Source organism: Centropristis striata, chromosome 5 (genome assembly GCF_030273125.1).
Source record: "Centropristis striata isolate RG_2023a ecotype Rhode Island chromosome 5, C.striata_1.0, whole genome shotgun sequence".
Lineage (NCBI taxonomy): Eukaryota > Metazoa > Chordata > Actinopteri > Perciformes > Serranidae > Centropristis > Centropristis striata.
In genome coordinates, this window is record NC_081521.1 from 8,214,837 (window position 1) to 8,278,901 (window position 64,065).

Here is a 64,065-nt window from a genome sequence, read left to right on the forward strand (position 1 = left end):
GTTTCAGTACCTCATTGTATCAATGTACTGTAGTATTGTAATGGAGGGTTGGTCTGTTTGTAGGCCTAGTATTCCATGTATATATATTTTTTACATGGGCTTACTGTACACAAGTGGCAAATGCATACGATTTCTGTTTGTTTTTACAAGTGCTACGTGTAAATGCACAAGATTTCTGTTTTTTGTCTTTTTGTACGAGTGCTAAATGCACAGGTTTTTTGTTTTGCAACAGGCATTTAGCCTACAGACAGTGAACAATGAACATTTACAGTTTTTCTCAATTGCTAAAACATTAATTATTCCTGTTGTGTGAATCAGTTGCTCAGTTGTCTAAACTCATTCCCTGAATCGAACATCCTTTTGACAAAACCATAAACTATCTTCATCTAGTAAAACACTATTTGCAGATCTCAGTCATTCCTTTTGCAAAACTCTAAACACAATCCTCCTGCAATAAGACACAGTTGTGATACATAATGGTAACAACAAGTGACAAAACATGAACACAAATGAAACACAACGGTCATCCAGTGAACACAACGGTTCAAACTGATCACACTTACTAGTATTATCATTTGAGTTGATGTTGCTCTTGTCATTGATGTTGTTATCACCCCATGATAAGGTTCTGTTTGCAGAAGAAAGCATGGATGAAGGAAGGTTTACATGGGGCAGATAAACTCACTGTTATTAAGGCTGTTATTGTGATTTTCGAATGATCATTATTATCTTTATTTTATTTTTTTCTGATTTTCAAGTTGCCTATCAATTTAGGTATAAGTATGTCTTTGTAAGAGTATTGTGATAGAGTTTAAATTCTTTTGCAAGGATGTGATTTTGATTTTTGATTTTATTTATATATATTTTTTTCTTTTTAATTTCTTTAATTTTTTTAAAACCATTTCTTTCTTTTTATGTTTTGATGAAAAGAATTGACATGTTTACAAGATGTAGAGCAACATGTATGTGCTATTTTGTTTTTCTTCAAATAAAAAGTTTAATAACAAAATTGATCACACTTTTCTCATCATGTCAAGACAACATTTGGGATAATGTTAGTTTTCACCATGCTGCCAGAGTGAGACAATGGTTCAATATAAATCCAGTTTTCTGTAACCTATACTTGCCTCCATACTCTCCATTCCTCAATGCGATAGTGGAGTTTTCTCCACTGCATTGTAGGCTGTACACTTTCATTTGTATTTGTCAATTTCAGGATGATTTTTTTCCACAGTAGCTATGTTCCAATGCAGACTAAATGCATGTAGTTGTACTGAGGGCCACTTCAAGTTAGGGTGCGGGCCGTATGCGGCCCTCGGGCCTCCAGTTGCCCCTCCCTGTGCTAAAGTTTACTTTTACTGTCCTGGCTCCATGGAGGGGACAGGGAAGGCAGATTGAAAGAAGATAAAAGTGCCAGCAATTAAAAATATGAAAGAAACGTTCAAAGATCACATGTCTTTGATGTTGGTTTGATGATTCTGAGATGTTAGATGTTTCTGGTCAGAGGCAGCTTGATCCATTCTCATCAGTACCAATCAGTCATCACATGTTGTTGTCGTTTTTGTTGTTGCCCCAGGCTGTTTCACACGCTGCTTTCCAAAAAGTGAGCAAACCTAATAATGATTGATAATCTTATATCGTGTATAATGTCACACAAGTCAAAATGCTTTTCAGCTTGGCAGCATACATACTTTTTTGTCATGCTATATAATCAAAACGCCAACACTTGTCATGCATTTTTCTCAAATCTGCAAAGAAGCATGTAATCCTCCCTTTAAAGTTAAGACGAGAAAATCACCAAAAGTGGTTTTTACAATGTTTTCACAGAGAGAGCATCACTGATGTAAGACAGTCTCCATTTAACTGTTCAATTAGCCTCATGCTGTGGCCCACAGGCGCTGTTTGGAGCCAGAACATTACATTTCGTAGCAGCAAGCAGAGTTTCCATTTCTTTTATCTCTCAGTCCTTTGCTGGATCTGGTGTGGTGGATCAGAAGGATTCACTGGAAGCAGCGGCTCAACATGATCCGCTGTGAAGAGCTCTGTAAATTTGAAATCGTACACGGTAGAGCAATAGCATTTTTTGCTTTTGTATCTTCTACACACACTGGCTGTTATAGAGGCTAAGTTTACTACAGTGCCAGCCGTTTGCTGTCTAAATAAAGACATGGGGGTCGACTCAGTTGTCCTGTAATTCCTATTTTTTATGGACATCCATAGTTAGACTGTGGGCCTCCCATCAGACAAAGATTGGAGAAATGCACCCTCCCGCCGACCCTTTATTTACTTTCTTAGTTTCGCTCAATTCCTGGATACCTATGGGATCATCATTATGTTATTTGATCCCCGAGACACGCAACCATTGAGTCAAATGTTGCTGTTACATAACTTCAGATGACACTGAATACATAAAAGCCATGTCCTTAAGCATTAATAGTTTCCCATTCTGGGAAAGAGTGAAGCAGTGAACAGTAGACTTATTGTACTAATAGTTACAAGGTAATAACTAATGGAATGGGCTTTTTTTTTTTTAACTTTCTTTCACAGAGCCTCCTAGAAACCAGGGAGGTTTCTCTCCCAACGTTTGTTTCCAGTGTTTTGTCAAGGCAACATGGTCACACTAAAGTTGAACTTGTAGTAATGCGAAGAGACACAATAAAGCAAATGTTTTATTTCCCCCCTGTAGTTTCATATTAAATGGAAGTGAAGGGGAGGCATAGACTGTATATAAATAATGGACGTAGTCACCGTGACGTCACCCATTGGTTGGTTTGTGGCCCGTTGGAAGCATCGAGTTCAGACAAGATAAAGCGATGAACTGGCCCGAGCAGAGTGCACTGCAAGTTATTTGTTTCTTACCAAGATAAATAAAACTTTAGATTTAGAAGTGTTACATAATTTATCTTGTTTTAAGAGTTAATTTCTTATTTTAAGCGTTCAACATGCTTATTTATAGATTTAATAATCTTAATTTAAGAAATCTTGTCAAGGTAAATTATCTGTCCATGCAGCAAGATCATTTCCCTCAGATTTACTGTTTTTATTAAGGCTGGGACTCGATTAAAAGAAATAATCTAATTAATTAGAGGCTTTGTAATTAATTAATCGAAATAAATCGCATTTTAATCGCATATAAATATTTGACCTGAGAACAGTGAGAAGTAATTTTTTTCACATGGATTTTTAGTATACCTTTGAATAATGACTGAATACATAAGCTTAAGCAACAAAAATATTGTTTATTTTTGTCCAAGTCCAACAGACCAGTGCAATTTTTGCCATTAAGTGTAGCAATAGCATATTTATAAATATAGTACATTTCATAAATCCAGGTAGCCTATAGGTAGGTAGACCTTCTGTAAACTAGAATACTTTGGTTTTTTAAGTAAAACACAATCCACGCTAGCTAGCACACTAGCCACTAGCTGCTATATGGTTAGCATTGAGGTGATACTTGAGGCTGGATGTTCTGCGGTGATATGTGAATTCCTTGCTGCCTAGCAACACAACCATGCTCTTATGGACGCTTCCATCCGTTGGTTTTTAGTAACTAAATGTCCCATCATCCACGGGGCCAACCAAAGGTCTCATCAGCTTCTTCCTTCATGTTCACTGTGGTTTGTTGTTGTCTCAACTCATCAACGCTAGTTGGTGCTCCAGTATAATCGATCCTCCTGAAACTCATCCAGTGAGAAACGTTCCGCGGTGCAAAAATAAGTGTGATTAAAATGCGTCAATTTTTATTTTTCTAAATTTTTGTGTAATTAATTAATCTTAATTAATGCGTTAAAGTCCCGGCCCTAGTTTTTATCTTGTTTTAGACACACCTGTTTTGCAGTGTGAACAGAGGAACAGTGACAGAAGTCTATTTTTAAAAAAGCCCCTATCGGAAACTGACATGCTCAAAACTGAAACAAAACATTACATTGCTATCAGATGCTGAGGGACAAAGCATCGGTTGGTATGAGGATGTGTTTCTGAAAGAGTCTGAAGCCCCCCTGTGGAGGCCTGGCCTAAACTTTGAAAAAACTCTCTTCTATAGAAGCAAGCTGTGCAGGAAACCAGTGCTAAATGTCAGTGTATCTCCACAGAGTTACAGTAAATGACTGGGAGGTAATGTGAGTAGCGGAACAAAGTCCACCAGATGAGATTTATTAGGTAAAACGCTCCCTTTCTTTAACCCCCACGTGTGTATGTGTGTGTATAAATAAACTGCATGCTCCCTACTGAGAACCACACATGCATGAAGACACAGTTCTCTGTCTTTGTCCCCCCCCCCCCCACACACACACACAGAAAGTAAACTTCCCAAGGTGTTCTATGAAAGAGGCTTGTGTTTTGACTTTATTTTCCACCACTTGGTGAACTCAGTGAACACAAGCCAGCACTCATGGAAACAAGTATGCCAGGAAGTTGAAGGAAAAAGCTACCTAAACACCAGATTTTGCAATATTCCTTGGGATGATTATCTTCTCTTCTCTTTTCCCCATCCAAACGGACATCAAAGGTCAGCTACAGCAGTAGTTCTCAACCTTGGGGTCGGGACCCCAATTGGGGTCACGAGATGATTTCTGGGGGTCGCCAAATCATTTTGGAAGTCAGCTCTGTCTCCACTGTGTTAAAGTGTTCATGTGTTTTAGTCTTTTTGGTCATTTAATGTCTTTTTTGGTCATTTTGTGTTTTTTTCTTTGTTTTTAATAATTTTTATTTACAAATAAACAAAGAAAAATACTTTTTATTTTTGTGTTTTTTTGTAATTTTGTGTCTTTTTTGATAATTTTGTTTCCTTTTTTTGGTCATTTTGACTTTTTTAGTCATTTTGTTTCTTTTTTGGGTAATTTTGTGTCTTTTTCTGGTCAGTTTGTGTCTTTTGGTAATTTTGTGTCTTTTCTGTTCCTTTTGTGTCTTATTTTGGTCATTTTGTGTGTTTTTTGATTATTTTGTGTCTTTTCTGATCATTTTGTGGTCAATTTGTGTGTTTTTTGGTCATTTTGTGTCTTTTTTTGATCATTTTGTGGTCAATTTTTGACTTTTTGGGTGATTTTGATTCTTTTTTTGGTAATTTTGTGTCTTTTTTAGTCATTTTGTGGTCAAGTTGTGTCTTTTTCGGTCATTTTGTTTCCTTTTATAGGTAATTTTTTCTTTTCTGGGTGATCTGAACTGTGCGTGTGAGATTGTGTTCAGTGAGCGGGTTAAAATAATTCTTATTAAAATAAGAAATATCATAAAAATAAATACCATAAATGCCCAATGTGACAAATGTCACATCATAGTCTAGACGGATTTCAGAAAAAAGGCCTCCTATAAGAAGTGAGGAGCATTTATGGGTACAAGTCAGGAACCGGCCTACCTTACATATCTCAAGGGTTTGAGTTTTTGACCTTCTAATTTGTATCAAATGGCCACCAAATTGCCCATATTGCTCAGTCGTTGGACCATTTCCCCTTAGTTTTTTTGTAAGTAGACAATCAAGATGAGGAAATTAAGTTTCTGGATCTATAGTCTAGGGTCAGAGCAAGGATATAGTGGAGGCTCAGTGTCTTTTTTATGCATATATATATATATATATATATATATATATGCATAATACCAACTGGAACTTTTAAAAGTGATATTGATTGAATATTTATGTCGGCCTTAAAAAATGACACAAATAATGCTTAATTTCACCTTAAAAGTTGGTATTTTGCATATATATATATACATAAAAAAGACACTGAGCCTCCACTATATCCTTGCTCTGACCCTAGACGATAGATCCAGAAACTTAATTTCCTCATCTTTGATTGCCTACTTAAGAAAAACTTGGGGAAAATGGTCCAACGACTGAGCAAGATTGGCAATTTGGCGGCCATTTTTATATGCAAATGAGAGTCAAAAACTCAAAATTTCGCTTGGGGACCATTTTTTTTGGATGCAGCACCCTTGAAATAAGTAAAGTAGGCCAGTTCCTGACTTGTAACCATAAATGCTCCTCACTTTCACTTTTCGGACAATTCCGTCTAGACTATCACAGATCTTTGACATTTAGGGGTAGTATTTTTTAAAAACATCATGCATGTGTTCTATGTGGTCCACCTGCTCTGTGGTATTACAGTATTTTTTTGTTTTTTTGTTGAGTATTTTACAGTGGAGTAATGTATTTAAAAAAAAAAAAGAAAAACTGTAAAAAAAATACTGTTTTGGTTGATTTATACATTTACAGTGTTTCATTGTTACTGAAACTGAATTAACCCATTTATCATTTTAGGGTCTTTTACTGTCATGGTTTAGCAGTTTTTCACCCTAAAATCTACAGACATTTTTTACAGTGTATGGAGGGGGACACACTTTTACCTCATGAATCAGAATGGAGGCAATGTCAGACTGAAGGTGGAAACAGAGTTACATTTGCATGCAACCTTCTAATGTAAATGTGGGAGAACTTGATATACCAGACAGTTCAGTGGTAGTCCCTGTTGCTGCATCAACACAGCTAAAGTTAGCTCTCTTTGGAGTGGCTAAAGTTACAGCAGCTCAGTTAAACAGCAACATTCAAGTACTTGATATGGAGACTTAGTGTCAGTTTGGATTACAAACAATGCCTGTTGCCCACAAATTCAAGCAAGTGCCATTTTTTTTAATCGAAAAGTGAAACATTTTGTCGAAAGGCCACAAATTTGCAGCTACTGTATGTAGTTGCAACTGCAACATGACATGGATATGCAGTGTTCAGGTGGTAGCGCAGGGCTGTGCAGCAGTGTGTGAGTGCCACTTAAATGGCCCATTTGCAGGTAAAAATGACAAAATATTTTATCGGAAGTGCCTTTTGTTTTTGGGGCTTAAAAACGCAAAAATCTGTGCTCCGCCGTAACGTGTTGTCTACACTGCCAAGACGCAAAACTCTGCTCAGATCTGCTCACGTCATGTATGTGTTTACGTCACATCCATGCTCCAGTACAGGAAATAAACAAACATGGGATTATTTCCATGGTGGGACCTTCAAGCTGCTCTGGCAGCTCAAACAAACTTACAGGAGTCTTTCCACCAAATGTACAGGATATGTACAGATAGTATTAGTGAACAGAGAAGGATCTGGAATTACCTCCATCACATTCTGGATGCACCAATTGGTGGGAGGAGCCAGACGGCTTTGGAGGAGACCTGGGAGATCTAGTGCAGCTATTCTCAACCTTGGGGTCGGGACCCCAATTGGGGTCGCGAGATGATTTCTGGGGGTCGCCAAATCATTTTGGAAGTCAGCTCTGTCTCCACTGTGTTAAAGTGTTCATGTGTTAATGTGTTTTAGTCTTTTAGGTCATTTAATGTCTTTTTGTCATTTTGTGTCTTTTTTGGTCATTTTGTTTCCTTTTTTGGTCATTTTTTTTCTTTTTTGGGTCATTTTGTGTCTTTTTTGGTCATTTTTTGGTCAATTTGTGTCTTTTTTGGTGATTTTGTTTCCTTTTTGATCATTTTGTTTCTTTTGGGGTCATTTTATGTCTATTTTTTGGTTATTTGATACATTGATTGTGTTTGTGTGTTAATATTGATGTAGAAAACTATGATTACTTTAATTACATATATTCCATTTGCTTAAACTGATTAAGATTCTATAAATCACAAAGAATGACATCCAGATATATTGATACACAGTTTTTGCTGTGTGTGTATGTGCATTTGTGAGTGTGTGTGTGTGTATGTACGTTTGTGAGTGTGAGTGTGTGTGTGTGTGTGTGTGTGTATGTGTGTCTGGAGAGGGGAGACCACAGAAGGCCGAATGAAAATCCCGTGTGAGAATCTCTGTAAGTCATAACAAGGAAAAATGTTTGTGCTAACAAGTTTGTTAGCAGGCCACAAGGCTTTGTTATGGGAAGCAGTGATTGTATTGCCCAGGTGGCCTGATGTGTGACGGTATGAAAGAAGACTGGCGAATGAGCGGATCGAGAAGGCGGGACTTCCTGGAAGAAATCGACCAGCATGTTTTGTAAACAAATGTTAGTATTTTAATGGGTTCCAGGGAGGGAGTCGTGGTTCAGACTTCACAAACTGAAACACGTCTGTTTGTATTCAGGGACATGAGTTAATTTTGAACCCGGAGATCTCTGTAAAGTGCACATTTTTTGACGTATTGTAATAAAACTTTTGTTAAACTGAGAAACTTGGACGTTCTCCAGCTCTTCATTTCCCCATCAAAGAATGCACAGAAAAATGGTGAGGTTTTTTCTGTTGGTGACAGATTTTTTCTGTCGGTGACACATTATCAATTTTCAAGGTTTCCTCATGCAATTTTTCTAACACTTTTTTGGTCATTTTGTGTGTTTTTTGTTCATTTTGTGTCTTTTTTTTTTTTATCATTTTGTGGTCAATTTGTGTCTTTTTTGGTCATTTTGTTTCTTTTTGGGTCATTTTATGGCTTTTTTTTATCATTTTGTGTCTTTTTTGGTCATTTTGTGTTTTTTTGTTCATTTTGTGTCTTTTTTTATCATTTTGTGGTCAATTTGTGTCTTTTCTGGTCATTTTGTTTCTTTTTTGGGTGATCTGAACTGTGCGCGTGAGATTCTGTTCAGTGAGCGGGGGTCACGGACAACATGCATGTTAAATTGGGGGTCGCGACTCAAAAATGTTGAGAACTACTGATCTAGTGGATGGTGGAGAACTTTTAGTCAGGTGTCTTAGCTAAATAAAGGGGACACATCGGACAAAAGCACCAAATTTTTTCCACATGCTTTCTATCGGCATAGGTTTAAATTTTTGGTCGGAGCCACTTCATCAAGATTACAGATTGGAGATGGCAGCCATATAAAATCTATGAGAACCAGTATATCTTCCAAGCCACTTAGAAGGTCAATCTGGGTGTCAAAATATACATTTTCTGGGTCAAGGAATCATTTAAAGCTATTGAGAATATCACTAGATGATTATTTGATCAAATAGATATGTTCGTTTTTACCCAGACTGGTAGGTCTTCAAGTGCTGCAACAGGGAATCCTGAGTTGAAAATGTTTGGACTCTATGTTCATGGGAGAGTGAGGATTAGCTGCCATGTACACTGCTCAAAAAAATCAAGGTAAAGCTTTCATCTCATGTCAGATCTTGGATATACATTTTTCCCAACAGAAAATGTAGATTTTGACACCCAGATTGACCTTCTAAGTGGCTTGGAAGATATATTAGTTCTCATAGACTTTATATGGCTGCCATCTCCGATCCACAATCTTGATGAAGTGGCTCCGACCAAAAATGGAAACTTATGGTGATAGAGAGCGTGTGGAAAAAATGTGGTGCTTTTGTCCGACGTGTCCCCTTTCTTCTTAAATCTGATCCTCAGCCGCCTGACTATTTGTGGAAGGAGTAGCTGATGAAAATGCGTGGTGTGAAAACTTCCACATGCCCAAAGATGCTCTTATCGCTTTAAATGATGCCGCCTGGCATGCATACAATCCAATTCCACACACTTTTGCGTCACCATATACACGCAGGTCATCTAAACCAGCTATTCTCAACCTTGGGGTCGGGACCCCAATTGGGGTCGCGAGATGATTTCTGGGGGTCGCCAAATCATTTTGGAAGTCAGCTCTGTCTCCACTGTGTTAAAGTGTTCATGTGTTCATGTGTTTTAGTCTTTTTGGTCACTTAAAATCTTTTTTTGGTCATTAAGGTTTTTTTTTGTCATTTTGTGTCTTTTTAGGTCATTTTGTTTCTTTTTTTGGACATTTTGTGTCTTTTCTGGTCATTTTGTGTCTTTTTTGCTCAATTTGTGTCTTTTTTGATCATTTTGTGGCCTTTTTCTGGTCATTTTGTTTATTTTTTGGGTGATCTGAACTGTGCGTGTGAGATTGTGGTCAGTGAGCGGGGTCAACATGCATGTTAAATTGGGGGTCGCCACTTAATAAGGTTGAGAACTACTGCTCTAAACGTGGAATAAAAAGTGAAGACGCGACGCCACTTTTGCGTCTTCTGTCCAGACCGTCATCATGTAAACGGAGCCTCACTCTGTCTGTCTCATCTCATCTTGGTTACATAATTGGCCTCTGAAATGTGACACTGGGTTGTGTTTACCCAAAAGTTTATACTTTTTCTACTTTTCGCTGTAGGGCAGTTTCAGTTTTTCACTGTTTTTCCCCATTGCCAAAGACACTATCAACATTCAAATGAATGAGAACACTGCCTTTTTCATCACACACTCAATTTGGTGTGAATGCAGCCTAAGGGTTTTAATGGGGCACAACAACAAAAAAAGAGTTATTTTTAGAAGATAATGACTGAAATGCTACTTTTTTTTTTTTTAAATAAAGTCTTCTTATGAATCGAATTGTTCAGCTTTTGTCCTGAGGAGAAAACTGTACTCACATGTAGTGTGACTGACACTTTGCCTGACAGACGTTCGTGTTGGAACATGCTAGACGAAACCAGATGATGAAAGCCATTATGGGTTTATTTAAAAGGTCTCCTGTTGCGTGTAGGTGTGTGCGCTTGTGCATATTTGTGTGTTATTGTGTGTGCTTACAAACCATAAGCGTGTATGTTCCATGTATGAGTTTGATTGAAATGCCTCCTGCTGGGTGCACGTGTGTGTGTGTGTGTGTGTGTGTGTGTGTTCTTGTACTTCCTACATAGTGAGGACCAGAACACGTTTTTAACCAACAGAGTGAGGACATTTTTGCAAAGTGAGGACATTTCGGCCGGTCCTCACTTCCTTAAAGGCTTTTTTGAGATTTCAGACTTTGTTTTTTAGGGTTAAAGGTTACATGATAATGATAATTAATTGAAACTGTATTGTGTGGTTACAAAACTAACTAAAATTACAGTGAAAATGTCTTTCGTTTTAGTCTTTGTCAACTTTTTTCATACATATAATCAAGATGGATAAGACAGAGGAAATAAAGGCAAAATTTACTGCGACCTCTTTTAATCTCCCACCCAACAGATACCCCATTACAAAACACTACAACTAATAAAAACAAACCTAAAACTAAAGCATTTCAAAAAAGAAATACAAAACTAAAACTAGCAAACTCACTCTAAAAACTAATTAAAACTGACAAAATTCACAACAAAATTAAAACTGAAACTAATGAAAAATCCAAAACTATTATAACCTTGCAAGGGAATTCACTATTCTAATGAGGGCCCTCACAAAGATAGAAGTACAAGAATATGTGTGTGTGTGTGTTATTGAATGTGTGTCACACATCTCTCCATCTGCACAACAGCAGACGCTGTGCTAGCAAACAGCCTTTTTTCTCCACCCCTCGCTGTGAATTCCTTACATTCACAAGACCTGAGGGCAAGTCGGAATCAGAGCGTTCGGCACAAATGTGTTATGGTTCCCCTGCTCTCCTTTTTTACAGCGCTCTCCTGTGCCTTTCAAAAGTGTGTGTGTGTGTGTGTGTGTGTGTGTGTGTGTGTGTGTGTGTGTGTGTGCCACTAATTCATGGCTTCTTTTCTTAAAGTGCTGTTAGAGTGAGTGTAAATAAGTATAATGCAGCCGCAGAGCTCCTATGTAGCCGTAAATAACGTGTGGTAATAGGTGGCAAAGGTGGGAAGGCGGAGAATGTATTGCTTTTTTTATGCCTCCCATGTGCAGGAATATGCACATATATATGTAAGCCAAACCACACACAAGCACACACACATGATTACATAAGAGCGGGAGTGTGTGTTGAGGTTAGGGGTCCTTGCTCTCACTGCAGCTACTTGAGACTCTGCAGGTACATGCTGACAAAACCAAGCCTTCCTGCAACCCCCCAACATCTCAAATGTCCAACTTTTCCGAAACACAACTTCTTTTGTCTCTTTCTATATCTGACACTGACAGACACTGTATGACTGCAAATAAACAAAATTCAAAATATACCTTTGAAGATACATTTTTTTACTTTACTCTTACAGGAACGCTATTAACCCAATCACAGATTATATCTCTGGACATCACAAAAATACCTTTGGAAAGTGCAACTCGCTTCTGGATAACAGGTTAAGCAAAAAAATTATGTTTTGACTTTTCTCTGATGGGAACGATATGTGACCAAATCACAGTTTAACATTCAGTTACAAATGTCACAATCAGACCTGACAAGTAATAGGTTCAGTCTGCTTTTAAACGCCCCTAATTTGAATACGAGCAGTCTGGAGACGGCTTTTGTCGGGACTTTTTTAGTCCCTGTAGAAGAGCAGGGTCTTTTTTCTCCCCTGAAAACAGCCTGGTTACTGATTGGATAGAACACTAAGCAGGATGTGACGTAGTACTCTACACCAGCTATTCTCAACCTTGGGGTCGGGACCCCAATTGGGGTCGCAAGATGATTTCTGGGGGTCGCCAAATCATTTTGGAAGTCAGCTCTGTCTCCACTGTGTTAAAGTGTTCATGTGTTAATGTGTTTTAGTCTTTTTGGACACTTAATGTCTTTTTTGGTCATTTTGTGGTTTTTTTTGTTGTCATTTTGTGTCTTTTTTTGGTCACTTTGTGTCTTTTTTGTCATTTTGTTTCATTTTTTTGGTCATTATGTGTCTTGTTTGGGCCATTTTTTGTCATTTTGTGTCTTTTTAGGTCAATTTGTGTCTTTTTGGTTTCATTTTTTGCCATCTTGTGGTAAATTTGAGTCCTTTTTTGCTTAACATTATGTAATTTTTTGGCCATTTTGTGTCTTTTTTTGAACATTTTGTGTAATTTTGTGGTCAATTTGATTCTTTTTTGGGTAATTTTGTGTTTTTTTCTGACAAATCCCAAAGTATCAAGTTGTTACTTTCCAAGGAGTCTCTGGCTTGAAGCTGACTGTTACACACTCAGGAGGTCAGAATGGACCTTTAAACTGATAGCAAAGGACTTAGATTAAAAGTAACAATAAAATATAAAAATATGTATATAAATGCACAGACAGAGAGATGTTTTAGTTGTTGTCTGCTTCATTATTTGTCAAAAATTATTTGTCGTATCAACTGAGTTTGTATGATCTGAACTGTGACATTGTGCATGTTAAATTGGGGGTCGCCACTCAAAAAGGTTGAGAACTACTGGTCTACACGACAACAACACGCGCCATTTGTAAAAGCCGGCAAAGCAGTGTTCCCAACTTAGCGACTTTGTTGCTAAATTTAGCGACTTTTCAGACCCCCTTAGCGACTATTTTTCAAGAAAGCGACTAGAGACAAATCACTTTCACTACACTACACTTAGCTCTGTAGCAGTACAGTGTGTATGTGCTAACAGGCTAACAGTTAGCTCTGTAGCACTACAGTGTGTATGTGCTGCTGCTGCAGGAGGTGTTCACTTAGCGATCTCTGTTTGTTTACAACAAGCACCAGACACTGTGTGCACATTTAGTGATGCCGTTAATTCACAATCACTATGTTTATGATCAGTGGAGACTCTGTGCATAATTAGCCATGCTGCTTTTTCAGCTGCTGACGTGCACAGTTAGCGACGGCGAAAACCAAACGTCACCTCCAGAGTCTCTAAATAGTAGAGACACACAGAGTGAGCGGACTTTTGAGAGGGTGTGGCCAGAGACTTGGCCCCCAGTGACGGCCCATCAGCGGAGCCAACTGACTTTTTTCCTTTTAAAGGCTGTAGTTGGCTAAATGGGTGAAATAAATGGGTTCTACCCAAGAGTAAGAATCTCCCCTTTGCAGAAATGCCCACATTTTGTTCATGCAGTACAATAGTGTAATTTGCATTTCATGTATGATGATGTTCTGCCAAGAAAGTTGCATTTCCAGCTCGGTTAGTTTGTTTCTCTGCTTGTCAGGATGATGACAGAAAAACTACTGGCATGATTTCAATCCAACTTGGTGGAAGTGTGAAGCATTGGCCAAAAAAGAACTCATTGAATTTTGAAACCAATCCAATCACAGGGCAGATACACAAATTGTTTTTCACATTTGTTGACATTGCAAGACAGGGCATTTGTCCCGTAAAAAAATAGTTTCAGACTGAAAATATTCACATGTATGTATGCGATTGGACATGCCTTGGATGGTCTATGTGACTGTCAAAAATGATGCAACTGAAAGAATAACCCCTAACAAAAATGCAGCAGGTAGATTAACGCTTTGACTTTTTCACTGTTTACCTCCTTCTACACCAGTAGTTCTCAACCTTTTTGAGTCGAGACCCCCAATTTAACATGCATGTTGTCCGCGACCCCCGCTCACTGAACACAATCTAACACGCACAGTTCAGATCACCCAAAAAAGAAACAAAATGACCAAAAAAAGACAAAAAATGACTAAAAAAAGACACAAAATTACTTAAAAAAAGACACAAAATGACCAAAAAGGAAACAAAATTACCAAAAAAGCCACAAAATGACCAAAAAAGCCACAAAATGAAAAAAAAGACACAAAATGACCAAAAAAAGACATTAAATGACCAAATAGACTAAAACACTTTAACACAGTGGAGACAGAGTTGACTTCCAAAATGATTTGGCGACCCCCAAAAATCATCTCGCGACCCCAATTAGGGTCGGGACCCCAACGTTGAGAATAGCTGTTCTACACTACAAATAGACAAATAAAGAGCATACTACTTGCATTGGCACTGAATATTGAAGTACTTTATTCGTATCAGTATTACTTTATCAGTGCCAATATCCTTAAACAATACACAGAACTAGTTGCATTGGATTGGATATAAAATTGTGAGATGTGGAATCATCCAATATGGATATAATTCCTAGGAAAATTAACCTTACTGGTTCAAATGTTAGACGATTCCTCAAAACCCCACATCACTTCCAAGAAAAATGTATTTATAACATCCAATGTCAGAAACCAACGACAATTTATTCCTAAAATACCTGCACTTACTTACGACGACCCAACCCCAGTGTCTTGAGTTAAATTGGAAGCTATGCACCCATCCATCAACAAGGTTCAGTCTTCACACCATGTAAGTTCTGCTTTCGCTTGATAAAATGAAGGCACACATTGAATTGGGTTAATGCATCAGTGGAAAAGCAACAGAGAGAAGCCGAAAATTACACACACAAGCAGAAACACATTAAAAGGTGTCAGTGTGCAAGTGATAATTGAAGCTTAATTATAGCAAACACATACGCAATTTTTAAAAGGGGTTCGCTGGAGGAGGGTCCTTCTGCTGTGCCAGTGACTGTAATATAAGAAATTAAAATACTATATTGACCTGCGCAAACATGTCTTTTCAAGCTCACACACATACATACAAATACATACATACATACATACATACTTACATACAAATACATACATACAAATACATACATATATACATACATACATACATACATACATACATACATACATACATACATACAAATACATATATACAAACATACAAATACATACATATATACATACAAATACATACATATATACATACATACATACATACATACATGCATATATACATACATACATACAAATACATACATACACACATACATACATACAAATACATACATACATACATACATACAAATACATACATACATACATACATACAAATACATTATTTTAGTTATTTTTTTCACATGGATTTTTAGTATACCATTGAATAATGACTGAATACATAAGCTTAAGCAACAAAAATATTGTTTATTTTTGTTCAAGTCCAACAGACCACTGCAATTTTTGCCATTAAGTGTAGCAATAGCATATTTATAAATATAGTACATTTCATAAATCCAGGTAGCCTATAGGTAGGTAGACCTTCTGTAAACTAGAATACTTTGGTTTTTTAAGTAAAACACAATCTACGCTAGCTAGCACACTAGCCGCTAGCTGCTATATGTTTAGCATTGAGGTGATACTTGAGGCTGGATGTGCTGCGGTGATATGTGAATTCCTTGTTGCATAGCAACACAACCATGCTCTTATGGACGCTTCCATCCGTTGGTTTTTAGTAACTAAATGTCCCATCATCCACGGGGCCAATCAAAGCGTCTCATCAGCTTCTTCCTTCATGTTCACTGTGGTTTGTTGTTGTCTCAACTCATCAACACTAGTTGGTGCTCCAGTATAATCGGTCCTCCTGAAACTCATCAAGTGAGAAACGTTCCGCGGTGCAAAAATAAGTGAGATTAAAATGCGCCAATTTTTTAACGCGTTCATTTTTGTGCCTTAATTAACACGTTAACGTTAATCATTTGACATGTAAATCTCCATGTACATAGCTGAAGTTTCACATGTAGATTGTTAGATATATATAAATCAACTAAACCTCCACTGGTGGTGACGATCTTATTTCGAAATGACCATGAAAACACCGGAAAGTGCGGCATTGCAGATGTGTCCGCTTTGGGATACAGTCTCCATACATACAGACAGACAGACGAAAGCCTTCACGGACCAAGATACATACTTATAAACAAGCAGAATGTGTTTATGCTTTTGAGGAAAGATTATGGTCATCATGGTGTCTCATCAGGGGGGATGACTCATTAGATAAACACATGATGAAGCCAGTGCACACATTAACATCTTCATCACAGCCTGTTAAGTGTTCACCAGAACACCTTGCACTACTGTGCAATGGAGACACAGATAATAATATCTTGTGACTAATGGACCGAACTCCTCCCAAAGTACTTTACTTGTTCGGTGTGTCAAATTCAGATACCACACAAAGAGTTTGGAAAATCACCTTTCTGAAAGCCAAGGACGAATATATTGTCCTAAAAGTGACTTGACAAGAAAATGATTTTGCCATTTCAACAGCTTAAAGCTATTAATCTTTTTTGACGGATAACTCACTGAGACTACAGCAGACTTAGCTGCATAACACATCATGAGAGATGCACATGCACTGCAAAAAAAAAAAAAGTTGGGTGAACTCAAAATTTCAAGGCAACAAACTTCGATAAAATTTTAAGTTGGACAATTAAAAGAAATATTTTAAATTTTGTTTTTGAGTTTGCTCAACTCTGAATTCAGATTTTTGTCAACTCAACTGTAAGTTGTACTAACTTATAATTTTACATTGTAATAACTTTTAATCCTTACTTCTGCTAACTTCTGCAATGTGCTGAAATGTCAGCTAATGTTGCGACCACAATGTTGAGTTAGCATTGATATGCTAATGGCTACTCTTGTAGCTGTAACAAGCAGCGCCGAATGACCGAATTTCACCGATTTCCCACATTTCACAACAAAGAAATAAGAGTTAGCAGAACTATTGTCCCTTCTTTTGAACCCCAACTTAAAGATATAAGTAACAACAACTCACCAACTTGTTTTTGAGCAGACAACTGGCTTCCTTTGTTGTGCTAACTTACATTATTGCCGTAAATGTCAATAATTTATATTTCCAAGTTTTACCAACTTAAATCACTGTTTTAGGCCAAAAAATACAAGTTGGCTTTTTTTGCAGTGTGGAGAGATTTCAACTGTAGCCAGCTATGCCCAGGGGTGGAAAGGGTACCAAAAAATTCTACTCAAGTAAAAGTACTGTTACCTTTATGAAATTTTATTTACTTAAAGTGAAAGTAAAAGTTACTTAGTTACTTATTTTGGGTGAGTGGGGGGTATAATCTCTCTCTATGCATACACAAAGCTCAAACTCACTTTTTATGAAAGAAAACATAGGTTAAACATAGAAAACATTCTTGTTTTTTTCTCTCTTTCTCAATCTCTTCTTCTTTTACTGTTTTTTTTCTTGCATAATTTCTTTTTCTGCTACTGTATTTTGTATCCTACTTGTACAGTTTTGATGTCTTGGATCTAAGTTTTTTCTTGATTTTCTTTTTATAGATATTTTATAGATATTTAATGAGCACTGTTGAGTCCTAATATTTTCATCCAACCACTGCTTCTCTGTAGTTGTTGTAGTTGTAGCTACATCAGCTATTCTCAACCTTGGGGTTGGGACCCCAATTGGGGTCGTGAGATGATTTCTGGGGGTCGCCAAATCATTTTGGAAGACAGCTCTGTCTCCACTGTGTTAAAGTGTTTATGTGTTCATGTGTTTTAGTCTTTTTGGTCATTTTGTGTCTTTTTAAGATCATTTCGTGTATTTTTTTGGTCATTTTGTGTGTTTTTTGGTCATTTTGTGTCTTTTTTTAGTCATTTTGTGTCTTTTTTTGGTATTTTTTTTCTTTTTTGGGTCATTTTGTGTCTTTTTTGGTCACTTTGTTTCCTTTCTTTGGTCATTTTGTTTCTTTTTTGGGTGATCTGAACTGTGCGTTTCTGTTCAGTGAGCGGGGGTTGCGGACAACATGCACGTTAAATTGGGGGTCGTGACTCAAAAAGGTTGAGAACTACTGATCTACATGGTAAGAACAAATAACTTGAACTTGTTTGTGCTGCCCCTCAGTAGCCAAACAATCTGTTTTTGCAACTTTACGTTCAAACCCTTCGCATTATTTTACATTCACAGCTGCCAATTAGCTTTGAGTTAGCTTTCACTTGTTTAAAGTTAAACTGCAATTTATGCTCCCTTGTGATGCCACCACAGTAAGTCACACCAGTTAAAAATGCTTTGAACGTCTTGGGCTTGGGTCTGGCGGTCACGCTCCAATCCCAACCTCATGAGTCCTGGCCTCTCTGGCCCTCTGCCCACCGGCTAAAGACAGCTAGAGATGATTTTAATGAAGCAGAACAAACTGGCAGGGAAGAAGAAAAATGATTGATTTCTCTTCTCTGCTTTGCCTTCATTGTAAGTCACTAGTCAGATGCCTGAAATGTAAAGCATATGTTAATGTGGACGGATAGGAAAAGGGAAAAAAAGAAAAATATAAAGAAAGAAATAGAGAGAAACACTGGTGACAGATGTTACTGGATGTTGCATAGAGGCAGTGATATGTCCAAGAGTTTAGCATTCAGTGTGTGTGTGTGTGTGTGTGTGTGTGTGTGTGTGTGTGTGTGTGTTCTTGTACTTCCTACATAGTGAGGACCGGAACACATTTTAAACCAACAGAGTGAGGACATTTTTGTGAAGTGAGGACATGTCTTCACTTCTTTAAAGGCTTATTTGAGACTTCAGACTTTGTTTTAGGGTTAAGGTTAATATTATATTTATTTTATTTCATTTTATTTTATTTTATTTCTTTATTAACGAATAAACAAAGAAAAGAACAGTGGATTACTTATTAGGAGCCACAATATGAAAACAAAACACTAAAACACAATTCTAGACAACAAAGACTCAGAAACATATTTACAAATTAGACATAATGTACACACAAATAACATACAAAGAATAATATGAAGGACAACCACAACAACAAAAATGAAAACAACAATACACCAGTACAAAGCCACACGGCGAAAACAGACAGACAAACAAACGACCAAAAAAAAAAAACAACAACATGAATTATTTAGTTTTACAATAATTTAGTTAATATTATATTTATGTTAAGGTTAGGGTTGGGCATTTAGTTGTGATGGTAAATAGGGCTAGTCGATATATTGATTTATTTTAAATGTGATATGGAACCAGATCATATACCGATATAGTTATTTTTTTTCCCTTTCTTTATATATAAACGCTACCCTTACTAGAGTTTGTCATATTTAGTTCTTTTGTAATATTCGTTATTCTTTTCTCATATAAATATTTTTATTTCAGAAAAAGATTAGCCTATTTTATTTCATAGGCTATATTTATTCAAGATCTCATATCAGGAGATTTGGAATCAAATCTTGCCTAGCAAGGAAAATTCATAAAAAAACTTGAAGTTGTCAAAATTTAATGGGGACGGCGCCCGGGCCATAGACTTTTATAACATTGTGGTTGACTAAAATGTTTCATATATCACAACACATTTTTACAATTGAGGAATACAATTTTTTTGGGCCTACACCAATGATAAATTACATTTAAAATGTAAAGAAAATAAATATTTTGTATAATTTTTTTGTTATCACCCCAGGGAGCAGCAGGTTGCCTACCCCTGGTGTAAGCCAACAACTAAAATTAAGTTGAACTGAGATTCAGCCCAAGAGTGTTAAGATGTGTCCTGCTTGCCAACAGCTGGCAGAGACAAGTGACAGGAGGCAATGAGACCCAGCAGAGCCGAGGAGGAGCAGATGGGATCCAGGCTGGACCAACAGCAGCCCAGTATAAATCTACTGATGGAGTTCCCAGTAAAACCCTCTATCATCAACAAGCTGGAGGCTGGATTATGAGCCACAGCATGAATAGCTGTGGTTTGGTGATATTGGAGACCAGGTTGCATGAAAATGTCTCAATTTAGCTTAGCCATGAAGCTAGCAGGCTGCATCGTCACCCACACTTACTTACTTACTTACTTTTATTTACTTACTTACTTACTTACTTTTACTTACTTACTTACTTTTACTTACTTACTTACTTACTTACTTTTACTTACTTACTTACTTACTTACTTACTTACTTACTTACACTTACTTACTTACTTTTACTTACTTACTTATTTACTTACTTACTTACTTACTGACTTACACTTACTTACTTACTTTTACTTACTTACTGACTTACACTTACTTACTTACTTACTTACTTACTTACTTTTATTTACTTACTTACTTACTTACTTTTACTTACTTACTTACTTTTACTTACTTACTTACTTACTTACTTTTATTTACTTACTCACTTACTTTTACTTACTTACTTACTTACTTACTTACTTACTTACTTACTTACTTACTTTTACTTACTTACTTACGTACTTACTTTTACTTACTTACTTACTTACTTACTTTTACTTACTTGCTTACTTACTTACTTTTACTTACTTACTTACGTACTTACTTTTACTTACTTACTTACTTTCTTACTTACTTACTTACTTTTACTTACGTACTTACTTTTACTTACTTACTTACTTACTTACTTTTACTTTTTTGTTACCAATGTAAGTAGGGGGAAAAAACTTCATGTTTCGACTCCTCTCTTGGATGTTTTTTCAGGTTTGTGTGACATGATGGTCTAAATACTGCTTTAGAAGGATAAAATATACATGGATTAAAAGGTGAAGCCAGAGAAAGTGAGGGAGGAGATCTTGTCTATAAGGTAGGCTGAGGCCTTATTGCCTGAGGGAGACGAATGCCTAAACTGACAGCTCTCTGCTTTGCATACCATACGTATGTTCTACTCCTTTGAACTGCAGCTTTCATTGACTCTCTCCCAGTAGGTGGGTGTCAATCATCTCAGTGACAAATTGTCACCATGCTCAGCCACTTCACGTAGTTTATGTTAGATTAGTGAGTCAGAAACATACTTGTGCACCGTTTCTTTGTTGCCAGCTGCTGCGTCCTTCAAAATAAGTGGCATGGAAAATGAATGAGTGGGGATGAAAGGAAGAGAAAAATGGAAAAGAGAGGAGTAGAAACACGAAGTATACCCCTCCCCCCCCCTACTTACATTGATAACAAAAAAAACACACATCACATGTATGTTTTCATTGGCTTAATTTACAGCTGTGTAGCTTAACTTAAACTTTTCCTTCCAAAGTCAAATGACTTATTTTAACTTGTGCCTGTAAATGAAATTAAGCCAAGCCTCTAGCTTTTCCGTACGTAACAAAGTAGTTTTGCTGCCTAAACCTAAATTGTTCCACGGTGGTGACATGTAATTTAAAGACATTATTTGCCACCATCAAGTAATGTGGTAATTGCTTAATGTGCTGCAAAATAACTACATTAACGAACATATTAGGTACATTTGCTTTCAGTACTATGGTACTTTTAGTCAGGTAACATTTTCATTGCAGAACTTTTACTTGTGACAAGTTTTTTTATATTAAAGTATTGCAATATTGTTAAGGATCTGGGGACTACTTGTTACAATACCTCATTGGTCTAACACACACACAAACACACACACATATATATATATGGATCTGGAAGCACAAAAGTCCAGGAGCTGCCTCTTTGTGTGAGGGAAAACATCTGTATTTTTATTGCACTACTTTTAAACAACAGGAACAGTTTTTAGTGTCCGGTGCTTGTTGTAAACAAACAGAGATCGCTAAGTGAACACCTCCTGCAGCAGCAGCACATACACACTGTACTGCTACAGAGCTAACTGTTAGCCTGTTAGCACATACACACTGTACTGCTACAGAGCTAACTGTTAGCCTGTTAGCACATACACACCGTACTGCTACAGAGCTAACTGTTAGCCTGTTAGCACATACACACTGTACTGCTACAGAGCTAACTGTTAGCCTGTTAGCAATTTGCAGACTGGACGCTAAGGGGTAAACATCCCCTCCGGCTCTGCAGCTGGGAGAGACTGCTGCAGGAGGACTGTGCCGATTCGACTCGTTCTTACTCTTCTTAGCAAGCCCCGGTTTGTCGCCAATCACTTTAAAAAAAAAAAAGAAGTTGCTAAGGGGGTCTGAAAAGCCGCTAAATATAGCAACAAAGTTGCTAAGTTGGCAACACTAGTTCACCGGCTTTTACAAATGCTGCGTGTTGTTGTGGCGTTGAGTACTACGTCACATCCTGCTCATCGTTTTATCCAATCAGCAACCAGGCTTTTTTTAGGGGAGAAAAACGGCCCCGCCCCCTGGTGGTTGGTGGACTACTGGTGTAGAAAGTGTTGATTAGACATGCAGGAGAGACGCATTTTAAAATGGAAATATCACCGACGATCAGGTTAATTTAATCGTGGCGGCCAAAATCGTGATCACAACTAAAATCTGATTAATTGCGACGGCCTCTTTAAATATGATAGCTACTGTACTTGACTCAGTGGAAAGTTTTCTCAAACAAACAAGTGAAACTTTTACTGAGGGCTAGTTATGTGGCTCCTGAAAATGGCTTAAACACTCTGCCCTCGGGCCATTTTCCATGTCTTAACTGCATGAAGTGTAATGCTGTAACACAGTCATGTTTCTGATTGAGATCACTTTGTACATAAACAAGCAAATCATTTGTGATAAACCGTGACCAGCTTGGAGCTTAATTGACTCACTTGGATCAATGCCCAATCTTATGTGCAGACTCAAGCCTATTGGTGCAGATGATGAACATTGTGACTTCTTTTAACCCTTTGGAGTCTGGGGCTATATTGTGGGCTCTGGACTCATTCTACCTGTATAAACCACTTAAAAATCTTTACCATGACGTGCTGCTATCATTGTTGTCAGCACAACCTCATCTGTATGACCAGGTTATTAGTTTTTTTTACTTTTGACTTACTGGATAAACATTTTGAACACATAAAAACACAAAAACACACACACACACACACACACACACACACAAAAACACAAAAAACTGTAAACACAAAAGATTGCATTAAGAATGCTGAATGCACACTGCAAAATTAGAAAAATCTCTGCAAAAAAAGTAAAATCATGTTACATGTTAATGCATTAAATTTGACATGGAAACTCATTGCGTAGTGTCTTGTGGGAATTATGTAACGTGTGGACATTTGGGCTCTTTGAAACACATGAATAGCCAAATTGCTGGAGAGTGGACTCCATCTCCTCCTGCTGTCATAAAATTGGCTCTGAGTCTGCTTCCAATTGTCAGTATACGGGAGAATTCCCCACTCCTCCACGTGAGTGTCTGTCTATATTATGTTACAGACCCGCCCATCTACATGCTGCACATACGTCTGCTGGGCACCACGTGCAACTTGGTGTGTTTTGGTTTCTGTTGAGTCTGTGTGTGTGTGTGTGTGTGTGTTCTTGTACTTCCTACATAGTGGGGACCAGAACACGTTTTTAACCAACAGACTGAGGACATTTTTGCAAAGTGAGGACATTTTGGCCATTCCTCACTTCTTTAAAGGCTTTTTGGAGATTTTAGACTTTGTTTTAAGGGTTAAAGGTTACATGATAATGATAATTAACTGAAACTGTATTGTGTGGTTACAAAACTAAATAAAATTATAGTGAAAATGTCCTTTGTTTTTATCTTTATCAACTTTTTTCATACATAATGAAGATGGATCAGACAAAGGAAATAAAGGCAAAATTCACTGAGACCTCTTTTAAACTCCCACCCAACAAATACCCCATTACAAAACACTAAAACTGATAAAAACTAAACTAAAACTAAAGCATTTTTTTTTTTTAATTTGAAAACAAAAATTCACAACGAAATTAAAACTAAAACTCATGAAAAATCCAAAACTATTATAACCTTACAAGGGAATTCACTGTTCCAATGAGGGCCCTCACAAATGTACAAGTACAAGAATGTGTGTGTGTGTGTGTGTGTGTGTGTGTATGTGTGTGTTCTTGTACTTCCTACATAGTGAGGACCAGAACACGTTTTTAACCAACAGAGTGAGGACATTTTTGCAAAGTGAGGACATTTTGGCCGGTCCTCACTTCTTTAAAGGCTTTTTTTTTAGATTTCAGACTTTGTTTTAAGGATTAAAGGTTACATGATAATGATAATTAACTGAAACTGTATTGTGTGGTTACAAAACTAACTAACTTTCCTTAGTTTTAATCTTTATCAACATTTTTCATACATAATGAAGATGGATAAAGCTTTTTTTTTTTAAATACTAAACAAAAATTAGCAAACTCACTCTAAAAACTCATTAAAACTAACTGAATTTGAAAACAAAAATTCACAACGAAATTAAAACTAAAACTGAAGAAAAATCCCAAACTATTATAACCTTGCAAGGGAATTCACAGTTCCAATGAGGGTCCTCACAAATATATAAGTACAAGAATGTGTGTGTGTGTGTGTGTGTGTGTGTGTGTGTGTGTGTGTGTGTGAGCAGGTTTCTCCCACTTCTACCTCTGTGTGCATGTAGTTTACCAACCCCATTGTTGCAGTCTAATGAAATGAACTGTTCGGGCATTAGGCTGGACCTGGGAGACCCGTCTCACACATTGTATGGTTGTGTGTGTGTGTGTACCAGCTGCCTGCCAGAGGAAAAGAACATTGTGTGCCTGAGATCCAGCCACCATATGTAAAACACTTTTGTCCTCCTTTGATTTTTCTTGAAACGCACATATTAGACAGTGTACTTTAGGTAAACAAGGAGAATGTTAAGAGTATCAAAATAAATGTTACTTTTACTTTGAAAGTTGTCACAAATATGTTTGTAGTCTAGACGGAATTGTCCAAAAAGTGAAAGTGAGGAGCATTTATGTGTACAAGTCAGGAACCGGCCTACTTTACTTATTTCAAGGGTGCTGAATCCAAAAAAATGGTTCCCAAGCAAAATTTTGAGTTTTTGAACTTCTCATTTGCATATCAATATGGCGGCTAAATTGCCCATCTTGCTCAGTTGTTGGACCATTTTCCCCACCATTTTTTGTAAGTAGGCAATCAAAGATGAGGAAATTAAGTTTCTGGATCTATAGTCTAGGGTCAGAGCAAGGATATAGTGGAGGCTCAGTGTCTTTTTAATGTAAATTTATATATATGCAAAATACCAACTTTTAAGGTGAAATTAAGCATTATTTGTGTGTTTTTTTTAAGGCCGACATAAATATTCAATCAATATCACTTTTAAATGTTCCAGTTGGTATTTTGCATACATATATATACATAAAAAAGGCACTGAGCCTCCACTGTATCCTTGCTCTGACCCTAGACTATAGATCCAGAAACTTAATTTCCTCATCTTGATTGCCTATTTACAAAAAAACTAAGGGGAAATGGTCCAATCACTGTGCAAGATGGGCAATTGGCCATTTGATATACAAATTAAAAGGTCAAAAACTCAAAATTTCGCTTGGGAACCATTTTTTTGGGACTCAGCACCCTTGAGATATGTTAGATAGGCCGGTTCCTGACTTGTACCCATAAATGCTCCTCACTTCTTATAGGATGCCCTTTTTCTGAAATCCGTCTAGACTATGTTTTTCTTAATCACTTGTTTAGTTCATTTTAATGAGCTTTTCCAGCTTACTATAACACCATACTGTCTATAACTGCAGTACAATACTCCTTTGAGCAACATAAATGTATGAAATTAACAATCCATTCAACAGATGTTGAGCTGTTGAACCAAATGTCCAACTCAATGAATCCATCCATATAGGGCTCCATGGCAACACATTTCCCATTGGACCAGAATCCCATTTGTCCAACAGGCCATTATTCCACCAAAAAAAACAAAAAACAACAACATTGTTTTGAAGCCCTGTTATCCTGAAAATACACCGTCTACCTAGAGCTATTTGCCATTACGATGTTTCTGCCTTTTGGGCATATGTGTGATTTACTTAAAAACTAAAACCACAATATTTCCCTAGCTTCACTAATAAGTGGATTTTGGGTCTATACCTGACCATTCCTTAACCACACCATAAAAATAATTAGGCCATTTGAACAGCAGCTTATACAACTCATATTTACAATATGTTTGTACAGAATCCCTTCACTTGCTACAGTGGTCACCAGGGAAATAAAATTAATGAATCAATACATACAAACACTGTTCTTCAATATTCTTCCATTGACCTGATGTGGAAACTATTGTGGTTCAGTAACTTTGTGCTGTCAGTCAGCCATCTGTCCACCCAGCTCCACAGGATGGCTGAGAGAGAGTCAGTGTGAATTGGATGACAGAACACTTACATGCTGAATTTCCAGTACTGGTACAATAATGGCACAACATTGTAATTGAAACTAGAAAATTTCCTCTGGGGAAATTTTGAAAGGGCCACGGGGGCTACTGCCGGTGTGTGTACACTATGATGAGATTCTTCAGAGATTTCAAACTATGCCCTTTAACCTCAAAATGTGTGTGTGTGTGTGTGTGTGTGTGTGTGTGTGTGTGTAATTAAAATCACATAACGTTACTGTGTGTGTGTGTGTGTGTGCGTGTGTGTGTGCATGCGTGCGTGTGTTTGAAGCATGTGTATGCATGTGTGAGGAGTGTGCGTGCTTACGGGCGTGTGTGTGTGTGTGTGTATCTGTAACTGTAATCACATCAAAGATCAAAGCAATCAACAGAATTAACTGACACCTGTTAATGTCCCGGAACATTGACAGGTGGAATTTCTGGCCCGAACAGAAAGCATTTTTAACAAAACCATAATACCTATCATTGATCCGACTTCACTTTGAGCGTCCTGAGTTCTTCCTGAACGTCTACATATGATTTTTTAAAAAAAAAATAAAGAAATAGCTTTGTGAGAGCGATCTAAAAAAACTGTTACATCTTCCTTTTTTTCCGAAATCTTCCTGCGTTTTTAATATGGGAGCCAATGAGGCTGTTGGTGGTGTTGGTGGATCATCTGTGCATCCTACGCCCAAACTATAACTCTGACAGCTTTACCAGAGGATTGTGAGTGAGAAGACAAATTTTCCTACATTTCTATGTATAAATTATTTCTGTAGAGTGGAATTTGCAGCCTGGAGCAATGTAAAGCATTCATTAAACTGGAATTACAGCACTGATGGAAGAAGTATTTAGATCCCTTACTTCAGTAAAAGCACTAATACCTATATATATATATATATATATAAATATAATTTTTATATGTATGTAGTATATTTCTATAGATATATGATATGTTTTATTATAATTTATATGCTGTAGAACGAATGTGTATATACAACATATGTATTATGTGTTCGTAGATTTTGTAATGATGTATACATATATGATCTGTAGAAATGTGTGTAATATGGATTAATATGTGAATAATTTTTGTTTTGTTTTTTATTTTTATTATGTTTTGTGTTTTCAACTGTATATTTGATACTGTTGGACCCCAGGAAGAATAGCTGTGGCTTTGCTGCAGCTAATGGGGATCTTAATAATAATAAACTAAATAAACTAAATATCACACTGTGAAATGACTCCACTACAAGTAAAAGTCCTGCATTCAAAATTTAATGAAGTAAAAGTACAAAAGTATCAGCATCAAAATGTACTTAAAGTATCAACATTAATGGCAAATAACCTGGGTCTTGACAAGAACAAATCTTGATTGAGACTGGATTCAGGTGTGCTCCTCCAGCCTCCTCCTCCTCTGCAGACTGGAGGAGTGGTCTGACCTGTGGCTCCTCCTACACAGGAAGACAAATACAACAAGCCACAACACACTGAGGGGGAGGGGGAGGGGGTCAAGGAGGCTAATTGCGGCGGTTAATTATGCACTAAAGCCCGATTTTTGTTGCAGCCCGGTAGCCCGATGCAGCCACCAGCAATGGAAGCTTCCTGCAACCGAACTGAAAACCGCTTTCACCCCCACACTTTAAACCCCCCAAACGAACTCCAAGGGAACCCGCTCTGATCCTAACAGAGACAAACAATGGCAGTTAACAGAGAACCTGTATGTGAACGATTGTACACTGAGCCACAGTGTCCGAGCACCAAACTAAGAAACAAAACAAAAAGCTCTCTCCCCTAAAACAATACATGTGTGTCTCCCACAAACAATGTAATCTAACAACCAAAATGGTGGAACAAACTTTCCCAAAGGTTACTTACCAAGAAAGTCCACAATCAAATTCCACCACTGCAAACTAGATATCAGAGGTGAGGTGTGTGAAAAAAAGAAACAAAAGAAACAAAATGACTCAAAATGACCACAAAATGACCAAAAAAGACACAAAATGACCAAAAAAGACAAAATGACCAGAAAAGACACAAAATGACTAAGAAGACACTAAATGTCCAAAAAAGACTCAAAATGACCAAAAAAGACACAAAATGACTGAAGACACAAAATTAGCAAAAATAGGAACCAAAATGACCAAAAAAGACACAAATTGACCAAAAAATGATTAAAAAAAGACACAAAATGACAAAAAAAAAAAAAAAAAAAATTAACCAAAAAGACTAAAACACATTAACACATGAACACTTTAACACAGTGGAGACAGAGCTGACTTCCAAAATGATTTGGAGACCCCCAGAAATTATCTCGCAACCCCAATTGGGGTCCCGACCCCAAGGTTGAGAATAGCTCCTCTATATAGCCTCAGTGATTGAGACTGGATTCAGGTGTGCTCCTTTAGCCTCCTCCTCTTCTGCAGACTGGAGGAGTGGCCTGACCTGTGGCTCCTCCTACAAAAGACAAATACAACATGCCACAACACTCAGAGGGGGAGGGGTCATCACAGCGGCTGTAGTTTGCTGCAGGCTAACTGGTGTCTGACCTTCAGGTTTGTGTCCAGTATCTGTTTCTCCTGCTACCGACTGTAAAAACACATAGAGAGACACAGCTGTTGGTCACTCCACAACTTTTTAGGGACTGAACTTTTTTTATTTTATGCCCTATTTCCCCACAATAGAGACATTTAAAAAAAAAAAAAAGGTACACTGTAAAAAAAACAACTGTTGTTTTTACGGTAAAAAACCAGCAGCTGTGTTTACCGTAATAAATTCGCTGCAACTCTTTTTAATATTACGGTAAAAAGATATTGGCACTGTTGATTTCACATTTAAGATTGTCATTTTATTCCATTTTTTACCATATAAATAAAAAGTTTTTCCGTCTAAAGAAACGCTGTTTTGCCATATAATTGTCAAGAAAATACTTAATAAATGCTGCATAAATTAAAGATTTTACCATTAAATATTACAGTATATTTTTTGTAAGAGATATGGTGTTTAGCAAATTTAACAGTTATAAAAAGTATTTTTACAAAAAATAAATGCAAAAATTACAGTGATGCTTGTATATATTACACTACATTTTTGTTACAAACATGGTGCCAGAGTATTTAACAATGGAGTAATGTATTTTTTTAAATGAGGAATGACGGCTCACTTGACTGCAGTCAAACTTCCTGGTCACGTAAACCCAACTAATTAAATATGAAAATACATTTTTTTGCGTTTTTCCATTTCGTATTTTTGACCCGAGCCTAATATTGAAATATCAAATATCTTCATCAATTTGAAAACAAAGACCACAACACAACAGGAGTGTTTCCAGAGGACACTGGACTCTGGACACGCTTGTGATATTACCATTATTATTTCAAGATAATTATAATTTCACGTTATTTCATGACAATGATATTTTCATGTTGTAACGTGATATAAAGCGCTAGCCCGCCAGCGTTAGCCTGCTAGCGTTAGCCCGCCAGCGTTAGCCTGCTAGCCCGTATCAATCACATTGCAGTTAAACAAATCAAATAAATGAATAATACACATATTAGATGGTCTCTCTCAACAGCACCGAGTTGGTCTTGGTCTTGCTAGCCCGCTAACGTTAGCATGCTATCGATCGGCTGTTAACATTAGCGTGCTATGACCGTTTTACAATGGAGTAATGTATTTTTTTAAATGAGGAATGACGGCTCACTTGACTGCAGTCAAACTTCCTGGTCACGTAAACCCAACTAATTAAATATGAAAATACATTTTTTTGCGTTTTCCATTTCGTATTTTTGACCCGAGCCTAATATTGAAATATGAAAAAACAAGCATTTTTTCCGTTTTTGTGTTATAATAAAAAAAACGAATAATAAAATAACCAGTCAATTTTTCATCATTTGATTTTTGATTGCCAATTGAAAATGGAAAGAAGGAATGATACACGGATTCATCCCATTCATCCATTTTCATTCGACGCAGTTGCGTGACCCGGAAGTGACCTCTAAACCAGTAGTTCTCAACCTTTTTGAGTCACGACCCCCAATTTAACATGCATGTTGTCTGCGACCCCCGCTCACTGAACACAATATCACACGCACAGTTCAGATCATACAAACTCTGTTGATACGACGAATTTTGGAGGAATAATGAAGCAGACAACAACTAAAACATCTCCCTGTCTGTGGGATTTGTCAGAAAAAAAAAAAATTGCCAAAAAATTACATAAAATTAAGCAAAAAAGGACTCAAATTGACCACAAAATGACCACAAATTGACCAAAAAAACCACAATATGGCCCAAAAAAGACACAAAATGATAAAAAAAGACACAAAATTACAAAAAAAGACACAAAATGACCAAAAAAAGACACAAAATGATCAAAAAAGACACAAAATTACCAAAAAAGACATGAATTAACTAAAAAAGACACAAATTGACCAAAAAGGAAACAAAATGACCAAATAAGACACAAATTGACCACAAAATGACCAAAAAAATACACAAAATGACCAAAAATGACACAAAATGACAAAAAAAAAAAAATTAAAGAAATGACCAAAAATGACAAAAAAAAAAATTAAAGAAATGACCAAAAATGACCAAAAAAACCACATGAACACTTTAACACAGTGGAGACAGAGCTGACTAAAATGATTTGGCGACCCCCAGAAATCATCTCGGGACCCCCAGGTTGAGGATAGCTGCTCTAGGCTACTGGGACGCTATCAGAGGGTCAAAACTCAAAAGTAATGTTGTATATGTGGCCCAAGCTTTATACAGTTTATGGGCCCAAGCGGCAACCTCGGTCTATGACAACTCAAAAATTCACTCACTTCAGAGTTGTTCCATGTAATACATGCTCAAGGTGGCATTAAGTGATCAGTGTTTAAGTTTGCCTGCTTAATTGGTGTCTAGTAATATGAGCAACCTAATTGTTTCATCTTTCAGAAAATCTTAGACCCACAGAAGTGTACGGGAAAAGGAGCCTCCATGAAAGACTCCACCAAAAGAGAGTGCAGTTGAGCTCCAGATGTGTTGAATTAAATCTTTCTGCTGCGTCCCAGAATGCCTCTGAGACTCATAAATCAACATGATCTATATCCAGAACAGACACCACACACACAGACAGACACTGCTTGCTTTTGCTGCTAGCTGCTACCTCTTTCTTAGCTGCTAACTCTCTGTTTTTTTACACAATGACTCAGCAAACATGCTCAGAGGAAAAAAAACATCCAATGGCATTCTTTAAAATGTTGTAAAGGAGGGGAAGTAAGTGGTCTGGAGGACAGGAATGGGGATATAATTTCCATGTAAATTTACCATGTGGTACAGATCTTACATTGACATCTCTCACGTTTCTCAGCTTTATGTTCCTTATGCAACCTTACGGGAAACAGTTTTTTCTCTCTCACCCCCTGAGTTATACAGTATGTGGATGAAAGCACAAGGACAAACTTATCTCAACATTTAGATATGGCATTTTAATTTAACCTTCAAAATAAAAACTGGAAAAGATAATGTAAAATCTGCTTTTATGAGTTAGTGACAGACAGTACTATATTTAAAGTATACTAAAGTAATATATAGCCACGCAATGGTAGTTGTTGCATTATAAAATACACATAGCATTATGTAATTGCTAGAAGAAAGTGTCATTTTTTTGTTTGTTTCGCGACAGCACTAGCCTATAGTACGGTGGCCCAGAGAGCTCACAGCGCTGCAACTTAAGAAAACACATAAAAATACACAAAACACAAGCAAACTGAGAAAATATCTTCATCAATTTGAAAACAAAGACCACAACACAACAGAAGTGTTTCCAGAGGACACTGGACTCTGGACACGCTTGTGATATTACCATTATTATTTCAAGATAATTATAATTTCACGTTATAACGTCAAATTATCACATTATTTCATGATAATGATATTTTCATGTTGTAACGTGATATAAAGCGCTAGCCCGCCAGCGTTAGCCTGCTAGCGTTAGCCCGCCAGCGTTAGCCTGCTAGCCCGTATCAATCACATTGCAGTTAAACAAATCAAATAAATGAATAATACACATTTTAGATGGTCTCTCTCAACAGCACCGAGTTGGTCTTGGTCTTGCTAGCCCGCTAACATTAGCATGCTATCGATCGGCTGTTAACATTAGCGTGCTATGACCGTTATAGAACAGAATAGAATAGCCTTTATTGTCATTGTATATACACACAACGAAATTGGAGTGCAACTCCCATTAGTGCAAAATAAGAACCTCAAAATATATATATACATACAGGGAAAAAAAAGAAAATAAAAATAGAATAGTTATAACATGAAATTATCGTTATCTTGAAATAATGTGATAATATCAGAAGCGTGTCTAGACATGTGCATCACTTTTAAGTGTCCTCTGAAAACACTTCTGTTGTGTTGTGGTCTTTGCAGCGTTTCCTAAATGCTGCACTTGCGTTGTCAAATTGATGAAGATGTTTTCTCAATTAGCTTGTGTTTTGTGTATATGTGTTTTCTAAAGTTGCAGCGCTGTGAGCTCTCAGGGCCACCGTACTATATAGTGCATACACAGTCAAATATGTAGAAAGGTATATATAGTGCACTTTTACTAAGTCGACTGATTTCAGACACATCATTATCACATTATTAAGCTCATATTGCTAAAATTTAAGCAAACAGTTACCTATTTACACAAGAGAAAGTACTGTACTGTTGAGAGCCAGAAATGTTACATCAATGGGATGTATTTGCTTTCTGTAGTGCTGTTCTATATGTATATCTGGTTTTTATATTGCTGTTATGTAGGGTATGTGGTGTAAAAGTGTATTCTCCACATAATAAAACATTTTCCTGATAAAACCATATGAGGGACTCACTTTACAGTCATTGATAAAAGAGTCAAAAGGCATCAGCTTCCACAGAAATGAACTGTAAATCTTTGCTGACAGACCTCACGTTGCTGCTGCGGCTTAGTTACCTCTGCCAAGAAAGTTATGTTTTCTGCTTGGTCTGTCTGTCTGTTAGCAGAAAATACAGGGAAAACCACTGGCATGGTTTTTATGAAACTTGGTGGAAGGCTGTTTACCTTGCACGATAGCTGGATTATTGCAAGATCACAAAATCACAAGATCATGCCAGAATCGGCAGAAATAGTACGGTAATAAATAATACATTTTATTTATGGGCGCTTTTCATGTCACTCAAGGTCAATTTACAAACACAGCAATAAATACTAGATACAAACAGGAACAAAATCAGCTACATAAAACAAACAACCACATAAAACAACAAACAGAGCAGAAATGAGGATGGCAGGTCAAAGAGAAAAGGCTGATCTAAACAAGCGTGTTTTGAGCTGTGATTTGAAGCTGGAGAGAGAGGGAACGTCATGGATGGTTTGTGGGAGAGAGGTTTTTGATTGATTGATTGATTGATTTAAGTTTATTTCGAATATGAAAACAAATAATAATAAATAAAAAAAAGAGTCAGACAAAACATTTAACATGACAGAATACATATTCGAAAAGGAGTGAGAAGAAGTAAAACTTATAAACTCCCACCCCCTCTCCTTAAATATGACAAGTTAACATCCTTGTCTAAACATGTCTTGTATTACAGAAACATAAATATAATTTACCTATACAGCGAAATTATACATACATACATACATACATACACACGCCCACATTTGCATACATACCCAAACACACATGCTACCCAACATCTCCCTCATCCATGTACCTCTGGAAAATAGTGTCTTTGTATCTCGTTTTAAACTCTGAATGTTCCAGAGACGGGGCTGCACGGCTAAAAGCTCTGGAGCCCATTGAAGAGAGCCGGGCAGGAGGAGCAGTGAGGAGCATGGAGGAGGAGGATCAGAGGGTCCTGAAGGGTGTGTAGGCTTGAAGGAGATCAGAAAGGTGATGAAGAGCTTTGAAAGTAAGAAGAAATATCTTGAAATCGATGCGGTATTTAACTGGTAGCCAGTGCAGTTGTTGAAGGACAGGGGTGATGTGATTAATGGAGGGGGTTCTGCTGAGTTCTGGACCAGTTGGAGTTTATGGAGAAGCTTGAGAGATAGACCAGAAAGGAGGGAATTGCAGAAGGATGATGGTATATATTTCGGCAATACAGCGAATGTCCGGCAATGTTGCATAGGTGGAAATAGGCTGTCTGGTGTGGCGGAACGGGGAGGAGACGATAGGGATGTGCTACAGAGCAGCAGCAGTGCTTTGCAGTAGCACAGTGCTAACAGGCTACACAGTTAGCTCTGTAGCAGTACAGTGTGTATGTGCTAACAGGCTACACAGTTTGCTCTGTAGCAGTACAGTGTGTATGTGCTAACAGGCTACACAGTTAGCTCTGTAGCAGTACAGTGTGTATGTGCTAACAGGCTAACAGTTAGCTCTATAGCAGTACAGTATGTATGTGCTAACAGGCTAACAGTTAGCTCTGTAGCAGTACAGTATGTATGTGCTAACAGGCTACAAAGTTAGCTCTGTAGCAGTACAGTATGTATGTGCTAACAGGCTAACAGTTAGCTCTGTAGCAGTACAGTATGTATGTGCTGCAGCAGCATGAGTTCACTTAGCGACCTCTGTTTTTTTTAAACAAGCACTGTTAGCAATGCCGGTTTGTTTACGATCAGTGGTGGAAACCACAGTGTGCACGGTTAGCGATAGCGGCCACAGTGAACAGTGATTGGATGACTGTTGGACCACGTGTGGTGTGGAGGTGTGTGTTAGACTTCATGCCCGTTCATAGTGGTCCCGCTTCCAACAGTCCCACCAATTTTCTCCTTCTGTGACGGGGCTACTGAAATACCTGGAAATTGATAACAATGACTAGATATCTTGAAAATAATCTATTTCATAACTGTAACAATGAGTTCCAGATGATATTTTGTGGCTCATCAGATCCATTTCCTCTTCTTTGTAGCATGTTGTTTCCGCATTACCACTATAAGCTCATGAACACGATGTGGGAAGAATGATATCCCAGGGTTGGAAATTCGAGCAGCTCCTGAATGCACCATTGGCCGAGTGGTTGTTGCCATTCTGCTTGTGTAAGTCTCCGTCTGATAAACAGGAGAAGATGGGTTACTTTAGGTTTCTGTTGTTGTCTCTTCTAATTAGAGAGGTTTAACTGTCTCTGTTGTGAAATCTTGACGTTAATATTTATACATTTGTAGCACTTAGATATTTGCATTACCATTAGTGGAATGTAAATACATTTACTCAAGTACTGTACTGTCCAGTTTTGAGGTACTTGTACTTTACTTGAGTATTTCCATTTTATGTTACTTTATACTTCTACTTCACTACATTTTGAGGCAAATATTGTACTTTTTACTCCACTACATTTAGCTGCTTTGGATACTTTTCACATCAAGACTTAACACAAAAAACATGATACATTTTAAGTGATTTATAATATATTTATAAATTAAACCTCTTAAAAGTAATGAGCCCTGTCTTGATATAATACAAATGCTGCTTACATAAATGCATCAACAGTAATACTATAATATATTTGGATTTTTAACAATCTGAATGGTTTCATTCTGTATATTGCGTACTTTTGTACTTTTACTTCAGTAAGTTTTGATTGCAGGACTTTTACTTGTAGTGGGGTAATTCTACAGTGTGGTATTAGTAATTTTACTTAAGTTATGGACCCGAATACTTATCACTTTAAATGTATCATGATTTTCATGAGATGTTGTTGCTTTTAATTAAACCTCATAACAGTATCTTTAGTAGTTAAAATGAGCCCTATCTTGAAGAAACTAAAATGATGCTTACAAAAATGCATCTATACAAATAATCTAATATCATTTATTCAGAATATATAAATCTGAGTGGATCCAAGTACTTTTACTTTTGATACTTTAAGTACTTTTTGATGCTGATACTTTTTACTGAGCAGTTGGACAGCTGTTCCCTAATAAAGTGGCCAATGAGTGTATAAAAAAACAACAAACCAAGATTATCAGTTGGTCGTGATTTTTCATTCTAATTCATCTTTCCCAAACCTGCTTGCAAAGGAAAATGCAGGAAAGCAATGTAAAAAAAGACTATGGGATGTTCGTGTGATAATATCTGAGAATGACTGTAGAAAAATACTGAGACAACAACAAAAAAAATATCTTTGGCTTTGAGATTTTTTATTGTAAATGTGTTTTACGTAAGAACAAAAGCAAAAATATAACATTTTAAGCAACTCTTTTTTCTCATGTTTTTTTACAGAGCACACAACATACTCATCCCATGTTTCAAACATTTCATGAGTCTTTTAATAATGTGTTGTGTAAAAAACCTGACAAAAAAGTAAGTTACCACATTTGTCACTATATATTTGAATTATCACGTTATGTACTCTTTCTTTAGACATTTTAAAAAAATCTTTCACAATCACAGAAATCACTAGAAGAATATTTCATTTCTCCTTTCAGATGCATATACAGTATTTACATACATTCATGGGCTCACATATGACACCCATCCAGAAATCTTCTGATTGTATGGAAGGAATGCCTGACATCCATTATACACTTCTTCCATACGTACAAAACACTCCAAGAGTCTCTCAATCATTGTTTGTTTCAGCAAATCTTCCCAAAACAACTCAGTTCCAGTTCAAACTTTAACATTTTTTTATTCAAACTGTTTCAATACTGTATGTTTCAACTGATCCTCCACTTTATGGCACAGGAAACATTTGGTTTAATTCAACTGAGATGCAGAATGACGCACACTAAAAGCAATCTATACAGGTAAATGCAATATGACAAAAAAGTAGAAGAGTCACTGATCCCTTACAGTACAAGACAAAGGCATCTCATTTCATGGCAAGAGATCTGGCAAGATTATTCAAGACCAGGGATAGATAATAGTGTTTTTAAATGCTCTCAAGTTTTCTGTTTTCTTTGATGAATATGCTGTAACAAGTAATACAACCAAAGTCAATGAAAGGCAATAGTAATAATAAACACTCCCTCTGATTTGTTATGTTGATGCTGTACTGGCACACAATTCCAGTCTCAAGAAACTGGCAACAAGAGCCAAAAATATCCAGTTAAACTTGATATGCAAATAATTTCTAAACCCATTTTTTCTCCTTGGCGTTCAGTCCTAGCTAGGCGAGAATCCTTGGCTTTTCTACTTTTTACTCTTTTATTTTCTTTTTTAACTCTAACTCTGTTTTTAGATTGAGTTTTTAGAACTATTTTGTTGGTTTTAGTATTTTATTGTTTTCATTGTTTTTTATTTATGACTATATTTGTGTATGATTTTTATTGTATTTTAATAACTACAGCACTTTGGTCAAGTGAGGTTGTTTTTAAATGTGCTCTATAAATAAACTTTGACTTGACTTGATTTCATTTGATCAAATACATCTGTATAAGAGGAGGAAATACAACTTGAAACTTGATTTGGAAAGAAGTACAAAGAAGAACAAAATACTCATATTAAATCAAGTCTATGTAAATTTAGCACACATATAGCCCTTTTTTTCCAAATAAAAAAGTTAATTTATAAGCAATAAAATATTCCTTTTCCATATGTAATATATTCTGCTGCTACAACCTCACTTTGTCTGGAATGGCCAGTAGCTGATGGTAAGGTTGTAAGAAAATAAGGATGAACTGGAGCATCACCATATTCTGTGTATCGGTTCTATGACAGACAGTGGTTCATTTATTTATACTACTTTCTTCTGACTTCTGGGGGGATTTGATGCACATGGCAGTGCGTTCTTTGCACTATAACAATTTTACAAAAATGTGATATAAAAATTGCTATACATCACCTTTCTTACAATATGGAAATATATAGAATTTACAATTCAATAGAATTAGCAATATATTGCTAATCATGTATCATCATACGTATCATATCGCCACATTGTTGGTGGTGAATGTTAGCGAATACCTTTGGCTTCACTTTTTGGCGGTAGCTGCTTGGACCTGGCATACTAGCAACATGGCTAAATGCTAGCACCATGGAAGACACAAACGAGACACAAACTGGCAGCACAACTGTGCACTAGTTGACAGAACTCCTAATTTGGTGTGAAGGCCAACTTGTTACGGCGTTACCATGCGCTGTTATTGTCCTTTAATTAATTCCCAAGAAATCCACATAAATTTGATTTGTACATGATTTTCATTTTTCATTTGATCTGTTAAATTAAATTTGATTGTAAGGGATTGGAGACAAGAGCTTTGATATGTTTAATGCAGGGGTCGGCAACCTTTTCCATGAAAAGGGCCATTTTTGGCCAAAAAAACAGAAAGAAAAGTCCCTCTGCAGACGCATCTTTGAGCCTTATAATGAACGTAATTTACCAATTTCTCACTGCAAATCAAGCAAATCACTCAGTGTGAAGTACTGGCAGTTAATGTAAACAAATGTATTTTCTGTTGTAGCTAGTTTTGGCAAAAATATATAGGGCGAAGAACCAGGTGGTCATAGGCTTTGATGCACATTTCAGTCGACAAAAATAAAAAAATCCTGTCTATAGGGTACATATTTTTACAATCGGAACGTGTAAGAATCACTTCAATGATGTGGATTAAATTGTAGACAAATTCCATATCATTTTTCTTTTTTGTCAAAGCAACAGGGAGCCACTGGAGAGGGGCCAAAGAGCCTCAGGTTGCCTACCCCTGGTTTAAGATCAATGATCAATCAATGTTTCCAACACCAGCCTTTACTTCTGCCTCTCAGCAATATGGATTCACCATTTTGTTATTATTTTTAGAACTTTTTTGAGAGCAGTGACATGAAGGTAATACAACAACATAAATAAAAATGGTATGGCGCTACAAAACCAGAAAACAAATGTGATAAGTGATGCAATGATTGTGAAATTCTGGGCCAATACCAATAGCAGTACCAGTTAATAAAAATAACAATTTGTCAATGTCGATATTTTTGTTATTGGTTTATTTTGTTTTTCTTGTTATTTAATTCCCATTTTTTGTCTGCCAAACAAAGAAATCTTCATTATAAGTCCAACAGCCAATAGCCAGCACATAATAAACATTGCCCGCTGCCAACAGTGGATGTAAACTGATTTTCCGATAGGCCAATGGCAGCCAACAAGACAAATATCGGCCAATACCAATGGTCCAATTGGCCAATACCAATGGTCCAATTGGCCAATACCAATGGTCCAATTAGCCAATACCAATGGTCCAATTGGCCAATACCAATGGTCCAATTGGCCAATACCAGTGGTCCAATTGGCCAATACCAATGGTCCAATTAGCCAATACCAATGGCCCAATTAGCCAATACCAATGGTCCAATGGCCAATATATCGTTGCATCCCTAGTTGTGATATATAACGAGTTGAAGCCAAAATAACAAAAATACCTTTGCAAATATTTGTTCTTAAACTTGACTTGAAACATTTCACAGATAATCATTGGATGAAGCTGCATCACAATTTGTTTTGATTAAAAGACACCATAAAAATGACAAAAGGGTGTTACAGAACCATCTTTCAACTAAATACTTAGTGTGGGCAGACAACCAGAAATGCCTTGTGTGCCAGTGCAAATTACATAGTGACACGGTATCTGTTGGTGTTCAACATTAACATCTTGTCTTTGAGGGAACCACATTGTTTTTTTCCTTCCTGTAACGAGACTCAAGGGCAACAAAGACACTTATCCAAAGCTACAGGAATGTTGATGCATCATTTCCTCTGCCGTCTCTCCAGAAAAAATTAAACCAAGGCCCCAATAGTTCTCAATGTCCAGTTAGCTCTTGTTGTTGATGGGCAAAAAATTAAATTCAAGCCATTAAACAATGACTTTTTGCTCTTACATTAAAACAACATATGGTTCCAGGAAGGTAAAAAAAAACACCTGGGGTTTTAAATAGTAGCAGACCCCTTAGTGATGCATTTTTATTTATATAAGGCTTTCGACACCAGCAATAACAATAACACCTCAAAGTGTAAAAATACTCTGAAATCTTTCTTAAAATTAGATCACCTAAAAGATTTGAGTGAGACAAAAATTTTTTGTAATATACAAGAAGCTTATTCCACCTGTGAGGGTGTTGTGTCAAGTAACAGTTTTCTGTTTTAGTTTAGTTTTTACAGTCTTTTCCTTGCCACCTAATAAATTAGAACAGTACCATGAATGTACGTCATGCGTACATATTTGAACATAAACACACACAAGCTCAAAAGTCTTGCTCAGACTCCTTTAAAAGGTGTTTGGACTTCCACCCCCCTGTCCTCTGTCTTTCGTCACACACACATACAGGAACACAGCCCCCCCCCCCACAGTCTGTCAGAGTGGGGTCAGGAGAGTCAGTTTGCAGAGCGTCCTGTCCTGCTGCTTCGTGGAAAGCGGTGGACTTTGAGGTGTTTCGACAGGTGATCGCTGCGGGCAAACTTCTTTTCGCAGACGATGCACTGGTATGGTTTAACACCCGAGTGGGACCTGCGGTGTCGGGACAGCTCGTCGGACCGGGAGAACCTGTGGGAATAAAAACCCAGGATGTGATTTATCCAATTCATAACATTTATTCAAAAGCATTAAACATCTCTTTAACTTTACACTGCAAAAAAGGTGTGTCTAAAACAAGATAAAAACAGTAAATCTGAGGGAAATGATCTTGCTGCATGAACAGATAATTTCACTTGACAAGATCTCTTAAATTAAGATAATTAAATCTAGAAATAAGCATGTTGAACACTTAAAATAAGAAGTTAACTCTTGAAACAAGATACATTATCAAACACGTTTTTTTTTATCTTGGTAAGAAACAAATCATTTGCAGTGTACTTTGTGCTTTATTCCCAGTCCACAAAGGAAAATTGACTGTTTTTTCTGTTAATTTGAAATAGCAGAAGCAGTCATGTTTCAAACTGCCAAATAGCATAAAAGCCACTTGAAGCTGTTTTATATGAGGGTAATGTGAGAGGTGTGACGCCATACTGTACATGTGTAATGCCCTGTGTCGTCTCCGTCAAGTTAAAGAGCCATTCCATATTTAGCTTAACACATGAGTAGTGCAAATCCAAGCCCAGTCTATTCCTGGCCTGCTCCACTCTGGTCTCTATGGGCTTCAGCCATCGCTGGATATCATGTCAGTGAAGGGTTAAGTGGAGGATAGAAGAGTGCTTGTTTTATATGAGTGTGTGTGTGTGTGTGTGAGTATATCTTTGTGTATATATTAGCAAAGCTGTTAAGATCAGATTAAACTGTTACACAGATTTATTTCCCGGCGCATCTCCAGTAGCAGCAGCAGCAGCAGCAGGCTGGAGGCATGAAGGCGATAATTCACAGAGATATAAAGACGTCACTCACAGTTATTTCAAACCATTTCCACTTTACACATGGATTACAAAACAGGCCTATTCATCATTTTAATAGCCTAATAAAGAGAAGATAGCTGACAGAGCTTGTAAAGGTAAACTGTAGAATCTGAAACGCTAAGAACTTCAAAACAAACAATCTGAGTTAAGGACTCATTTGTTTGACTGTTTGATATACTGCAAGGCCATATAATGCTGTTCAGAGCAGTCTGAGCATGTCCCATCAGCCATCACTCAAGTTATCTGTCATAGTTAAGTAACCTGGATCAGTGGCGGACTCAGACTGTTTGAAGGGCAGGGGCAAAAAAATAAAAAGGGCCCATTCTGCACAACAAGGGGCCCCACCAGCAAAAAGCGATGATGCATCATGTATGATGAAATAGTCCCCATCCTTGATTACCATGAGCATAAAGTTACAGGAGTTCCACGTCAAATTAATTATTGATATGCTAGTGACAATTAAAACCATCGAACCGAACCATGTAGGGGGGTCCGGGGGAACGCCTCCCCGGGAGAAAATGTATACATTTTTAAGTAAAATGCATCAATTTACAAAATGAGAGCAAACACCTCACATTCATCATAACGACGCCAAAAGGACACCAATGCCTCTTTTGCATTTCCCGTTCAAGACAGGAACGTCTGCACCTCATTTGCTAAAAACAATATGTTGTTTTTCGGTTTGCCATATTCTTGATCTAAAATGATCAAAAAAAGACACAAAATGACCAAAAAACACACAAAATGACCAAAAAAAGACACAAAATGACCAAAAAAGACACAAAATGACAAAAAAAAGACACAAAATGACCCAAAAAGACAAATTGACCACAAAATGATAAAAAGACACAATATGACCAAAAATGACACAAAATGACTAAAAAAACACAAAATTACCAAAAAAAAGACACAAAATTACCAAGAAAAGGAAACAAAATGACCAAAAAAGACACAAATTGACCACAAAATGATCAAAAAAAGACAAAAAAGACACAAAATGACAAAAAAACCCCACAAAATGACCAAAAAAAGACATTAAATAACCAAAAAGACTAAAGCACATTAACACATGAACACTTTAACACAGTGGAGACAGAGCTGACTTCCAAAATGATTGATGAGTCTAGGGAACCAATAGCAGTGCTTTAATTTGTCACATGACCTCCAGGAGGCCATATTGAAACACTATTTTTCAGACTTTTCCAAAGGAAACATTTTTGCTATTTTGTGCCACAAAAAATCACTCAAAATGTAATTGTGTGGCCTTTTTCCATCTGGAAAATATATATATTCCTACTGATAGGTGAGTGAACCTTAATTTTTGATAGTTTCATCAACTGTTCAATTTCAATTGTTACAAATGGTTCAATGGTACAACCTTGCCAATCTTATGATGTTTTTAAATGTAAAAAATAAATGTAAAATGTAAAAGGGTACAATGTATTGTACCCTGTTGAAGCTCCTGAATCTTTTACACATTTATTAAATAAATTATGTTAAAACTTTTTTTTACTTGTGCACTGTTATGGTACAATGTTGCCTACAGGCATCTATTTTAAGACACAAAAACACTCCAAACATTTTTTTCCCCTAAGTGGCATCATAATGCATACCATAGAGGGTTAAGTCCTCCTTCAGACATGCTTTGAAGTATATTAAAACTGTTAATTGTTTAACATGATTATCCTGCACAAAAAGTCATGCGAGGTTGACGATTGTTTCAGTGTCAGTTGTATTTTTCTTCATTAGAAGGAACATGGGTGAGATTCAGTCATAGATATTTGAGATGGGGAGTCTGTTGGTGACTAGCAGACATATCTGAATGGCAAGTATAATGAGCATCTTTATGTTGTTTGTTAGCATGTTAGCTGGTAACTGGCAGTGGCTTATACAGCTTAGCAGCTACTGTCCTACAGTGTGTTTCCACCCTAACTGACAAGTCCTCTCTGTGCCTGATGTTTACACCAGGACGCTTTCAGGAAAAAACCATTGATTGATTATTTTGTGTTTAATTTGTTTGTCTTGTTGCCGTGGTTTCGGGTCACGTGAGCAGCGTAGTTGACAGCTCACAGATAGGTTATATCAGAGTGTGCTTCACCTGCACGGGTGAAGGGAGCGGCCAGTCTAGGTAGCCGTCATTTTTGTTGACCGCCTTTGTTATCGCTTTGTAATCTGCTCCGATACACGTTCGCCATAAAGTGTACACAATGAACATCTTACGTGCGTGTAAAGCCGGTGATTATCATTAAAACACTTAATCTTCTCTGGACTCAGTGTGCTTCCTTGGAGCAGCGCGTCAAATAAATATATAGGACCTATTCTCTGCCTCACAAGCCACTTTAAGGAACAGGAAAGCCGCAATAGACGGTGACAGCGTTTTTGTGGCTTGAAAACGAAAAATGTGAAACCACCCTCCAGAGTGTAAAACTGTAATCCGCTCCTCCGTAGCGTGTCGTCTACACTGACAAGACACAAAACTCTGCTCAGATCTGCTCACGTCACGTATGTGTTTACGTCACATACATGCTCCAGTACAGGAAATAAAGAAACATGTGGGATTATTTCCATGCGTGGGACCTTCAAGCTGCTCTGGCAGCTCTAATTAACTTACAGGAGTCTTTCCACCAAATGTACAGGATATGTAGAGATAGTATTAGTGAACAGAGAAGGATCTGGAATTACCTCCATCACATTCTGGATGCACCGATTGGTGGGAGGAGCCAGGCGGCTGTGAACGAGACCTGGGAGATCTAGTGGATGGTGGAGAACTTTGTGGAAGGAGTAGCGGATGAAAATGTGTGGCGTGAAAACTTCCACATGCCCAAAGATGCTCTTATGGCTTTAAGTGATGCCGCCTGGCTGCATACAATCCAATTCACACACTTTATATCACCGTATGCAGCAGATTTCCTCCTGGAAACACTTGTCTAAACGCAGAATAAAAAGTGAAGACGTGACGCCACTTTTGCGTCTTCTGTTCAGACCTTCATCATGTAAACGTAGCCTCAGTTGCCTTAAATGGCTTTTATGAAATGTTTTTTCAAAGTAGCGATGTAGCTTGCCCAGCACACGTTTGTGCACTTCCATACATTTTAGAGGACATAAACCTAAAACACACTTGTAAGTGGCGGGAAATTTAAACATCTGACTTTTTTGCTGCTGAATGCTCCACTTTATCTGTTCAGTGCTGGGCAGGTAGTGTACAGTTGGTTTATTTTTGTTTTTTTGGCTAGAAACAACTGCCTGTTCCTGCTGGAAAAGTTCATGAGATCATCAGGAGTGAATTATAGCAGGAAAGTTGCAGGTCCAAAAATAAGAACAATGAGCTCAAATGCATTTTACAGAGCTGAGGAGAGCCACAGTTTGATGATGATAATGATAATTATCCTCGGGTTCATGTTTTTTAAGTAACAGCTTAAACACATACACATCATCAATTGATCTACAGTACAGGCCAAAAGTTTGGACACACCTTCTCATTCAATGCGTTTCCTTTATTTTCATGACTATTTACATTGTAGATTCATCATAACTATTAATGAACACATGTGGAATTATGTACTTAACAAAACAGTGTGAAATAACTGAAAACATGTCTTATATTCTAGTAAGCAAAGGTTGGTTACTTTGAGGAATCTAAAATACAAGACATGTTTTCAGTTATTTCACACTTTTTTGTTAAGTATGTAATTCCATATGTGTTCATTCATAGTTTTGATGCCTTCAGTGAGAATCTACAATGTAAATAGTCATGAAAATAAAGAAAATGCATTGAATGAGAAGGTGTGTGTCCAAACTTTTGGCCTGTACTGTATTTTAATAAAAAATATTATATAATAGTACGGCTTTAACATTAACAAATGCTTTAAACAACAAGTGATAAAATCCTGGAGACATAAAGACTTGAAACCACATCAGTTGTTCTCATAACTCTGTACTTTATGTGACTGTACATTTGTTCCTCATGGTAATCAGTGTGTGACACACACACACACACACGCACACACACACACACACACACACACACACACACACACACACACACACCCTAAAGCTGTACTATATCAGCCTCAAGCTGGGGCATGATAGAAACCATGTACTGACTCATACTGGGCCGGAGCCCAACTATAACATACTGCACTGGGGAGGATCTTTCAACAGAACATGCATTTAGGACTTATACTAATAGACAGCCTGATTGTTCTTCAAATCCATGTCTTTTTTCTTTAAAGACTGATCATGTGTCAGTTCTCTCATAGCCTCACCACCTGTCTCCCTCAAACCCAGCCTTTTGCAATAACATTTCCTCTTCTATTGCCTTCTCCCCCTCCTGATTCTAACGTCCTCAGGTTTCTCAGCTCCAAATGGTCCGAGGACGGTGGTCAGGGTCACAGAGTTCATAACTCTGAGGTTGGAGGGCACTTTTTGTTGATTATTTGAGCGTGTTTGTCCCTTGCACCTTCAGTCCTTGGAGCAGCACAACACATAGTATACATATTAGCGTGGGCGCTGTGGGAAACACATACGCAGGCTTTGTTCTGGCTTGTTCCTACACTCAACAGAGCGTGATGAAAACAGCCGTGAAAGGTGGGGCTGTCAGGCTGGTTACACACCTGGAAAATTACACTGGTATTCTGGCATGCACAAATACTGTAAATAGTTGTATCTGTGTTTTTTTTTTCTGTTTAGATTTAGTTTATCCTGTCAGCTCCAAGCACTTTATTTCTCCTGTCACTGTGTTTATGAGTAGTTCAATTTCAGCAAGTTGAAAGGGACATCACATTAACCCTCTACTACAGTAGTTCTCAACCTTTTTGAGTCGCGACCCCCAATTTAACATGCATGTTGTCCGCGACCCCCACTCACTGAACACAATCTCACACACACAGTTCAGATCACCCAAAAAAGAAACAAAATGACCAAAAAAAGGAAACAAAATGACCAAAAAAGACAGAAATTGACCAGAAAAAGACACAAAATGACAAAAAGAAGACATTGAATTACCAAAAAGACTAAAACACATGAACACTTTAACACAGTGGAGACAGAGCTGACTTCCAAAATGATTTGGCGACCCCAAGAAATCATCTCGCGACCCCAATTGGGGTCGGGACCCCAAGGTTGAGAATAGCTGCTCTAGAGTCCATGAAACCACCGGCACATCACTTTTTCATGACATAAAGACATAAAAATGAAGCATTGAGTCTTGCCATCAGCTTCCCTCTAAAGTTCTGACTTGAAACTCCATGCCATCATTTTTTGGGAGTATATTTGGCCAAGTAAAACTGGACATAATGTCAAATACATTAATTATAAAATATAGAACTAGATATTATCCTCATTGTTCCTGTTATATGTCATATTTGCAATGTGTGTTCATAATTGCAATTTAAAATTATGTGAATTGAACTGAAATGGGTGATTGAAAATATCATTTTCAAGATCAGATTTTATTTTTAGTTTTTCTTTTGTTTCTTTTGGGTTGATCAAGTAAGTCAAAGTTAAACATTAATTATCAGGACATATAGGTGAGATAACGCTGAAAAAGCTGATACCAACATGGCATGGTGAAGATTTTTAACAGATTTTTTTAAAGGACATAATAGCCCAGGAATTCAGAGGGTTAAAGCATGACGGCACTAATAAATTACAGAAGTTTGCAAAATCTAAAAGCAACCATAAAACCTCTTCCGACTGGCATTCCAAAATCCTTTTTTTTTTTTTTTAAACCATGAGGATTCAATTCCTCAATTTGTTCTTTAGCAGGACACTGGATCCTTTTTAGCTCCACACTGTAAATTGTAATAAGTTCACTTTACTTAAAAAAAGTTCAAGCTCAAAATCTCCAAGTAAAGTAGTTAATTCATTTCAAGGTGTCATAGCTAAAAATAACTGTGTTTAGACAACTCAGATAATGGCAGTAAACTTGAGTAAAGTTAACTCAAAATCATCAGTTAGGTCGACTACAACATTCAATTTTGACTACTTAAACTTGTGAGTTATCTTAATTAGGCAGTACTCATAAAAATAAGTTATCCTTACAAATTTAAGTGTTCACATTACTAGCAAAATATCAGGAAACCGATTGCCTTGATATGTTCAAGTAAGCTGAACCAAAAGTGATAAGTTATTGAAACGAAGAGACAAAAGACAACAGTTTGAATGGAAAACAAAGTTTAACAATTAAACTTTTTTGTTCTGAACACAAATACATGGAAAATGGGGTCCAGGCTGAAAACTATTGAAGTTTACCTTAAATACAGGGATTCTCAAGTGTGGTTACATACATTGTTGAGGGTACTCCAAATTCAGAGCGTAAGTAAGTAACCTAACTAATGATTTTGAGTTAACTATACTCAAGTTTACTGCCATTACCTGAGTTGTCTAAACACAGTTATTTTTAGCTATGACACCTTGAAATGAATTAACTACTTTACTTGGAGATTTTGAGGCAATCGGTTTCCTAACTTTTTTTAAGAAAAGGGAACTCATTACAATTTATAGTGCACAGCAGCCGTTTCCTAGACAACCCCAACCTTGCTGTTTCCCAGGAGGATCAATAACATATCATAACTGACTGATAGTACTCTCTGGTCACATGTCAGTTGAACTCCAAGTGTCCGATGCTAAATCTAACTGCGACAGCTCCGTCACCACCCAACAACATTGCTTTGTTGTAACGATGAATGCATCAGCTGACAAGGACAACAAGCCGGAGCCCTGATGACAGCTGTCCTATACACACGTCACACTGTTATTACAGCAAACTGTTTGGATTTGAGCCTAACAGGAGAGTCTCTGAGCTGAAAATACTGCATACTCCTGTGTGTGTGTGTGTGTGTGAGTGTGTGTGTGTGAGTGTGTTGCCTGCATGTGAGCCTTTAAGTGTTTACATGTGACTTTGCATCCAGATCTGTACACGAGCATAACCATGAACCATAGGCAGAAAGATACAGAGGGAGAAAAGTCCAAAAAGCTTTAAAAACTAAGCCAGCTGGGCAAAGGAAATAATACACACTGCAAAAAAGGTGTTTAGTCTAAAAACAAGATAAAAACAGTAAATCTGAGGGAAATGATCTTACTGCATGGACAGATAATTTACCTTGACAAGATTTATTAAATTATGATAGTTGAATCTAGAAATAAGCATGTTGAACAATTAAAATAAGAAATTAACTCTTAAATCAAGATAAATTAAAGCTGCCAGCAGCGATGAACTGGCCCGAGCAGAGTGACCTGACAATGATTTGTTTTCTCTTTTTTTTGGTGATTTTACGTCTTTTGTTTGTGGGTTTTTTTGGTGTTTTTTTTTGTTTTTATTTCACGTCTTTTGTTTTTCTTTTTTGGTCATTTTACTTTTTATGTCTTTTTAGTGTCTTTTTGTCTTTTTTTGTCCTATTCTGGGGTCTTTTTGTGTCTTTTTTGTCTTCTTTGTGTCTTTTTTGTTTTTTTTGTGTCTTTTTTTGGTCATTTTGTGTCTTTTTACATCTTCTTTTGGTCATGTTGTGACCAAAAAATGTACAAAAGAGATCAAATTAAAGCTGCCAGCAGTGATGAACTGGCCCGAGCAGAGTGACCTGATGATTATGATAAGTGTTAGATCATTTATCTTGTTGAAATCTAGACATTTTCCATGGTTTTATTCATAATGATTTTGGTTATTATCGAGAATGTTTCCATGACTGTAGATGTAAATATGACTGAGAAAATACACAAATTCACCAAAAAAGACACAAATTTACCAAAAAAGGCACAGAATGATCAAAAAGACACAAAATTACCAAAAATATATGTCAAAATGACCACTAAGAAGACACAAATTGACAAAAAAAGACACAGAATGACCAAAAAAGACATAAAATCACCATTAAAAAGACACACAACGTACAAAAAAAAAGACTTGAAATGACCAAAAGACACAAACTGACCAAAAATGTATGTAAAAATTACCACTAAAAAGACAATGATGAAATTAACTCTTAAAACAAGATAAATAAAAGCTGCAAGCAGCAATGAACTGGCCTGAGAAGAGTGACCTGATGATTATTTGGTTCGTACGAAAATAAAAAAACAACTTTAGATTTAGAAGTGTTAGATCATTTATCTTGTTTTAAGAGTTATTTCTTATTTTAATTGTTCAACAAGCTTATTTCTAGATTTAACAATCTTAATTGAAGAAATCTTGTCAAGTGAAATTATCTGTCCATGCAGCAAGATCATTTCCCTCAGATTTACTGTTTTTATCTTGTTTTAGACCAGTAGTTCTCAACTTTTTTGAGTCACGACCCCCAATTTAACATGCATGTTGTCCGGGACTCCTGCTCACTGAACACAATCTCACACGCACAGTTCAGATCACCCAAAAAAGAAACAAAATGACCAGAAAAGACACTAAATGACCAAGAAGACACTAAATGACCAAAAAAAGACTCAAAATGACCAAAAAACGACACAAAATTATCAAAAAAGACACAAAATGACCCAAAAAAGAAAAAAAACAACAAAAAAAGACATTAAATGACTAAAAAAAAGACACAAACTGACCAAAAAAAGGAAACAAAATTACCAAAAAAGACACAAATTGACCACAAAATGATCAAAAAAAGACACAAAATTACCAAAAAAGACACAAAATGACAAAAAAAAGACATTAAGTGACCAAAAAGACTTAAACACATTAACACATGAACACTTTAACACAGTGGAGACAGAGCTGACTTCCAAAATGATTTGGCGACCCCCAGAAATCATCTCAAGAACCCAATTGGGGTCCCGACCCCAAGATTGAGAACAGCTGTTTTAGACACACTTTTTTGCAGTGTATAACTTCAACTGAGTTATGAGAAGGAGTCTAGCCAATGAAATAACGCTCCTCTCTACTTCAGAGGGGCCAACACATGGATCTATTCTGAGGTTACAGAGGGTAAGAGGGCCTGACTCCCCAGCTCACCTCCATTTCCTGGCACAGAGGGAGAGGAGCAAGGGAAGGGCAGATGTATTATGCAGTATATGCTGCTGTCAAGTAAAGACTGCAGGATTGTAGTTTGCGGAGGTCTCCAGGTATTGTGTTTATGTTCAGTTAAAGGGACAGTTCACCTAAGAATCCACAATAGTCTAGACGGATTTCAGAAAAAGGGCCTCCTATAAGAAGTGAGGAGCATTTATGGGTACAAGTCAGGAACCGGCCTACTTTACATATCTCAAGGGTGCTGAGTCCAAAAAAATGGTTCCCAAGCGAAATTTTGAGTTTTTGACCTTCTAATTTGTATATCAAATGGCCAATTGCCCATCTTGCACAGTTGTTGGACCATTTCCCCTTAGTTTTTTTGTAAGTAGGCAATCAAGATGAGGAAATTAAGTTTCTGGATCTATAGTCTAGGGTCAGAGCAAGGATATAGTGGAGGCTCAGTGCCTTTCTTATGTATATATATATATATATATATATATATATATATATATATATATGCAAAATACCAACTGGAACATTTGAAAGTGATATTGATTGAATATTTATGTCGGCCTTAAAAAAATGACACAAATAATGCTTAATTTCACCTTAAAAGTTGGTATTTTATATATAAAAAAGATATATATATACAAATATACATAAATATAAATATAAAATATAAGTATAAATATATACATAAAAAAGACTACAGATCCAGAAACTTAATTTCCTCATCTTCGATTGCCTACTTACAAAAAAACTTGGGGAAAATGGTCCAACGACCATCGGCCGCCATTTTGATATGCAAATGAGAAGGTCAAAAACTCACAATTTCACTTGGTAACCATTTTTTTGGATTCAGCACCCTTGAAATAAGTAAAGTAGGCCGGTTCCCGACTTGTACCCATAAATGCTCCTCACTTTCACTTTTTGGACAATTCCGTCTAGACTACAATACAAAGGTAATCACCAGCAGTAGAAAATGTAGGTTAGTTTTTAAATAAACTACATCACAGGTCCATGATTTAACTACCACTAAGCTGATAATGACACACTGCAAAAAAGGTGTTTAGTCCAAAAACAAGATAAAAACAGTAAATCTGAGGGAAATGATCTTGCTGCATGGACAGATAATTTACCTTGACAAGATTTCTTAAATTAAGATTATTAAATGTAGAAATAAGCATGTTGAACAATTAAAATATGAAATTAACTCTTGAAACAAGATAAATTAAAGCTGCCAGCAGTGATGAACTGGCCCGAGCAGAGTGACCTGATGATTATTTGTTTCTTACCAAGATAAAAAAAAACTTTAGATTTAGAAGTGTTAGATCATTTATCTTGTTGATATCTAGACATTTTCCATGGTTTTATTCATAATGATTTTGGTTATGATCAAGAATGTTTCCATGACTGTAGATGTAAATATGACTGAGAAAATACAAAAATTCACCAAAAAAGACACAAATTTACCAAAAAAGGCAAAAAATGATCAAAAAAGACACAAAATTACCAAAAATATATGTCAAAATGACCACTAAGAAGACACAAATTGACAAAAAAGACACAAAATGACCAAAAAAGACGTAAAATCACCATTAAAAAGACACAATGAACAAAAAAAGACTTGAAATGACCAAAAGACACAAACTGACCAAAAATGTATGTACAACCTCTGTAGTCTCTTTTAACCAAAACCCATTAAAACATCCATTAACTTAGAGATGAGGGAACCGAGAGGCAACATTGTTAACTCATTTCTGGATTTTAGGACTGATTCCTGCAACACTTTATGTCTGCAGTAAATTAAAACGTATCAGTATCCATGTGTCAGCCACAACTGTGATGCTGCATTAATAAAAATACTGACTGGAATACCAGATGAAGCATTTTAAAGAAATGCAGCTCTGTTGTAAGATATAGTCCCTCCTGACTGATGTCAGTGTATGCAACAAATACATTGTTGTGTGAAAAAATAATGTGTTTGTCTAAACCAAGCTCTAAACAATGAATAGGCCTTTTGTCCAGAATAACTTGATATTACATAATATGCTTACAAATACTTGGATGTGAGCCGAGACATAATGCACATCCTGAAAAAATGTCTCAGATCTGAAGGGTTTTAAATGGCTGCAGGTGCAGGACAGAGTCAGCAGGGAGACGTTACGAAGTGTTTCTGAGGTTGTTTTTACTAATTTTTACTAAAATTAATAAAAAAAACCTCACTCTTACACTGCAAAAACTGAAATCTAAGTAAGATTAAATATCTTAGCTCAAGGGTATATATGCTTATTGTTTGTCTGATCAGATAGTTCTTCTTAAGCAGTTTTTATTTTAGACTGTTTCACTTGTTTTAAGTTTTTTGGTCCTTAATTATCTAAATCAGATATTACAGCTTGTTACTGAGATTTTATGACCTACTGAGTAAATACATGCTTGAAACTAGAATATCAAAAGTTACAAAGCTGTTTCATCAACACTTACAAGTATAAAACTGCTATTTCAAAGTAATAATTTCTTATTTCAAGCATAAATAATAAATCATAACTTTGACATAATTTTACCTCTTCACATACTTAAAACAAGCAGCCAGATGGAATCAACTGTTTTATTATCAATGAAACAATAGAGGTGTGTATTGTTGTGTATGTCTGTATGTAATCAACTAGTACATTGGTACAGAGCTGTAAATTGACACTTGATATTTAAACATTTAACATGAAACATTTAATGACAGCAATTTAAAAAATCACTTTTTATTAGTGGGAATACACTAATTGTAAGGTATTTTTGGGTTAGTTAAGATTAGTTATTTTTACTTGTTTTGGAAAGTCTTGACAAGCCAAATTTTTTTGTTCCATTGGCAGATAATGTTGCTATTTTTAAGCAAAATACACCACATTTTTGTACTGTTTTTCTTCCTTTTGAGAGTTGGCTTTTGCAGTGTAATCCTTGCCATAATTCAACCTCAACCACAATGCTTGCCCTAACTTAACCCTGACCTCGTCCATGCACCCTGGGCCTATGATTCTATGTATAGAGGTGGAATCTGAAAGTTGGCATTTGTACTTTAAAATATAGAAGTATAAATCAGGATTTTCTTACTTAGTTAAAAGCAATGATTAAAGGACAGAAAAGCAAACTCCTTTGCTGCCAATTTGCAGTATCATAACATTGATTGAAAATGAATTCTGTTTGATAAGAGGACATGTCCAAAGTGAAAACTTTGAACTTGATCCTGCAAAAACAGTGTATATATCTCTGTAAGCACCTCACGCACACATCCATGCAGCAGACAGTAAGCAAACAAGCTGAATAACTAGCAGGGGGCAAAGTCTGCATGTGGAAAACTTCAAAAGGTGTTCTATCTAATCTACAACTTGAACCATGGCACAAAAACACACAGATAGTGGGGACACACAACCAGCATATAGAACAAATTGTAACCATCTTGAACAGACACTCACTGAATATTTAACACATACTTATGTCCCCATAAAACACTTCTCTCTTCTCTATCAAACTAATTGGTGGCAAACACGTTTTGAAATTATGAAAAAGACTATTTGTCATTTGTGAAAGAGTATGAAAACCTTTCAACATTCTTCAGGCCTCAGAAAGGACAAATAATGAATTATTAAGTGGATTAAGATGTGTAATTTTCTAAAGATTATCACAGTCTTATCTCTTTTCCCCCCACACTGAAGAGCACCTCCATCGCTGTTCTTTAGATCAGTGGTTCCATTCTATTCTGGTTCCAATCTCACATGCACAGTTCAGATCACCCCCCCCCCCAAAAAAAAGACCAAAAAAAGACACAAAATGACCAAAAAAACAAACAAAATGACAAAAAAAAGACACAAAATGACCCCAAAAAAGAGACACAAAATGACAAAAAAAAAGACACAAAATGACAAAAAAATGCACAAATTGACCACAAAATCATAAAAAAAGACACAAAATGACCCAAACAAGACACAAATTGACCAAAAAAGACACAAAATGACCAAAAAGACTAAAACACATGAACACTTTAACACAGTGGAGACAGAGCTGACTTCCAAAATGATTTTTTGACCCCCAGAAATCATCTTGCGACCCCAATTGGGGTCGGGACCCCAAGGTTGAGAATAGCTGCTTTAGACCAGTGATTCCCAACCTTTTTCTTGAGGGACCCACAATATTTTACCACTGTAAACTTTGGCGACCCCCATTCTTTGGGGGCTAGCTCACTGAGTTTTTGCTGCACAGTGATGTGACACATATCTTTGTAACCAGCGTAGTTTAACTACTTTCTCACGACATCAAGTTTGTGTGGACGTTCGGTGTTAAGAGGTTCAATTTACTCTTATATCAGGGATGGGCAACTGGAGGTCCGGGGGCTGCATACGGCCCGCACCCTCACTTGAAGTGGCCCTCAGTACAACTACATGCATTTGAGCATGAAATCTTAAAAGTGCAGTGTAAAAATGCACAAAATTACTTTATTTTACCAATTAATGTTGGTCTGCTGTTCTTGCACTGAAAAAAAAGAAACCACAGTAAGTGGTTATTTTTAATTTGCTTCAAACCTTTTGTATTCTTATTTATACTGTTAAACATGCATTTGAGCATGAAATATGTTAAGTTTCTGCAATGTAAACATGTTTAAGATTGCAGTTTCATCATATCTGGTGAAAAACGCAGATATTAAAACTTGCATGAAGCCTTGCCATGTGTTATGAGCTTGTAGATTGGCTTTTTCCCCTCAAATTTATAGGTATAGATGGATATATTTAACCCATTAGATTTATTACACCCCTTAAAATCAAGAGGGCTTCCCGGTTGGGAATCACTGCTTTAGATGACAAACGCATTTCATTCTGTACATCTATTCAAAGTCTACACATGTTGGAAAAGTCAATTATCAACAGCTATCTGTATATGAGTCCACAGCGGAAGTTGATAACCCAGGTTACTGTAATCTCTGTTGTGTAGATAAACATATAGACCACACATATACATTTAGCTGCACTTTCTGGACTGTTTAATTTATCTATGCATCAGTCCATTCATTCACCACCATTATCTCTTCTGTTATCAGCTGTAGGTTGCATCGTGTATTGGTTGTTTTCACACCTGCCTTGTTAGGTTTGGTTGAAATGTAACCCTGGTGCCCTTATTGTGAATCATTTGTTAAGGTATAAACACGGCAATTGCAATTCTGGTGCGGATCAAAACAATCGGAGCTGTCACAATAAACTCTGGTACCCTTCACTACGATTCCTTTATGATGGTCCTACCTCAATCCCACACAACTACCAGTTTGAACTGAAGCTGCTCCTGTAGCTAGTTGTGCATTGCATTCTGGGAAGCAGCAGAGTACACAAACTGCAGCAGCTTAGCAGTAGCAGTAGTAGCCACTAGCCACTAGCCACCAGCCAGAGAACTGTACAGCAATGTTTTTCTGACAGAAATATGAATACAATGTTGGAGTTGTGGCCAACAAGTGGAGTGAACGTTCTCGTGGGGTTGGGAATACTTATGTTTTGGATTGTTTGGATTTTTCTGTGTGAAAACAAACTGAACCAAGAAGCTACAATTTAACAAAAAAAAAGAGCCTAGCTCACCTCCATCCACAGCCGGGCCATGTGCAGGCGAAGGGCTTCTCCCCCGTGTGCCTCCTCAGATGGGCTTTAAGGTGGCTGCTCTTGGTGTACATCTTATTACAGCCGGGAAAAGAACACTTGTGCATTTTAATGAGGTCTGCTACTGCACTCTTCTGGTACCTCTGACCTCCAGAGAGGACCCCTGTTGCTGCGCCTCCGTTTAACCCGCCTTCCCCAAGCCCAATGGGTTTTGCAGCAATGGGCACCGGCGCGATCCGTACGAATTTGGGAGAAATGACGCTTCCGTTTTTGCTTGAGCCAGCAATGTTTGTTGGGGAAAGCAGCTGAGGCACCAAGGCAAAGGTCTGCCCCTGGATGTTGACCAGGAGTTGGGCAATTTTGATGTCCGACGTTGCCTGGTTTGGCTGGGATTTGGGTTTTGGGGATTGGGTTTGCTGGGTGACACCATCCGATATGGCACTAGAGTTGGGCTCTTGTTTTATCTGTATTGGTTGGATTTGTAGGATGACTGGCACGCTGGAGGCACTGGTACCTTCTGATGAGGCTGGTGATGAAGCACAATCCTCCTGTTTGATCACATCAACACTACTGGTAGAATTAGCACTAGTTATAGAACTAACATCCACTGCTGATGGCGAGCTGTCCATGTCAGATGGTGCATGTTTGGTCTCTGTGTAGGAGGAGAGTGGAGAATGAGCCACAGGCACAGTCTGATCAGAGTTCAGTGACCCTGATACGAGTTCTCCTGCTAATGTCCTTGAACACTTTGCCTCAGCATCATCTGACATTGGTGACATTGCCTCATCACTCCCCTCCTCTTCTTTCTCCATTGCCACTGCCATGTTCTCCTCCAGGAACTCCTCAATCTCCTCCAGGGTGGGCTGAAAGAGGAGCGCCGCAGGATCCTGCAGCTCGTCCAGGAAGACTGGGAATTCGTAACAGTCCTCTTTGGCCTGCTGATGGAGGAGGGTCAGCCGCTGCTCCTTCTTGGACTCCCAGGCCAGGCCCATGGGTAAAAGAGGAGCAGATGTGGATGAAGAAGAGTGTGGGGAGGATTGAGAAGAAGAGTTAGAGTTGCTGCTGGCAGAGCTGGTGAGGGAGGCCTGGGAGAGAAGGAGGTCCAACAGGCTGTCTTGACTCTCTCCCCCAGAGGAGCTACAGCTTCCACTACTCCTGCTGCTCCTGCTTTCGTAGCTGGAGCCGAGAACGTGCCGCAACGTCAGCGACGAGGACTCGGGGCTGGAGCAGAGAGAGGACCGAGGGCTGGAGGAGTCGCTGAGATCATCCTCAGAGAGGTGAGGGGAGGAGGAGAGCGTCACCCCTTGGTAGGGTTGGTGGTGGTGGTCGTAGATGCATGCGTCGGTTACCATGTCGCCCATCAACGCACCACCTTTGGCGTGGTGACAGAGGCAGCTGTAGTCCGACCCCGGGGAGCCAGTGTAGTAAAGAAAGGTCTCCTCACCAAGCGGCAAGTGATCCACCATTCCTGTGCGGATGGATGGCAGCTGGACTCTGAAGATCAATCTGTTCTGGTCGAGATCAGCCGAGTGTTGATTAAAAAACTTCTGTCTTCCTGCAAAAAACAAATGAGTGTGTTCATTAGTTATGACAATGAAAGAAAACTGTGAATATTACTTTATACCAGCCAGAATAATATATATTTTTTGGGAAAACAGAAATTATTGACCACCTACTCTGTGACTGTGGTTGGCAGTGTTTTCACTTAACACACTTAACACATTTGTGCACTTGAGAAATCATTGTCTTGTTGTTTTGTCATGCTCTTTTTGTTGGCAATGTCATGTTAGCCTGACCTGGAGAGAATGTTTTACAAGACAACAGAAAGAGAGCAGAAATATGTTACTATGCTTTAGTCTCCATGCACTACCTGCTGCTGGTTCAAGAGGTCTGCAGCTGATGGCGATTCCAAAGGAAAGTCAACCACGTGTGAGGGAAGTGGAATTTGAAGACTGTGCGCGTGTGTGTGTGTGTGTGTGTGTGTAGACCCTGCAGCTGCTCCTTCACACTTCAAGCTGACCATGTGGAATCAGAGGTTCCCATTTCTCAATGCTTCTAACATTTATGCCACATGGTTCCGCTGTCATTGAATGACGTGTTGCTATTGGTCCCTAGCCATATGGAAAAACAATGCTATGTCACTTTTGCAGACATACACAGTGATATACTCTCTGATTAAAATAAAACAACATAATTCACCTAAAAAAACATCCTGCAGATTGACTACAAAGACGTTGTTTCAGCAGAGCGGGTTATATTTCATCACAGTCATTCAGTCTAACATCAGCAGATTTCAATGGGATGATGAGTGAAGGATTAAGCGTCTATTTTTATCTAGCAGCCCACAAACAATGCATCAAATCTACATTTACATGGATTAAAAAATGCAAGACATTAACAAATGGCTCCAGATTCAATGGCTTATGGTGGTTCAAAATCCTCTTTAAAACCTTAAAAGTCCACATGTGTACTGTGTGGACAAAAAGTGAAAACAAAATGATCGTGCGCCCTCTTCTGTAGAGCTAAAAAGCTGCCGTTTCCTAAACTGAGGCCCACAGACCTCCAGAGGTCTTCAGAGATTCCAAGTGGTCCAGGGAAAATTAGACGAATTTAATTGTATCATTATTATTATTATGATTATTAGTATTGTTATTACTTCATTGACCTTGACTTGGGCTGTCACAATAAAGATTTAAGACTTTTGTGAGCTCTCACTGTTGTTGTTACCCTACCTTCAGTAAGTTATGTAATTCGTGAACTAATGCCAACATTTGACTCAGATATAGTTGCTTATGTGATAGAATCATATGACATTGGGGGGCTACAGCTGCTGTGCCTGGGCGATACATCATGGGGGGAAAAGTTTGTTTGAGAGTTTGGGAGCACCTTGGCTTTGCCCTACGGTAACCCTGCTGCCGTGAAACATCAAAGACGCCTTGACAGCGTGATGCGCTCCTTGTTTTCACCACGCTGCATAAATAATCTCGGGATTTATGACACGTGTGACACCGTGGCAGCAGGTCAGATTGCATAAAAATTTACAAGTTCCAACATTAGATTTACTTTTTATAGATCTTGAAAGAGCAGCAGTCCATAAAGCATGCATGTAGTAGCCTAAAGATATCAAATGCTCCTCACTCCGCAGTCATAGACTCCACTAGAAAACACAGAAATCACAGAGACACTATTAAATCACACCAGTGCCGCAGCTCGGACTCACTTGTATATGTGTGGAATCCAAAAATCGGCTCCTCTGCATCGGCTCTTGTCTTCAAAGTAGCTGTCAGTGCGTAATAGTGCGCAATGGCAATGTAACTCCACGATACGGTCTTTGCATCGCTCTACGCCTCCACACTCTCTCTCTCTCTCTCTCTCTCTCTCTCTCTCCAGAGGGCTGGTAGTTCGCTTAACCGTCACATGATCTGAGCTGGATATGTTATACCAGGCACATTAGGAGGGGGGTCGGCTCATGAAGGCTCGCCTGCTCGGCGCGCCGCAATTGGCTCTCGGTACAAGGAGGCCGGCCTCAGGGTCTGGCACCGGTGGAGAGAAAGAGGGTGTGTGTGTGTGTGTGTGTGTGTGTGTGTGTGCGTGCGAGTGAGACCAGTTCATAAAATCCCTTTCATCATACCCTTTTAATAACTATTGAGCTGGATAGGTCGAGCAGGTTTTTTTAATGTGTGTTTGCTACTTGACTTGTGTAAATTGTAATACAGAAGTTGCATGTGTGTGTTAATTAAATTGACTAATATGCCTTATGTACGGTGGCCCTGAAGTGCAAATCACAATGGCAAATCTGTTTTGTTGTTGTTTTTTATTTGCTGTTGTGTTTTTTGGTTTGTTGTTGTGTTAAGTAATTTGTTCTTGTGTTTTCTGTTTTGTTGTTGTGTTTTTTGATTTGTTCTTGTGTTTTCTGTTTTGTTGTTGTTTCTTGATTTGTTGTTGTGTTTTATGTTTTGTTGTTGTGTTTCTTGATTTGTTGTTGTGTTTTCTGATTTTCTGTTGTGTTTTCTGTTTTTTTGTTGTGTTTCTTAATTTGTTGTTGTGTTTTCTGATTTGCCGTTGTGATTTGCACTTCAGGGCCACCATACTTATGATATTTAAGCTTCTAAATACATTTGAAAAAGGGCCCAAATATCAGCTGATATCATCTGAGTCTTCAGTTGATTATGCACACAAGCTCTCGGCCTGTTTCAGGAGGCTGAATAGGCGGCTGAGTCACAGTGAATGAGGGAGCCATTGAGTACGTAAGTGAGTGTGTTTACATGCTGCCTAATAACATCAGTAATAGAAGTTTTGCTTTCACTCCAGCTGAGCAGACCTCATATAAACACCTCCGCTGGGCTGAAGTCACTTTACTGGCTCCGACCTAATGAGATTTGCCTGCGTAGGTTAGATTACCTTTCACTGTGTTTGGATAAATGATCCACTCTCAGCCTGCTTGTAAACATTAGGAGTGTTTCAGTGTGTACTTGTATACAGGAGAGAGTCAGTGGCCATTACACTGTGTAAAAGGATACACAGAGTCACACTGAGGAGGTTTGTTTTGTAAAGGACTCTGATACTGCTACTACTGCTGCTATTTACTTCTACTACTACTGGTCTTGCCGTCAGTGGCGGCGGTTCTACACAGGGGCCTCCAGGGGCCACTGCCCCTGTGAAGTAGCCCTTGGCCCCTGCTGTGGCCCCTGTGTCAAATTAATAATAAAATGATCAATTTATAACGATGAACCAGTTCTTACCTATTTTTTGTTCAAACAATACCTCATTGTACACAGAAAGAACCCAGAATGTGTACATTGTACAATAGTTTAATTGTGCAATAAAAGCTTGTGTAAATAAAAAAAATCAAACAAACAAAAAACAAAAATGAGAAATGTCATTGTCGTACAAAAATAACTGTTATTATTGGTAAGTCTCATTGTTTCAATCAAGGTTTTTGTGTCTTCCAAATGTACTTAAATTACATTTTTAAATAAGCTAAAATAAAGGTTTTGAATGCTTAAAAATCATCTTTGCCGTTTTTTAATGTGCCCCTCTGATTAAACACTGGCCACTCCTTGGCCCCCACAGTAAAACTGGTCTAGAACCGTTGACATTATCCTACCACAGATGTGCCTACTACAGCTGCTACTACAACTGTTAGTTCTGTTTAGACTACCAAAACTACTACTACTACTACTGGTACTGTTGCTAGTGCTACTGGTGCTTCTGTTGATATAATCCTACCACAGATGTGCTACTACAGCTGCTACTACTACTTTTAATGCTGACAGGACTACAAAGATCACAAATGCTACTGCTGCTACGTCTACTGTTGCTACTGTTGCTACTTCTACTGCTGCTATTCTTCCGTTGCTACTGTTGCTACTTCTACTGTTGCTATTCTTCTGTTGCTACTGTTGCTACTTCTACTGTTGTTATTCTTCTGTTGCTACTGTTGCTACTTCTACTGCTGCTATTCTTCCGTTGCTACTGTTGCTACTTCTACTGTTGCTATTCTTCTGTTGCTACTGTTGCTACTTCTACTGTTGCTATTCTTCTGTTGCTACTGTTGCTACTTCTACTGTTGTTATTCTTCTGTTGCTACTGTTGCTACTGCAGCTTCACAAGCAGCACCCCTCTCTGACTCCTACACCTGCTGTTACCTATGTAATGTTTTGAGTTTAATTGTTTCTTGTCTCAATTTGTTTGCTTTATGGATTGGCCATGCATCATTTACCAAAGTCTCAGGCTCCCTCTGATGCATCAGACAGGTCCTTCCTGTAAGGTTGTTGGTTACAAAGTGCTTAAAGGATGGCTGCTGCTTCCAGTCAAGACTTCTTTGTTTTCCCACACAGATTTAATCTTTGCTCATTGCAAGAGTCTGCTTGTTAAATATATCAGGAAGTCCTGGTATCTTGTTAGGCTAGGCTCTATCTCTCTGACCAATTTTAGGTCCAATTTGATGTTATTTTTTGAAGAAATGCAGGGTTTGTCTAATGAAGTCCACAGAGGTTCTTTTCTCTGCCCCACAAACTAATTGGTTTCGGCTGCTCTATTCAAAGTCACAAACACCTACACTCATACATATTATGTAAGCCCCAGATGGACCTAATGAGTCCAATTGATTTATTTCCTCTGGTAATGCTTGCAATGTGCCAAAAGTGAAATGAGGAAAATGTGTGCTTCTTGGGTGCGTTTTTCAAGGTTGTAAGGATTGGTGACGATTCCTTTAACAAAGCTGGCACTCTCACCAAGAAGCACTGGCAGAGAGATGGGTAAATACTTTGGAGGTAATATAAACCCCCTTTCACACACTTTTGCACTGTAACATTGAAATGATCTAGATCAGGGGTGGGCAATTAATTTTCCCAAGGGGCCACATGACCAATACCACGAAGGTTGCAGGGGCCGGACCAAAACTCAGACCTAAATTCTGCTTAATATTAATTTAATCGCTTTATAAAATACAGTACATTATCTGGTTTTGAGCTGCTACTGATAAGAATGTATGTTATGATAAGACTGTTAATGTGGAGTAAATCAAATATAGCAGTAAAAAGTAGTAAATACTCCAATCACTATATCACTTTAACATTTATAACTGTAAATGACCTTTAGCAAGGTTCCTATAGGTGTTTTTGTATTATATAGCTGTTTTTTTCATGTTTGTACATTTTCTAGGTGTTTTACAATGTTGCGATGCTTTTTGAAATTTTGAAAAGGCGCCTTCCAGTGTGAAACGGGTGCTTTTATTTTGAAAGGTAGTGACAGGATATAACAGGTAGAACGGTAAAAAATCAAAAACGAACGGTTAATAATAACAAGTGCGTCGTAATTCATATAAAGTTGATACAAAGTATGAAAAAGGCTTCTATAGTGGCTGACAGGACACAAGGTTTGTTAAAGTTTATTTTCTTCTGTCATATATATTAGTGGATATATTTGTTGTCTTAACTATAGTAAAATTGCTTGTTTGCTCAAGTGCTAATGCTAATGTTTGTTAGCTCTTACGGTGGATTCACAAGGTGACCATGTGAATCACCTTGTTTACCGTGTTTATGAGAACACAAATGTCCCGGTCATTCAGACCAGACATTAAATGGACTTTACACTGTTCCTTGTACAAAGTCTGACCGAATAACCAAACATGCATGTAAACACAACAGGCAGTATCATATAATACACAGACATGACCTCAATATTTTTTGCTCAGCTTGTCAAGTTATCATACAAAAAATAAGCATATATCCCCTTGATCTAAGATATTTCATCTTACTTAGATTTCAGTTTTGCAGTGTGTCTTGCTTCACGTTAGAAGATTTCTTATTAGAAAGTGACTGAAAGTTAATTATCCATTTTGGACAAGGTGGTAATCATGAATATGCATAATACAATGAAAAAATATAAATATTTTTTTATTTTCATGATAGTAGCAGCAGGTTCTTGGTTGTGAAGCTGAATGGAGATTTCAAATTCCACACAGTTTTGTTTACCCCCTGCAGCCAGCTTTAGCATCCCTTCTAGCTGACCCAGAGCCCTGCAGCTATAAACCCTGCCATAAAACCAGGAAGCTGCAGCAGTTCACTGGCTGATTGGAGCAGGTCTGTGGCTAAATTTATACGGCCATGTCAGGGCTGATTGTTCCCCTCACCTGACTATAGAAATGTGATTCAGGGTTCTTCATGTGATGCCAGCTGTGAGATGATGTGATCTGTGTCTCAGCACTGGAG

At 37.5% G+C, this 64,065-nt stretch overlaps 1 protein-coding gene across 3 annotated transcripts; it reads right to left on the reverse strand.

The window, feature by feature from the left end:
- Positions 1–38,300: 38,300 nt before the first annotated feature.
- On the reverse strand, positions 38,301–59,708 carry LOC131971820 (Krueppel-like factor 15). Of its 3 annotated transcripts, XM_059333445.1 has the most exons (4): positions 59,571–59,646; positions 58,221–58,461; positions 56,333–57,905; positions 38,301–40,934 (listed from the first exon to the last, which is right to left on the reverse strand). In XM_059333445.1, the coding sequence occupies exons 3-4, from the start codon at positions 57,814–57,816 to the stop codon at positions 40,766–40,768; spliced, it is 1,653 nt and encodes a 550-aa protein (XP_059189428.1). In that variant the 5' UTR covers positions 57,817–57,905; positions 58,221–58,461; positions 59,571–59,646; the 3' UTR covers positions 38,301–40,765. The 3 variants fall into 3 exon arrangements, with proteins under 3 accessions (XP_059189428.1, XP_059189427.1, XP_059189429.1); XM_059333444.1 differs by lacking the exon at positions 58,221–58,461 and having other exon boundaries at positions 59,571–59,708; XM_059333446.1 differs by lacking the exons at positions 58,221–58,461; positions 59,571–59,646 and adding an exon at positions 58,027–58,187.
- Between the last annotated feature and the right edge of the window lie 4,357 nt (positions 59,709–64,065).

What these genes read in the sequence shown, in the direction of transcription:
- LOC131971820 (XM_059333444.1), bottom strand. Translation starts at nt 57,816, where the DNA reads ATGGTGGATCACTTGCCGCTTGGTGAGGAGACCTTTCTTTACTACACT. An exon ending in TGGCCCGGCTGTGGATGGAG is followed by an intron (nt 40,935 to 56,332) that starts GTGAGCTAGGCT and finishes TTATTCCCACAG; the next exon opens with GTTCTCCCGGTCCGACGAGC.